Genomic DNA, 72,089 nt, shown 5'->3' on the forward strand with positions numbered 1-72,089 from the left:
TATTAATTATTGATTTATTCTTTAAAAAACAAACGGTAATGGATATGACTCAACTAATGCCGCTTCTTCAAGTTAGATACATGGAGCACAAGGAGAACATTTATTTATAAAAGATTCAAACACGGTACCACTATTGCCAAATGAGAACTGAAATATTCAGTTTTTAAAATACTTTAAAGAAGTTCCTAACAAGATGACCATTTTTACTTTTCAGTTGCAGTTATTCAAATGCTCATTTGCATGACGGCACCAATACAAAGCAGGTGAGAGAAGCGCACCGCCCCCGAGAAGGGGAGAGAAAAGGCGACGAACGAACAAACAGGTCATGAACTGGATTTAAAAATTCACTATGCTACAAGTACACGGTATATGTTTTAGCTTGGCGAGCTGTCAACACAGCCCCGGGGACTGTGTGTAACAAGTCATTTGCAGGGAAAGAAGTTTGAAAGGTGAAACAGAAGGTGAACTGATTGAGCGACTGGAAACTGTGCAGACACTACAGAGGGGGGGGGGGGGGGGGGGGGAGCGTAAAAACGGCAACAGAAGGAACTGATTGTAAAATAAGCCGAGACAGCGCAGAGGAGATGATTACTTTCAACTTCTGACATTTGTAATAATTTCCCAGCCAAATAACACAATCTTATTGGTGTGTGCAATGTTACCTGTCAAGCTGTAGGTTTCCGTACTGCAAATTAATTGTAGTACAGAGAAGTTATTTCATTGAAAAGAAGTACTTAACAAAAGCCAGAGTCTTGTCAGGAACACAACCACAATGGTTGTAAAGACCAGCGTCAGCAATCCTGAATATGGCAGTCTAACAAAAGGGGCAATTACATCAGTGAAAAAAAAAGCCTTGTTTGACTAAACCTCAAATGATATTGGCTTCATTGTAGGGCTAAGATATTCGTCCTCATCCCATCATTGTTCTAAGCTGTCTGAAATAGCGTGGCGAGGCTGGATGTGCTCCCCAGATCATGACAACGATTAATAAATAATAACGGTGAGATCAGGGGGACATCGCCGAAGGAGCTATTTATAGCCGCAGAGCAAATTTAACCTTGACCTCCTTTTTCACAGCGACTGCCCTCGCCTTCCTCGAGCCAGAAGTCAAACATCATATTTTCACACTTTGGCGTCACCTCATAACTCTGACTTACGTATGAAATATTCAAATGCTGCTCTGCCTGCTGTAATAGGCAGTGAAATTCCTCATCAGGAAGGCTCACAGACTGTGTGTGTGTGTGTGTGTGTGTGTGTGTGTGTGTGTGTGTGTGTGATTTGTTTCAGGGAGGATGTGCAGAAACACCTCGTTATGGATAATGATAGCCGTATCATTACCGGTCGATACGAATCGGATTCCAGTACTGGGCGACTTCCATTACTCCTGAAAATGCAGTGTCAGGTACGAAATGATACAGTAGGGTACTGTACAATAAGATACGATACGGTACGATGTGAAATCACTTATCGCACAACATCTTAAAATAAAAATAAAAAAACATAAAGATCAGAGAAACATTAGAAAAGATAAAAACATGATGACACAGTCGCATAAACCAAACTGGCTTTATGTGCGATTTTTTGATCCAGCAGATGTTGCCCTTGAGCACCAGCATGAAACCAAAACAACTCGCGCTGCATTGTTGTGTTAGCATGCTAATGCTAGTGATCTTTATTGTGCTCGTATCTCCACACTGCATGTAAATTTACCTGAAATGAGCGTGATCTAGAAACACAGTTAAGCAGTGAGTACAGTATGTTATTCTTCTTTTCTCTAGTCCCTCAATTAAACAACTTTTATACACGAGGGGAGGAGTCAGCCGGCTGTCCAGGCGATGTAAACAAACTGAAGATAGGACTCTGAAAACTCTGAAAGCATCACAGACAGTGGGACTCGCGTGTTACACCCATTGTAGACAGTCATGACTCAGAGTTATTTTCAGAGGATATACTTGATTTATATTACATTTAAGTGTGAAAAATCACATATAAAGACTTTAATAAAAAGTGTTCTAAGTTTTGATCAAGGTGGGCACAAACAAGTTTTTGAAATGGTTCTGTGTGTATTTGAGGACTCTGTATCGTCTACCAGACGGTAAGAGCTCATTCTCAGAGTGGAGGATGTGAGACAGGTCAGCAGCGAGCATGCTAGCTAATGCACCGCTCCAAATGTTTGTGATATAAGTCCCCAGAAAAGCTACAACTAGCAAAAGACCGTTTTTTCCAGCATGTATTTTATTGTATCAGACCCGTTCTGAGAACTAAACTCAAGTGTTGTTAGAATACGTATCAGGAAGGACAGAAATGATACAAGGACATCTCCTTATTGTATCATATTTGGCTCTGGGCAGAATCCAGCAGCTCTAAAAGGTGCATGAGAAGCAAGAAAGAGTCGATCTTTTAGGCCCTCTGTGGAAAAAGACTTGAATGTGAGTCACCGTACGATGTGCGTGCATCTGTATATACGTGTGCCTGCGCAGGTGTGCACAGGGAGCAGAGCAGGCAGGCGAACAGACAGGCGCACCGGGTGCCTGTGAGGTCAGGGGCTAGGTGGAGTGTTAGCAGGAACGACACCTGACAGCAACTGGGTGGATGCGCCCTGGCAGTTCTGTACATTCATGTCACTACCGATAAAAGTCAGCACCTGCTGAGCAGGAGAAACTACAGTGCCGGTGCCGCGGGGTCCTCCATACAGGACAAGGAGAGGAGGATGAGAACACTTCCTTCCTGCCTGTCCTTCTCTGTCCCTCCGATGCTCACTGAGCAGACAAGTCGGGACAGTTGTGATGGCCGTCGGTTGGGCAGGGGTGAAGGTGCCAACCTTGTCAATGCCGGAGGTGGGAGCAAAAGCTGCACGGCAGCGCCTGATTTGGGCTTGGAAAACCAAACCTGGATGCCTCTCTTTTGGTTGTGTAACCGCCAAGGGCAAACGGAAGTCTACAGAACTTTCTCTGTTACTGTAAATGTAGCTCGGCGGGTACATGTGTCTTCCTCGGGAAAGCAAAACAACTTACTGAGGTGGAATCTTTTGGATGGCTCGGTGTGGAAGAGGAAACAAACAGAAGGACCAACACATTTAAACAGTTTGGGGAGCTTCATCCAGTGCTGTGGATTCCTCTCACTGACCCAAAACATTAACACAGATTAAAAACTCAAACTGAGCCTCGTTCAGGGTGAGGAGGGGGGGGGGAGATAGACTCCTGCTGTCTGTTTTTACAATATGAATATAATGTATAACCCCATGAACATATGCAATCAAGCAACAGTTAAATCAAAAATAGCTTTGGGTCTATTTGACTGACTTTGTCATATAAGTCTCAGCTTATATCCTCTTTTCTGAAGGAGCGTCCAAACATGGTTCACCCTCAGTCTGACAGCGTGTCAGTGTTTTCAGCTACATGTCAAATAAATGTTTCAAAATCAACTCATTAAAATTTTTGCTCTCAAAGCTGCTTTCAATTTCCTGGACACCAAATTATCACGTATATTGGAGTGTGATGCTTTCCTAATGTCCACTATGTAGCTGATAATAAGCCAGATACTGCCACCTAGTGTTCGAATGCTGGTACACACAGGGAACCCCCCCCCCCCCCCCCTTTGTAAGCAGTTTACTCTATGTCCTGCATATTCCTAATGCAGTTAAAAAAACGAAATAAAGTTTAAGTCATTTGAGAAGTGGAACAGCAACAAAGAATGCATAGTTTCAGTTTACTCAACATGTTCGGATGTGTTGTGATTGCAAAACAGCCCAACACTCTCCCCCTTCAAGTTTCCTCTGAAAAAGAGCTGATCTGCAACTTTCCCGAAAACCCCCAGAATGAAACGGAAGCAATTGTCCAATAGGAGGGGGTTGTTTTGGCCAAATTTTGCGTTTCTAAATTACTGAAAAATTGAGGCCCCCATCGGCTCGCACGCTTGTAAGCAAAAACAAACTGAGCACGTCACTGTGGTAATGGGTTGTGGAAAAACGTCACCTTCAGGAGCGGGGGGTGTGGAGGAAGGGAAGTTATATATTGTGTGTGTGTGTGTGTGTGTGTGTGTGTGTGTGTGTGTGTGTGTGGGGGGGGGGGGGGGGGGTTTGGTGTGGCAGGAAAACTTGGACGCATGTGCTGCAAATTAGTCTGGGGTAGGAAGCCCTTGTGTTTGAAGGAGAAGGAAAGAGTACGGGTGTTTCTGCTCGACTGCAAACTCCTGCACCTTTTGGGGGGGGGGGGGGGGCTTACTGACCTGGGTGCGAACGGAGGGAGAAAGACAGCAGGGCTGCGATGAACACTTGCTCCTTCTCTCTCTCTCCCTCCCTCCCTCCCTCGCCCCTATCAGTAGCCCCCTGGGGAACCCTTGCACGCACCTCTAAGCAGCCTCTGTGTATTCACTCCCCATGTGTGGGTCTTCAATGGCTCTGCCCTCATATAGGGCCTCTTCCCCCCTCTACATGTGTTTGAGGCCCTCCGTCTCTCCCCGCGCAGCCACTGTTGGAAAGCTCTGCTGTGTTTCTCTCAGGACGGGAGTCCTCATCCAGACTGAAAACAAGCACACAGGGAGACATCTCTTCTTTGTCTCTTGGTTCATCAAATACATGCCTACTAGAGAGATAGATTCTACTCACCCTCCCGTCTGTAAAACAGTGACTTTGTTCTTCATTAATGAAGAAAAAGCGAGTCTAATCTTTTAATTCACACTTCTGCAAGCAGGAAACTGAACTTTACGGCATTAAAAGGACTTCACAGATTCTCTCTCCACACTCATAAACAGACACCCATCATTCCTCTGAACTGAAGTACTGTGCTGCTTTTTGACACAGATTGGGAGTTTATTCACACATCACATACTACAGTGGGTAATGTATTCAAGAAACATTGAACAGCGCTGCCACATATGACACAGGAATCAAACAAACCAAATAAAGAAGAAGAAGAAGAAGAAGACACTGAACCCTTTCTTCGCCGTTATATAAAAATAGTGTTGCTACAAAAGTATAAATTAGGCTTACTAATAAGACAACTGAGATCTGAAGCTACACAGGAATCTGCTGCCAAAGTGCGATAAAAAAGACCAAAAAAAAAAAATAAACAACAGAGAATAAAGATCCAACACATTTTTTTGCATTTTAGCAGAGTATAAAAAGGAAGTAATGCCTGTAAAGTAGGATGAAAGCAACACTAGTTTCTTAACCTGAATTGATAATACAGACTATAATCCAGAGTTCAAACAGAAAGCATCTCCATGTTAGCATTCTTATACCATATTGTTTTTACAATTATCATCTGAATAAGTTAAAATCCTGAAACAAAAGAAAACTTACAGCTGGATAATAACAGTATCTAAGTTGAGTTTTCTATTATATCAAAAAACCTTTTATTTTGAAATGCTACTGTAGAAAATAGAGGTATAATGTTATTGGTGTTCCCTACTGTATCTTTGAAATGAAGGCTCCCCCTTGTGGCATAAAAACAGCAGTTCTTCTGTATTTACATATCACATCCTCTGAAAATGGATGATGTCAACCCGGAGACAAGAAAAAAAATAAAAATAATAAAACACCAACCCATGATGAGCGTCGCTACTCCCACCTCGAGAGGTTCTGAATCCAGCCTGGGGTTGCTTCTCTGTCTCGGGGTGTTTTTTTTTTAAAGAAGTCATAAACCAGTGTTTCTCATCAGATGTTATTGAACCATGTTTACTTTATATATCAGTAATCTAATAAAAGCATGCATATCTTAAGATATAATTCTCATTAAATCAACCCAAAAAAGAGAAGCTATTTCTGAGTGGAATTAGGTTGACATCAATGCGTCAACAATGGCATTTAGTCCCAGAGTATATTCTATTTAAAATACTTATTTAAAAAGTGTAAGAAAAATCCCTTCATGAGTTCAACTGAGCATCACGGCTTGAACAAATGTACAGTATTTTGACTAGATCTTTTGACTAAAGCTTCAATTTGTATCGACAACTGATTTCCAATCTTTAAAGAACAACATTACCTTCAGAGTATACCGAGGTCAAACATCAGGACCGGTGCTTTGAAATCAAGCAAATTTAAAATACAATTTACAGCATTTTGTTTTGTCTTTTTTTTTTACCAAAATATAAACGTGACACAAGTCGGTTTGAAAACAGCAGAGTACAGATTGATTTCAGGTAAGATGATCACGTTGACATAAGAAGTCTTTCTCAAAGCATACAGAAGAAGAAGAAGAAGAACAGGTGAACTGTTTGAACCTGGATAAACAAAGCAACCCAAACATTAAACTTCCTTTCAGAAACTTTGAACGTTTTAAATCAACCCCTCACAGAGTAACTTAACACCCTCTGAAAATGTTGTGTTTACTGACCTCCTGTGGTTTAAAGCTGAAGTAGGCAACATTTTTTCATACAAATTTTGGCTCTACCGACACGTTTTGATCATTGCATGTCAATGAACAACTAATTAAAATGTTCTTTAGAATAAACGTGTCTGATCTGAAACCACCCTTTGTCTCTACTTCTTTAAAGAACCTACCCGGTCTGAATCAATCAACCAATCGGGGCTATGTTACACGCAGCTAACCAATCACAGCGACTCTGTAAAAACTCGTACGACGTGGCTTTCATGCAGCGTGTGTCGACAGCTTTTCTCTCTCTCAGAACCAACTGAAAGCGAACAGATCGGCTAGAACATTCATTATCTTCAGGTAAGCTAGGACCACGGAGATGCTAACCGCGCTGGCCGTGCCACTTCTTTTAAAGCTTTTCTCCCTCCTTACATCAAAATCATCCATACTAAGAATATACTGTTTCGTAATTAAACCTTGTGGGGGGGTAGTTTGTTTCAAATGCGGCCTTAATTCAGGAAAACAAGTTAGCACTGAAGGTAGGTGGCGCTATAGGCGTGTTGGTCGCTTTGGGTTTGGCAAAAAAACCTTCACTCGTGGCGGTGCGGAGGGCGTAACGGCTGTACGGCAAACACTCTTGGTTACTTTTTAACTTTTCTGGGATGCATACTGCAGTGTTTCTGCCCTCTGAGTCAGACATAAGTATCTTAGTGGAACGGACAGTTTGTAGTGACAACGGTTGGTGTGTCGTGAGGTCTGGTGCGTCATTTAGTGGGAGGGGCTTTTTACGTAGTGGTATGAGGTAGCAGAGGGTGAGAGGTCGAGAGGGAAGGTTTGTTTTTCTTTCCATTAGAATGTTCATGTTGCTTACTGCCACTTTAACGTCTCACCTGCCTGCGGTGATGTACAGGTATCCTTTGAGACACTGTGACATCACTGCGGGGTGAAACAGGGCATGTTTCTAAGAATAGAGCAGAAACTTTGTCGGGGGGGGGGGATCAGAGAGGTTCTTCTCATCCGGGTGTTAAGTTACTCATCAAGGAGAGAAAGGCATTTCTGAACATAAATACAAGAAGCTGTTCATGAAGGTACGGTAAGCATTTTTATAAGAGAAGACTGGACAAAGTGCGTTCAGCTGGACTAAAAATAATCTCATTTCTCTCCCCTCGTCTTTCCACTCGATGCCTTTCCCTCGGATGCCCTTTAATGTCCCGTGTGCAGTGTACTGACTTGCTACTTTCTGTGTCCTTAACACTTAACCGTCCCTGTAGATCATTCATGTTCCTACTGGCCGACCATGCAAATCTGTGAGGTTTACAAAGTTAACACAAGTTGATCTTTAACTTACTGAAGTCGTCACCACACAGGCTAAGACTGAAGTGTATATTTGAAATTGAGGCAGACGTGTTATATGATTGTATCTTAAGTTGAAATTGGGCCTGAAGCTTGGAAACAAAATAAGATTTGATATATTTCTGTTAATGACGAGAGTGTTCTCTGCATGTTTTTATATTTCAATATGCTCTAAAAACAAACATTGTGGTTTCTTGTCGTACACTTTATGTTTGTGCTTGAGTATAGTCATTGTTGAAATAATTCCTGATCCATTCAATGAACAGATAGATGACTCAAAAAAAAGAAAACATGTTCAGTAAGTTGCTTCTTTCCAAATGATGGGATTTCTAAGTATAAAACACCTTAAAAAATACCACAGATGTCCATTTTTACATATGACCACTAGAGGTCACTGTTTCCATTCATCAATCACAAGTCCCTTTGAGTCAAGAGGAGTGAAAAAAAAAGGAGGAAAATAAATAAATACAAGCATTAGAAAAGATGGTGAAAAGAAGGCCATTAAGAAGAATAAAAAGGCATGACGTCGGCTCCGACTGAAGGATTTAAGGTGATCGCATGAAAAAAGACTTAAGGCCCAAAAACAGAGATGACCAACTCGTACTTGACCGATTAGTACCAAAGGCAACAAACTAAAGTACAGTAAAACTTTCCATTCATCCAAGTCATTTGAGGAGGTATCGTCTCGTTTAAACGTATACTTACAATCCATTAAAAAAATAAATAACTCGACTTCGTTAGTATGCATGTGTTGACTTTCATGAATGTACTGGCAGAAATTGCTTCATCCTGAAAAAAAACAAAAATAAACAATAATCCCTCAGTGGTGCGGTTTTTTTTTGTTTGTTGCAAATGGCACTAAATGTGTTTGGGGTGGAACGCATCGCAAAAGTCACAGTTCAGCACATACCTCGGCGTTGAGGTCACAGTTTGGTGTGTTTTTTTTTTTTTGTTTTTTTTTTCAGTACAGTGAGGAAAAAGAGTTGTGGTGCCAACGTGGGTGCACTCATTCCTGAGAAAATCCCGTTCATTTCACAAACAGAAAAAATAAATGTATCCTTTATCATAATAATATGAATAATAATGATAATAATGATAATAATGACCTGTAGGAGTGTCATGAACAGTCGTTTGTATTCGGTTAAGTTGGAACGTATGCCCTAAGATAAAAGCTTATTGCCATAAAAATGGAGCTTACACGAGGAAGACGACTTATATATTAAGATTGATAAATGAGGAAAGAATAATAAATTAAATAATAATAGTGTTCCTATGTGTAAGTCTTTTCTAATTAAGCTTTAAAGAACAAAAAAAAAATCTCACACACACACATATGCACACAGTGGGAAGGATTTATGTCATTAGGAATTAAATCCTTGCCTACAAGCTTACCAAACTGACGGCTAATAATATTAGTGCGCTTTAAGGGAGGGCAACGCACAGGAAAAAAAACACCTCCCGGGTATAAAGAAGAGTATTAATGAAACCTATAGTGGACTGTATGTGACATTGTGATACTCCTGAATTATTATCAAGCCAGACAAGATGGCCTCTAGGTGTCATTAGTGTGTAGTCCGGACATAAACTTGAAGGATGATTTGTGATTGATTCATCCAATGAGTTGTTTTAATTTCCTGTTTGTTAAACCACCTGATTTACAGTGAAGCTAAATGAAATCATAAAAAAGAAAATAAAAAGCTCAACCCAATGTCGTCTTCTTTTTTCAACTTGACTTTATGATCCTGGCCTTTCTGTGCAAACCTGGGCTTTTGATTGGTATATCTTTTGGTAGAAAAATGTGTCAGTAGAAATCAAAAATGCATGTTTTATATTAGCCAGAATGCGAAACGTTCTGCCGCTTACAGCCTGCCATTTAAAGGCAGAATACTTTCGTCCCTGTTGTGCATCGTGTACCATGTTTAGCACACAGTCACAGAATCATGGGGGTGAAGTTGTCCCACCCATGATCTGCCATCGGAGGTGGTGAGAGAGGCGTAACAGGGGGACGAGCGATCAATGTGAAACCACCAGCGCTGTTTGTGTGTGTGCATGCCTGAGTGTGTGTTTGTGAAGCTCCCGCTGTGTGCTCACACGCTGTGCTCCTCGCGCTCCTCTCCGTGTCCTCTAACGCCTTCATGAATTATGAATTCACACACACTGGGACGCCTATGTTTTGTTGTAACGGGTGCAATGTGTAAGAACAGAGGCGTTATGAAGGCAGGACTTCGTCACAGCGCTGTTGGGGAAGTTGTCTGTAAGCGGCTTTAGATTCATCAGTCGATTTATGTTCCAACCCTCGTCTATGGTCATGAGCTTTGGAAAGTGACTGTAAGAATGAGACCACAGATAGAAGTGGCCTAAATGAGGAGCTCAGAGTCGAGCTGCTACTCCTTCACACAGAAGCCAGTTGGGGGCGGTCTGTGCATCTGATTAGGATGCATCCTTAGGGGGCTCACTTTGGAGGTTTTCCTCCGAAGCCTGCAGCCCCTGCGACCCGACCCCCAGATAAGCTGATGAGTAAATCTGGATTTTAATTGCTCAACTTGAATAATTAGGTTAAAAAATGTGTTTTAATCCAATAGTCTAAATTGATATTCTAAAAGTTGAATAATTCCATTGAAAAAATGTATTAGTGGAAACCGAGTTCACGTTTCTAATGACACATATTTCTGCCGATACACATCTAGCAGCAAAAGAGCCCTTTCAGTTTGTTTTTTTTTAAAATAAATTTTGTAACATAAACAAAAAGGAAAACATCATATGATCATGAATGTTTTATCAGCTGCTTTAATTGAAAAATGCATGCAGAGCAGCGCATGCAAATGATGCACAGCTACATATTTAGGCCACTGAAGGAAACATCTAATTGGATGTTATTTTCCTGTGGCTGAATGGGTTGCAATATGTTATGGTGGTGCATGACGATAAACCATAAACCTGGTTTAGTTCATTGTCAGAGGTGCATTGGCAGTGAGGATTCACCACTTGATTTGATGTCATACACCAACTGAAACAACTGTTCTCAGACTTACTGCTATATCTCTTGATAATATGAAGAACTGTTTCCAGAGTTGTATGACACGAGCTTCAAGCAGTGAAAGCTGACTTTACCTGAATATGTTGCCATCCAGAGAGAATAACAGCATTATAGCCTTTAGGCTGGAGGAATTCAAACTACTGGCCGTGATACGACTGAAACTGACTCTGCTTATTGGTGCGTCCCAAAACGAGGGAGGCATCACAAACAGGACTATCTTTTGAGATAAACCGTTCCACCCCGTCTTTTTTGTCCACTGTACTTAACAACAGTCCCTTCTCCGTAGAAAATATGGAATAAGCCGTGTTGTTTTTAAGGGTGATTGTTACCTGTACATTGTGGGTTTCCTGTAAGTATTTGTCTCGAGAAGTATATTCATTTCAAACACGTTTCAGTTTACAGTAAGTCTAAACCTACAGTATATAAATAATAGTCTTCAGTCATTGGTTGGAGGTGAAGGTTTGGTTGGTTAGGATTGGTTGGATTTTTTTCTTTTAGCCCATGTTGGAGCGAAGGAAAATTAGTTTGTTCATCTCCTCTGCGGTTACCTGCTGCCTCCTCTTCATCGCCAGACTCTGCTCACACACAGTCACACACTGGCTGCTGATGCCCACAGCAGGCACGGCGAGCAGCCACAGAGCCAGCCGAGACAGCTTGGGGAACTTGTCCCCCACTGCTGAGCTCCAGTACTGGAAGAGGTCAGGCGTGCCTTGGAGAAGAGGTTCGGCCAGGTATCGAAAAATCTCTTGTCTGACTTGGTTTGGACTCTCGCCGTTTCCGGACACCGTGCAAGTCGAGATCCCCGCTAAGGTGCCACCATTGTTTCCCCCTCCCTCTATGCGACTGATTTTAGGGGTTGGCGGGCCGTCGGTGTCGCGATCATCACCACCTGACCCTCCGCCGCCTGTCATACCTCCATCCCTGTTTTCAGCAGCCATTTCACACGCACGGGAGATTATGTCTTCATGCTGATAGGCCGGCACTGAACGCAGCTTGATTTGTGGGTCCAGGATCATGGCGACCTGGTGGGCCCGTTCAACCTAAAAACAGAGAAACATTTCAATGGATAATATGCAACCGTTAAATACCAAGGCTCCCTTTACAGGTTACTGAAGGGCAATATCATTTTTGGTACTAATCGAACAAACTGTCAAGTATGAAGGGATGGCATCAAATGTCATTTTTTTGTGCTCAAATTTTGTAAGTTTTAAACAAAGTTCTTGTGCATCTTCTTTGGGTGGTAAAAAAAATATTTGCAAACTATTTATTTAATAAAATTAGAGAAAGAAGGAAGAACTTTTTAAAAAAGAACCCTTTGAGATATTGAGGAATTACAAAAAAGAATCATTGATGAATTCATTTTAGAATCATTATCGGCATTTGTAAAATTCAACAAAAGCAGCCAGTACCAGAAAAGCCTTTGCACATCAATATTGTTATTTATCTGCCCTGAAATAAATTAGTTTGTTTAATCAGAAATTAAATTGCTCTTCAACGATGCAACGCCACATAACAGGTTGGACTTTGTTGCCACAATGGATGTATTAAGCCTGGCATCAGTTACTACAGTTTAACAGTGGAAAAGATGTCCTGCTTCCAGCTTATACTTTGTGGAGACAGGAAGCTGCAATGCAGAGATCTCATCACTTTGCTAATTTAAAGATTTAATTTGAGCAATACCTTGAAATTTTCCTTGAGTGCTTCCAGGAAGTAGTGGCAGAGTTTGCTAGCCGTGCCGGTTCCAGCTTCTCCCGCCTTTGATGTGAAAAACTTCTCCAGGCGGAGGTAGACAGGCAGCACCTGCTGTAAGGTCGGTCGCCTCTGGCTGCTCAGCTCCAGAGCTGCCAGGCGCAGAGGAGCCAGCAGACAAGCCAGCGTCCCTAACAGATGCTTGTTGAGACCTTGGAGGAGTGGAGCCGTGGCCTTGCTGCGTCCATAAGTTTCACATATGTGTTCAAAGTGGACATGGACCTGCAGGAGAGCCTCAGCCATACGATCCCAGCATGGCGGGGTGGGGCATTGTGCGAGGCTGTTCTGTGCGCCTTCCTCAGTTGTGCTTGTGGACGAGTTGTTGCTCTGTTCCTCGCGCAGGGACAGCGAGGAGTAGGAGGCGATTTCTCTGCATGTTGAGAGGAGCTCAGCCAGATCGTGAAGGCCGCGAGCCTGGAGGCTGCGCTTCCCGAGAACGGCCTGGACAACGGCACCGAGAGAACAACCGGCGCATCGCAAGCATATCCTGCCCCGACCACCGCCAAGAGGGGACCCGGCAATACCTGCCGCCCACACTCTGGACTCTGAGACATACACGGTGCGAATGTCTGACATCACAAACTCGGACAGCACGTTCTGCACCCAGTGGTGAATCTGCTCGGGCCCCTCCCTCGGCTCCGCCTCCCTCACGCCCAGCACGTAGCGCTTCAGTCTGGAGCCCTCCACCTGGTAGGCTGTGAGGACATAGCAAGCGTCTGGACCTGAGGTCTGGGAGTGGCAGGTGACGGCGATGCCCAGAGACGTGTTGGAGCCCAGAGCACACGTGACTTTGACTTTGACTTGGTTGTACATGCGGGGCAGCTGGCGCAGTGCCAAGGCACTCATGTTACCGAAAGCGTCACGGGTGGAGTAGGCTCCATGACGAGCACCCGTATCCACAAGAGTCTGCGCCAGCTTCAGGAAGTCCTTGCTGTTGAGAACGTTCAGCATTCTCAGATCTGTGCACATTACCCGTAAGAGACGCTCTGCTACCTGCTGTCGCTCCTTCTCAGGCAGTCCGTTATTCTCTGTCAGCACACACAGCATAGGGATGGATAAGTAGAATATAACATTAATATAATCAATCTGAAAAAGTTAAAATTACACATAAGAAAGACGGATTCTTAGGGAACGATAAGACACATGGAAACAAAGCTGACTTTCTTAAAACACATGCTGATTTCAAACTTTAAAGCTCCTGTGAGGTTGTTTTTGTCGATGTTTGATGCCCCCGGTGGACAAAGCAGTACCTCTTATCTCTTGGCTGATCTTCTCCTGTACATGTCTAAGGGTGTTTTCTAACATAGAGTCGCATCCTGCTGTCTTTAAACAGTCATACATATATCACTCATTGTGAATCTTTGCTTTGGAAAGGGTTAGGGTTAGTGGGCTGTAACGCACTTCATCCGACACCTACCCCCCGACAGCTGTTACAGACGTCAAAAATCACGACAGAGAAATTGGCAGTGTTGTCGCTCATGGTGCCGGTTGCTTTTGTAGGTTATTTAGAGGCATTAATATTAATTTCAGTCTCTTTCATAACTGGGTAAAAACTCCTCACAAGGGCTTTAAAAGAGAGATTTTTAAATATCAGTCATATTATCACTATGGATATATAAATGATATGCTTACGGCTGACGGTGTGATTTCTCTGGCTGATGCTTTGAGGCTGGATTTGTAGTTTAACTGAGGGATGGGCCGGGGTCTGAGAACCTCTCCACAGCGGCTCTTGAAGACTGGGAGCAGAGGAGGTTTTGGGAGAGTCGCCTTTGGTGTGGTTCTCGTTGTCCGCTGAGGAGGTACACAGATGGAACATCAGGCAAGGTTGAAAAAAACAGTTAACGGTTCAAATAGAGAGAGTTTTTTTTTGGTTTTATTAAGTAAACCAAATACAAAACAAATATACAACATACTGTGACTGCTCGATTCTGCTTACAGTAAAGAGTGCATCTAAAACCAGCCATGCCAGTTCACAACAACATAAAGCTGTTACAGAATTTGCTTCCTCATTCATTTCTCACAATGGATCATCCACTAATCTAGCCGGGCGGAATAAGTCTCTGAGCAAATATGCTACATTATCAACAAGTGCAAAGTTCTTTCTGAATTTCTGAAACGTGGATAGAAGTATTTTAAGACCCTTTTTAAGAAGTTGGTAACTGAGGGATTCTAACTGCATGCAAGGAAAGTCAACATCACTCATTCATTAGAGGAGAAACATTTGTACCAAATTCATTTATGACATAAAAATACATTTGGTGGTTACAGCTTCACAGATATGGCCATTTGTTTGCTTTCCTTTTTCTACGTTTTATTCTTCTTATTTGTGATATCCTGTCGTCATGACTTTCAACTGTGGTTTGCTTGGAATTGGTGTTATCAACATTTACATACCAACAGATTCATTATTAATCATATAATCTGATGACAACGCATTTCTGTAGTACAGACATGTTGCCAACAAATTTGTGTATTTTAGACAGTGTGCACTTTTTTATTATTTAAAACTAAGAATTAGTGAGCACCGATAGCCTAGTGGTTATGTTGCGCACCCCATGTACAGAGACTACAGTCCTTGTTGCAGTGGCTGTGGGTTTCGAATCCGACCTCAGCTCTTTGCTGCATGTCATCCCCCCGCCCTCTCCTCCCACCATATCCTGTCTCTCTTCAGCTTTCATATCCAATGTAAGGCAAAAAGGCCCAAAAATTGACTTTAAAAAGTAAGAAATTACCCAATATCAGGTGCCTAGGACTTAAGGAAAAAAGTTGGTGGTTTATAGTTTGATTTTTAATACAAACATATTGTAGCAGGTTTAAACATCTTGTATCCTGACAACCCTAGTTATATGCATGATGCACAGAGGTAAAGTTTGTATCCAGCAGCCTCAGAACCAGATCTGCAACAACCCTCATTAACACTACATATTCATTCAAACTCTATACAAGAATGCTGCGTCATGTGCAGTGATCATGTGCCTACATTTTAATTAAAAATTATGATTTTTCTGTGATCAAAAAGACTTTCACATGCATGGCAGCAGCAGACGCACGGTGTGTTCACATTCTGCATTTGTCTTTGTCGAGCTTTAACATGCAGTAGCAGTCAGTCGTGGACTCACCGGCGTGGGACTGCATGTGCTCCAGCAGGTTGTTGTAGAACTGGAACTTGATGCCACAGGCACCACAAGTGTATGGTTCTAAAAAAACAATCACACAAGGCCCAGAAGAGTGTTGACTCTTTTGTCAGAGCAGAAAATGAATACACTGCATTTTATGTCCCATCTATTATCCCGGATCTGTACTGTTTCAGCAGCTCCGAATGTCAGTTTCCTGTAATTCCACGAGGTAAATATTTGTTGCTTCTGATATTTGTGGAGCCCAAATTGACTCACATTTGCAGCAAGTTGTTCTGAGAAACTGTGATGCAGCTGTTGTGTTACTGTGCCAGTGATTGCAGTCGTGGCTTCCTGCTGGCCTAGCAGCTTAAGGCACTGACTGTGTCATAACAACCCTGGTGTGAATGTGGCCAAGAGACTTCGTTTCATGTCTTACCCTCTCCTTCTCCCAAGTATTGACAATTTTTTTCAGTATTTGTCCAATAAATACAGCATACAATAAACATGCACATGATTACAATTTTAAAGAAATGCACAGAAAACAGTTGCAGCTTCTCTGACAATAATTGTCTAGCAAAAAATAATCTTGTAACAGTTTTAGTCTGACTATGCTTTGATATTTATACCAAAGCTAAAAGGAGAAAAACAGTGCATAATAGGGAAACTGTTTGCACCAAACAATGACATGAGGCATGCCAGAAAAAAAAGGGAAAAATGTAAAGGGTAAACGCATGCCAATTTCCTGTTTTTACAGGTAGGTGGGGTTGGACTTACTCTGGGATGTAACGAAGGTACTGGCCACCAGAGGGCTCGGAGTTCCTGAGGACAAGCAGATAGGGAGGGAGTTAACACTGCAGGCACAGTGAGCCTTTTTTTTTTTTTTTTCTTTTCTTGTCTATTCAATCAGTGTCCTTTGTGTTATCTTGAATATACAAGCATACATAAAAATGTGTTTTTATATCCATGATTCAGTGCTAACATGAGATGCCTTAAAGCATCTGTCTGTACTTTTTGTATCTTCTCGTGTTCCTTGAATATTGGTGAAGAAGAAAAAAGCACACACACAAAAAAAACAAGGTTATGTCTGAAAGGAATTACATCCTTAGGTTTAAAGTTTGAGGAGTACTAAAGACCATTCTGCATCACTTTGACAGTTTAGGTTTGGTTTGATGGGTTTGAATGTCCAGGCCTGTAAAAATAAGAACATTAACTGCAAGAAATCATCACTTTGAGATTCAAATCCAGCCGATTCATACACTTCAAAACTCTAAACATACTTCAAACCGGTGAGAAAAGCAGGGACAAAACAGCACAGGCAGAAAACTTTCACAGCCGTGTCCATTTTGCAGATTCTTTCCCCCCTCATGCAGGACAACGTAACCAACAGTAAGAGGCTGATGAAGGAAATCTGTTTTCATGGCCTTTAATTGCAAGTCTATTTTTGGGTCATTGCTTTGATTTGTGGCAGCTGTTATCAGAGCCAAAGGTGATCCAACATGTTATTCAACAAGGTCTCCATTTTCAGGGTCTGAGTGTGGACTGGAATAATAGAGCTCTTAGACTAGAGTTTTATATAGTAACAGTTGATGCAAGGTAGGTCACACAAACCTCTTTACATCCTCTCCGCTCCTCCTCCATCTCAATTTCCAGCCCGGGCAACTGAAAATACTTTTCACCGTTCGAGCAGAAATGATACATTTCCACACAAGTACACAAACGTCCACATAAAGTAAGTGACTCAGTGCTCACCGCTTGAATTCTGCGAGCTGTTTGTGTCAACCAGACTAGACTGAATTGCACTTTCCAGCTTCCGCCTGAATGGACTGTCTGTAGGTTAAAAACAGGAGAAGCAATGAGTGCCAAGCCAATAATGAAAAAACACAGATACTTTATTTCTAATTCCAACTATGGATCCACAAAACAGTTCAAATGGAACAAAGTCAAAGATATGCAAGTTATTCATCTTAACTAGTTTGCAGTGTACAAATTAATCTCGCTAACAGCCTCGACGAAAAGGATCCCAAATGCTCATATTACGTTTAAATATGGGTTTTAATTTCTCCTCTTCATTCCATCTTTTTGACCCACTTCTACGATGTGAGTGTGCTACGCTTTAAATAGTTCTTTATGGCAGCGCTCGTCTTAGCACAAAGATGGGGGGGGCGTTGCCATGAACCAAAAGATACTAAACTAGTTGGAAGAAAAAGAAAATTATTCAGGACAGCTAGAGAAGTTTTTGGTGAAGCACAGTAGTGGAAAACAATGAAAACAAGTTGTCTGTATAAAAGTTTGAAAACAGTGTCTGAAAGATATATCTATTTGAATTTGATCTTACTTGTTCAGTTAACTTAGAGTGTCTCATTAAGTTGAGACTAGGGTGGTCTCAATACAACAATCTTAGCTTTGATACAATACTAGTAAAAACCAAACAACATCAGTATCAGTCTGATCCCACAGCAGCAAAAACTTAAGTCCCAGGCAACTTCAGATATTTTTACTACATCTATTGTATCTTGTGAGACGCCAAAAGGACATGAGAGAGGGCAGTTTTTGCCGACTGGAGTGATTGAGTGGACCACTCCTGCTTTCTCGTTTATTTACAGCAGCTGTAAGTTAAACATACAACTGAAGAACTGTTTTTCTTTATTTTTTATAGCTTCCATACTTTTCCATTCTACAATCATTAAAGATCTGAGAATGTATCACTTTAAAACGTGGTATTAAATTCTATATCAAGATATCGGGGGGCCTGTAGCCTAGTGGTTAGTGCACGAGCCCTACATGAGGAAGTTAGAGTCCTCGAAGCAGGAGGATTGGCTTCCAATCCGACCTGTGTCATTCCCCACTCTCTCTCTCTCTCTCTCATTTCACACTCTATCCACTGTCTCTAAAATAACACCCAAGGGCCAAAAAATAAGCAAAATATCAAAACTTTAGACAACTTTAAACTAGACTGAAATTTTAAAAATCTGTGTTTCAGTATTAAATCGTTCTTCAAAGCTCCTGTGAGGAAGTTTTGGTTTGTGTAGACTTTGGCGCCCTCTGTGGACAAAGTGACAATGATTTTGTCCTGTACTGTACATGTGTAGATAAAAGTTATCTGACAAAAAAAACTATTATCCTGCTTTCTGTGAATAGTCAAACGTGTCATTCTGTGTGTGTTTCTGCTGTGGAACATGTCAGATTCGTCGGCGTGCGGTCAATCATCTCTTTCTGACACCTACCCCGCGGCAGCAGTTTCAGACATCAAAAAGAACAATATAGAAACAGTCAATCTAGTCAATGATGGTCTTGTTTTCTTTTGCAGGTCATAAAGAGTCATCAGTGTAATTTGCAGTCTGTTTCATGACTAATAAAAAAAACTCTCACAGGGGCTTTAATGTTTGTGATTCAATTATGATGTTATAGATTCCCAAGGCAATTAAAGAAGATTCATAACAAGAATAAAAAAAGTGTACAAAGCATCGTCAATAAAGCTGTAAAGACTATCCACAATAGGTTCATTTTTCCCAGAAGCATTACCACAAATACATTGGCAAGGTGACCCAGAACCTTAAATTCAGCCTCCTCGTGTTCTCTGAAATCCTGTTTCCACTCACTCAGTGTGTCACACTTCAGTCATAGCGAGCTGAATATCTAACACACCCTTACAGCAGGTCTGGGATATTACTGTGAAGGTCCCTGCTCTCAAAGCTCCCTATGTCAGTATTATGAATGTAAACCGACAGGCTGCCTTTCTGTAGTCATGCAGGCACACAGAAATATGCCGCCATTTTAAAAAAAGACATTATTCACAAGTACAGTCAATAGGGCTTTTGGTTTTCTGATCACATTCACGGGGTTGCTTTTCAGTTTTATCATCATCAAGCTATGATCAATTTCTTCCTGACTTGTTTTAAACATCCATTACACTTTGTCATGTTGCCAACCTTGGCTGGTTACAAAGCAATCAAGGTCTACATCACCAATCAGAGATATGAAATATGATGTCTTAATATAAAACTTGGCTCTGGGCACAAGGTAAAAACACACCCTCTCAAACTGATGTTAAGCGCATAATACTGATGCATTTTAATAAGCCACCACCTGGAATAGGAAGGACTATGTGTCTTTGTCTGTTGACTGTATAAGTGTTTAAATTACAAGGCATGCACATCTTGCTTACCACAATACAAGGATTGAACAAAGAAAAAAAAAATTGGAGGATAAAAAAACATGGTGCTTACTTTTTATCTTACCAGCTTGGCTGTGGCCAAATTTACTCATATCAATGCTTCCACATTCAGGTAACAGTGATGCCTTCATATCAAAGGAGCCTACATCAAAGACACATTCAAAGAGTCAGTTTGATCTCCAAGCTTATGCTTAGACTAGCGACAGCAGATGCAAAAATACAGATTTTATCCACACAAAGACATTGGTAACATGAAAACAAAATCCGAGATGTTCAAGAATGTTCATGAGATGATATCTTTGTACAAAGTGGCAGCCTTAAAAAAGGAACTCTTTAAATCTAAAATCTTCATACCCTTGGTATTGCAGCTTTAAGTCCTCACTAAAAAGGCTTACCCATTGGTGTGTGCAGAGCAACATGCTCCTGGTACGGGTTGAAGTACTTGTACTGCTTCCCACAGAACTCGCAGATGTAGCTTCCCGTTTCTACAGACAAGAAAACACACAAGTCAGACCTTTGATTGAATCCAGTGATTTTCAAAACCTGTATCATATCAATAAAGATCCAGTTTTTGGGTTAGTTGTGTTGAATAAAATAGAGGAAAGGTCATTTGGTTAATAATGTCTAATTTCATGAGGGAAAAAGCTGAAGAGAGGAGGTGGAGAAGAGGAAGGAGCTTACGTTTAGCAAAGACTAAATATTAGAGAACAAAATAACAAAAGGGGTCTCCCAGCATAGTGTGTGGAGGATGTTATCCCCCTATCAGTAGGAGTCATTAGTGAGGTGACAAGTGCAGGCTTCCCACCTGCGAAAACTGCCAATTGTGTCTGAAGGGACACCCGCTGCCGCCGGTTGAACCCACTGTCTCTGCGGAGGTGGGCGAGTGCTTTTTCGCCTGCGAAGGAGGACTTTTGGACTCATGTTCTGAAACCTTTCCAGTGTGGAGTTAGCTCATATGCTTAGTGTGACTTTTGGTTAGCGGATCAAAACCATGACTTAAGGTTGTTCATTACAAACTGTGTCCAGTGGCCTGAAATGGACACATGTAGACTTCCAGCTGTGTAGCATGTTAGGAACAATCAAGAGGAAGATTGTTGCACCCAAAGTCTTTTTTAAATGTGGTAATGCCATGTAAGCATACTAGGGCTGTCACTTTTTTCAAAAAAACAACTTCTGACCAATTTAGAACACGACGCGGTAATGTTTGAAGACAGTCGATTCGCTGCCGCGGTCACAAAAACAAAACAATTTAACCACTTCAATTTATTATTATATGGAGCTCGAGATAACAGGAGAGAATCTCAAAAGCTTTGGACTTAAACTGTGGCAATATAGGCGTCAAACCATAAGGACTGACATATTGCCAGACACACAAGTCTATCAACTTGACCCGGATCGAGTGCAGCTCTCTTTTTTATTGACAACATTACCTGCCGACGAGAACAGCCGTTCAGAGCGCACAGCACACAAGTATTTGCGAGCCAGCTTGGAGAGTTGCGGGTATAGTTCACCCTGGCTCTCTCCCCTAAAGCAGTGGGACGAAGAGTCTCCCTCATGTAGGTTTGCATCTCCTGAATCTAATTTGAACGTCTCATTACAGTAAGAATTTTAACTTCCCGCCCCAGGTTCGAATGAATGTTCGGATTTTAGATAAAAAGTGACAGCCCTAAAGCATACTTAGCTGTAGTTCTGATTTCCCCCTCTTTATATCCAGTAAATATATAAAATGTATATAATGATATGACAGAGTGTTAAAATGTCAAATGGTATCAGTTTAGTCAATTTCGTTCATAATTTGCTGCTAAAGCTACTTTATCTCAAGTACATCTTGTAATCTTGCTGCATTAAATGTGTGTTGAACTTAAAAAAAGAAAAAGAGTGCATCAAACAGTCTTACTCGGTCCAATTTTCTGGTAGGGTTCAACAGGCTCCTCCTCTTTAATGCCATCCACAGGTAACACTACCTGTTCATATGGATCTGAGAGAGACAGGGAGGAAACAAGCTAATAGATTTTGATTCAAAAGTTATTCAACTGGTCTGTAAGATAGATATTATTGATATCATTAGGATCTACACACGCTGTACAGTTTCTAAATCGTATTTGCATAATTTCAACATTTACATACCATCTTTGTATTCTTGTTTTGTTTTTCACACAAAATTACACAATGTGTTGGAGTTAAAAGGGAAAAGAAAATATATCTCAAAATACAGTTGCATACTACTACTAATGAGTTTCATATATAGATCATGTGACAAAAAGCCAACAGCTTAATTTTACAGTAAAACAATAAGAAATAAAGAAAATGTACCAGGAAGTAAAGTATTAAAAGTATATTTGCATCATTTCCAGTTACAGTGAAGAGAAGCTGAAAAACCTCCCGTTTTTATTCTCATGGCTATACCTTTGAAATGTATTTTTCACAAATTAGCATGAAGAGAAATTCTGTAGGTACGGGCTAAGAAAGAATCCTTTTCCGAAGTGAGAACAAACCTCTTCTAAAAATGTACCCGATAGTAGCGATATAAGCCATGCTTCTTGATTTTTTTCCCCCTGCAGAAAGGCAGCCTATTTTTCTGATCCCTTCCCCTTTAGCATGCTGCTGTGCTTTTGTTGCTGGTGCAAGAAATAGAGATTCTCCAGCGAGGGGAAAGTATGAAATGGGAAGTTCACTTATACATGACGTTCCAGTTCAGGACTCAGAGTTTCAAAGAAATAAAATATATATATATATTGTCATGCAAAAATTCAAAATTCATTCAGGGTTACCATCAACTGCATGCAGGTCACGATGCTCCTGGAAGCAGCTGTAGTATTTATACTTCTTGCCACAGATGTCACAGGAGTACCGGAAGTTATCTGCAGATGAGCACATTGAAGAGATATGGTTATAGTTGATCTGTGACTGATACACAGGCAGGCTCACAATGAATGTTAGCAGTATGGACAAGCAGTCATGTGTGCATGAATTCAAAACTTCACTCTGGGTTGATTTAGAGAGGAAACAAAATGACGTATTTTTGTAGGCCAACCCCGAAGTTAGCATCGCCATGGGGCCTTCCGAAAAAAGCCTATGGGATTTCTGCATCGGAAAAAAACTTCAGTTAGAGGCAAACCACCTCATGGCGCTAAAATGCTAAGATGACATGTTTGAACTGAACCTTGGACACTGCAGCTACAGAAAATAAACAAGGTTTGTTTATTTGGTTTTTAATAATGTTACTCGAGGCTGTACCAGTTGTGTAAAAGCTTTATCGTAGAGACTGACCGATTAATCGGCCAGCCAATAATATTGGCCGATAGGTATCGGATAATTTAATCACAGATATGAGCCGATATTACTCAATTTATTCACCAGTGAAACAGAGTTTCATTTGAGTTTCATTGTTTTCGGTAGCAGTTCCCTGTCAACAGTAGAGTGTGTTATATAGATTAAAAACAGCACTATCACTCTCCAGAGTGTAAAGCGGTGACAGACGTACGTGAGCAGATACTTTCCAATTGAGTGACCATTCTGTCTTCGTTATATATCTTATGAATGTGTAAATCTATATTCATCTCTACAGCTCAACGATAGATCTAAGAAAGATATCTTCCAATTTATCAGTATCAGATTTTTTCTCTCCCTAATATCCATATTATTATCAAACCCAAGAATCCCATATCGGTCGGGTCCTACTTTATAGTGTTCTCTTTTCACTGATTATCGTCATGCATTTACAAATGTTGTGCAATATGCTGTATGTTTGTGTTTTTCATTGGTATGTGCTTCTCTGTTTACATGTTGATTGTTTGTTATTTTAATTTGTAAGTTTGTAATTCTACTGTGGAGGCAGCTACATGTATGTAGCACTTGGAGTCCAAGACAAATTCCCCTACGCACAGTGATTTAATACGTTCAAAAAGGCAGCTGAACACCTTGTACCTTTTTCTTGTCATACTCAATTTGCTGAAAAAGTGCCACAGAAACATTCAGAACAAGCAGAATACTGTTTTTTAAATGATTCTACTTAAGAAAAATGAACACTCACAATAAGATTAAAATGCAAAGGAACAGATTGGACTGCACTGGGACAGACAGAGGGAGACTATATGAGATTAGATAAACAAGACAAATAGGCTGATGAATCCCTGAGGGACGAGTCAGAGAAGAGGTAATAATGATTTCATTATTTCTTTAATTAAGTGCTTTCAGATCTCCAAATCAGAAAAGCTACAGAAAATGTATGCACAAGTTCAGGTTTTTTTTTTCTTCACATTTGAATCTCATGAGCAGTATTTATAGAGTATTTATTTAAAGTTTATTTACATGGGGGACAAATATGAAGCAAGTAAACTGATGCCACGCACACTACAGCATTTATAGCTGAAGCTGATTTGCATTACCTTAAAATGAAAAGTTAATTCAGAAATGATGTTTGCACTTTTTCTGGTCAGACTGTACTCTCAGCAAACTGAATCTTATAAACTGGAATGTTACATTAAAATGTTGTTTTGACTCAAATTATGCAAAGATACATTTTATATATGTGCATCATAATGCCTCTTCTTTACATATGTTAAAGTGCATTAACTTGCTGGAGACATTTGTTGCCCTTTCTGAGGATATTTCTGTAAAGGGAGTGAAAGGATGATGTTTATTTGTTCTGCTCTGTCTAGTTAAGTTGCAGTGGGAAGAATTATGCAGCCAGGTGGCTTTTGACAAGAACTCCTGAAGTGCCTCTTGGCTCGGCATAGTAAAATACTGCCTGAAGACAATCTGTTATATTGACGGCTTGGCGTAGATCAACTGTAAGACCAAAGTTAATTTCTAAATTCCTTTCTCCATGTTTAGTTTTCTGTCCATGTCTGACACACGTTACACAGCAGAAGACCGCTGAATAACACACCAATGTGGCACATTCTTGGCTGAATTCCTAAAGTATATTAAATAATATTTAAATACTGTATAAAAACAATGAACACACATATAAAGGCACTTCTGTTTAGTTCCTCTTTTTTCACAACCACAACGTTTTATTCTAATCTTTAGCAGTGAGATCCTCTTCCTGCAGAAACAATCCATGGTCCTGTCAGACGTAGCAGATGAAGATGCTGGTTAAACAGCATGATTGTTCCACAGGGGAACAACATAAGACCTCACTAATGGTGCAGTTTGAGCTCACTACAAAATTCCACAGATACTTTGTTGCAGGTTTTGATGGGAGTGGCAGTTGGCATGCTGACCGCTGAGATGTCGCCAGCGCTGTGTGTTAATCATTTCACCATCATAAACAGAATCCAAAGCAGTTTCAGAACAACTGTAATAAGGGCCACAAATCTACAGACCACTGTTTGTGTAACCCATCCAGTCCCAGACCTCCAGGTCCTGTCTGAGACCAGCCTCTCTAAAAACCCTTCAGCACCTTTGAGATTTTGCAAAACATGAGGATTCTGTTTTGACTGATTTTAAGGTCTGCAAAAAATATCCTCAACTCTGTCAATGTTCACAAAGTTAAATTACAATTTTAGAAATAGATTTCACAGGGAGCGCTGATAGCCTAGCGATTATATTGTGCGCCCCATGTACAGAGGCTGTAGTCCTCCATGCAGCGGCTGTGTCGAATCCAGCATCGGCCCTTTGCTTTGTCCGCTTGAGGCTGGCTCCAGGAGCCCCAGAAGTCAAATACACACCGCAGCAAAAAAAAAAAAGCCTGTTTTTACAGCCAAATAATCATGTTTAGAGCCTGGTACAGAAATCAAGATAGGTCTGATTAGTTATAGTCATCATGGGCACACTCCTAAAATGTGATACTAGGGGGCGCAGAATAGGACAACACAGTTGATTTAAAAAAATTAATAATAATTTCCCTTCTTCACAGCAAAGATGCTTCATTGGCAACAAGGAAGTAAAGCTACCAAAGCGATTATTAGGGTGTCTAACTTTAATTGCATTTAGAACACCTCTAGGCTCCAATACGATGTTAACCTATCATTTCCCCACCAATTAACGTGATTAAAACTAATTTCCCCAAATTATTGTGTTCCTAGTATTTGTCAGTGTAATTAAAGCTTGTGTAGCATAATGGCTCCGAGCAGAGGTGAGAAGACGTCCTCGCAGTAATGGTGTATATAACTGCTTATGGATGATGCATGATCCTCTCAGGATGGACTTGTCTCTTTACTGTGATGTTTGAGTGCACTGCCTATTACACAACCACACACAAACACTCGGAAAAGAAAGCAAGGACGGTTAAAAGATAAAGACTAATCTGCAACCAGACTTTTTTTATTTAGGGGGAAAAAACACAAGACAAAAAGCTCAAGATGTAACAACCTTGAATATCCTCTTATATTGCTCTTTGAACAAAAGTTCAAGCATATGGATGTTAGATTCTTCCCACTGGGTTTGAAGGACGAATGAGAAATATTTCAGAAAGCAAGGCTGTGAAAAATCATGTTGCTATTCAGCCCAAAATTCTAACTGGCATTTACATTTCATTTTCCCTTGATGAGCACTTAAAACATGACATATTTCCTGCTGAAATGCCAGAACAGTTGGCATTTTTTAAATTCCACAGTACCTGCCAATTTAACTCAACTTTGATTCTCAATCAGTAAGACAAGTTTGTATTTTGGAATACACAGATAATTAATTGTAAGAGCTGTTTTCATTTTCATTTTCACAGTGGTGTAAAAACAACTCTCTCAGGTATTTATCAAAGAAACGTGTTTGTCTTAGTTTGACTATCAGCATGCTTACAGAGATATTCAGAGAGGTTTGATATAGACAGAGACCAGAGACATTTTAACAGGAATCTTACTGTGATTGTAACATTTGAATGGGAGCACTCTGTGGACTCAGGGGGCTTCAGAAAACAAAATACAAACTAAGAATTGCCCATGGCTTCACTTCGGCCACAAATCAATGCAAAGACACCTGACTAGGTAAATGGTAAATGGACTTGAGCTTGTATAGCACTTTTATAGTCTTCTGACTACTCAAAGTGCTTTTTCACTGCAGGTCACACCTACACAGTCACACACTGATGGAAAAGGTTGCCATGTAGTGAGACCATCAGAAGTAACTAATCTCATTCATACGCCGCCGACGAAGCAGTGGGAGCAATTCAGGTTAAGTGTCTTACCCAAGGACATATCGGACATGTTGCTGCAGGAGCTGGGGATCAAACCCCCAACCGGACAACGACTCTACCAACTGAGCCACGCATGTGATGCAGATGTTGTAAAATCAATGAGTCATCGTGTGTAATAATAGTGATCTCATTTTATGATACTACAGTTTGGTAACACAATCTGCAGTGTTTTCTTTGGATTCAATTTCAACATCTCACAGGTACCTGTAGCAACACACCAACACCAAACCCTGTTTTTTTTTTGTTTGTTTTTTTTACAACATAGGGTTGTCTTTTTTGTGTCAACGCCCACTAAGTCAAAACTTCAGTAAGTTTGATCTAGCAGGTCTCCCAAAATACTCCCATCCAGCAGAGAGAACTCCTCCACAACACTCCCGTCTGAGTTGTCTGCTGCGGCTTTTTAAAAAAAAAAAAAACCTCCCCTATGCCCACACTCCTTCAACTGAGGGGTATTTCACAAATCATACTAACTAGAAAATCCAGGATTATTTTTGTCCTGGCTTATTTTTTTTCTCAGTTGGTTCAAATGCAGTCTTGAAATGAACCAGTGTAAGTTGCTATAGTAACCAATCATTAAGAACAAATCTGGTGTTAAGCCGGCTTAAAGTCGAGGTTACAATAATGCCGTATCGTTACTTTGTGGCTTTAAACTTCAGCTTTGATCTTCTTTGATCACTGGCATGTAGAACATTTTTTCCCTTTTTTAAAAAGGCATGTATTTATCTTTAGCAAATTATTGCGAGCAACACTGGTTATAACTTCCCCCCAGTATACTTAATCTTTCATCATTGCCTCATTTTATTGGGGCTACTTGGAATTCACATAGAAGTCAATTAAATATAAAACTTTTAGATTAGCCTGCCAGTCATTATCAAGAAGGAAGTCAGCAACCCAAAAATGTTTTACAGCATGTTCCATCTTCTTAAGAATTTAATCTATGGGCTTTTAGCCAAGCAGCCCTCGTGGCCTCTTTTTTAACACTGTCACAGGCCTGTTACAATGTGCTTGTACACGACATACAGCTAAAAAAACATTCCTGTTATTAGGGAGGATTGCTATTTTTTTTTTCCTCCCTGCCATGTTGATAGTGCTGCTTTTAAGCAATGTGCACATTCATGTAATGATTCCTGAGTGTGTGTGTAGGAAGCTTTATAAATAACTCCAGTAATACTCTGATTAGGACTAAAAATACTCCTATCTTAAACTTTAACTGTGATTCCTGGGAGAGATTTTCTGAGATGTCTGATACATACAGAATTGTTAGAGTAACATACCCATATCTGCAAACAGCCACTTATTTTTAATCATAGTTTGGCTTTAACCACAGTTAAACTGGTGTTGCTGACAATGAGGGTCCAGTGTGTGACATATTTTGGCTGTGAGGACATCGTCTAAAATTAGCTCTGCTCAGATAATTCAGTTAAACTTTAACCAAGCTAATTTTTTCAGCAGAATATCTTTGGGATAATGAGAACATTGTGTCCACACTGGATATGATGGTGCCAGAAGTGTTGAGGTCAAGTTGGATGTTGCCGTATAGACACTTAATGATAGGATGTCACCTATGGAAGGCAGTTATAATGAGGAAACAAGACTGAAGGGAGAGGCGAAGGACGGTAAGGGTAAATAATGTGGTTTTTAGCTTGTTAAGCCTCATCGAGACATAGTGTACTTTATGTAGAACTATAGTAATACAAATGTTAGGGGGGTGGAATCTCTGATTGCCAATTCGACGGTCATTGTTGTAAACTTGGAGCTTGAATCAAAATAAACCTCATTTTGAAAAAAACCTCATTGATATGATCCTTCAATGTTCCTGAAACAAGTGTTTTCTTTACATTTTAAAGCATACATCCAGTGCAGACCACATTATGCTTAGATGTGATAGATATAAATATATATATATATGTCAGATGGGCAAGTATCAGCTGAGAATACCAGCCAAACTATATATTGGTTGGGCTCAAGAATCCGCAATTAAAAGTTGAGTGGATTGTTTGAGTCAACTTCATAAAGAGCTTTACAATAAAATAAACAAACATAATGTGTGTTAAATGAGCCATGTATGAAATTAACAGCTTGTGCTGGCATGCTTACAAATTAAATGTGTGTGGATAAGTGTACTCACTGTTGGGTGGCGGGGGTAGACCATCTGAACCCATGCTCTCTGATTCTATAAGGGAAAAAAAATCAATTTGAACACACATTTGAAGCTTGTAATCATTTACAGCTGACTGTCTCTCACATAAAACAACTCAGAGGACAATCAAAGTTAATGCATTTTAATAAATACAATTATAGGGAAGATCCAGATATGCAAAAGTCAACTGAGGAAGTAAATCATTTAAGATCAGGATGTCAAAAGTGAAAAAAAACAACAGTGAATTGAATATTTGATAGTGTTTCATAAAGACAGAGTAGATGTAAGAGTGTCTTACCTCTGTGTGCTCTGACGTGTGTCTGAAAGCAGTTATAATACTTGTACTTTTTCCCACATACTCCGCATACATATGAACCTGCATGAGAGTTTAAGAAGAGTAAAAAACAAAAACAAAGGGTAAGTATCTTCAGAAGTGCATGCATGGAGCATAGTTGATCATTACCACTGTGAATATTTAACTAACAAATTATTTCCAAACCAAAATCTTTCCAAAAAAGCCATTCATGCTTTAAAATCCAATTAAATATCACTTTCCATACAATTCCACATCTGATGAATCTGAGTTTTTTTTTTTTTTTTTTTTCTGAGCTTCCATTGCCTAAAAGATTAGAATTACTACAAATCGGATTAATTGATCGAAATATGAATAATGAAAGTCAGGAGCCAAGATTGGTATTCGGAGCTGATCAAGGGATTTTTAATTGGTCAGTATGAGCGATAATAATCCAGCTTCCATTTTCAAGCCTTTATTTATTGTGCTCCAATTATTTGAGTGATCAGAAATGACAAATTTGTATCCAATGAAAACTTAGAAAGAATGTTGTCAATAACATTTTAGTTTTTTTTGTCAAATACTTCCTTATTAGATATAGCTATCTTAAACCAATGCTAAACTATAAGTAGCATTGATTTATAACTATTGTTAACTATTGTTTTAATTTTTTTTAACTTTGTTTGTAAACTGTTTCAGAGGGGTTGGTGAGGCTGAAATTGATGGTGCTTTTATATTATTTGTCCGAAATTTAGATCGCAATCTATTATTTTATCCTCTTAATGTACATACTGTAAGTGAGAATATGTGAAATATATATATATATATATATATATCTATATAATAAATCTTTCTTGAAAGTAGAACTACTTCAGCGCTGTTGTATTAGACAGCTTTAGTTTTGGGTAGTTTTTCATAGTATGCGGCACATAAAATGTAGAAATAGAAGATGTAATTGTAATTGTGCAAATGATTTCATAGGATAAATGGTCTAATGGGAACAATTATGAGAATTATCATAACCACCATGACCCAGGTTTTAGCAACACTAAAGCTGAATACAACAGAAGTTGAAGGTGAATTTCATTTGTGCCCACAGGATTGGAAAATGACATTTAAAGAAATTCAAGAGCAACAAAACTCGACAACAACGAGTACATTTTATAAGAGGCCAGTTTGTCTGTAGAAAGTAGTTCCAATTAAAACGGCTTACAGCAGGGTCTGTGGATTATCTCAGTAACAAGGACATTGTTTCTGGGGGGAAAAAAATACGCTGCTGCTGAATGTTTTTAAAATGTCATTTTTAAAAGCAGTGCAGTTTGTCTTTTCTTTGTGCCACTCAGGAAGAAATCTGGGTGAAATAGGCACAATACATGATTGCGGTGAGAAAGCATGTGTGTATCATGAATGTGATTAACAAAGGACAAAAAAGCAGAACATTTTACAGAGCGCAGACTAGGGCCTGGCACGTATTTAAATTTTAACTGCACAAATATATAACCTACAGTTTATGCTTAAGAGTTTCAACACTTAAAGTTGTTTCATCAAGGTAGTTGATTTGCATCCACCAAGCAGAAGTAACTGTCAGGGTCTGGGGTTCCATCCCCCCAGAGATTTAAAACAAAGAACTTTATTTCTTGCATGTTTTGTGAATGTCTGGCTTCATTTTCCGATGCTTAGTTACTCGTTTGTCTTCTATGTGTCTTGTTTTCACCACATTCCCGTTATATAAATATATATCAGTATGTATAATCACACACCTATGCATGAGTCTGTGCTCTTCGTTGGAGGAGGAGTACCAAGGGCAAACATACCCTCGATCTGAGCTCTACGGGATCCAGCTCCACTCGCTCCTCCATCAGTTCCTCCCAAAACAACACAGATCTCAGCAGGGTTGGCGTCACACACTTTCCCATTGCTCGTCTGCAAGGTTCCAGGTTCTGTCTTTACTGTGACAGGCTTTGGACAGGGGGGTAGACCAGGGGGTAGACCGGAGGGTAGACCAGGCGGTGGACCAGGAAGTGGACCAGGGGGTAGACCAGGGGGTGGACCAGGAGGTAGACCAGGGGGTGGACCAGGAGGTGGACCAGGCGGTGGACTGGGGCTCTGGGGCTTTGGGGCTACAGTTGGTGAGGGTTCATCTGGGGCAGCACTACCAGTATCAGCCTGCTCATTCCCAGGATTGGGCGCCTCTGGTGCACTCATGACTCCACCTCCTCTGAGCCCGGGCTGCTGTAGCTGGGAAATAAACAAACAGAAGACAGAAAATGTGTTTACTTTGTTGCTCTGTTGTCTGAAGGTAAGATGATGAATTATTTAGCAGTGTAAGGTCAAACAGATATATGTTTTTAAACGACCAAAGCAGCACAATCAATATCTAACGATTAAAAACAATGTCTCTAGGTATATCTTGATCTGTACATCCCTTGGTACCCAAGAGCAGTCTGCACTTAACAATCAACTGACCACGTTTGTTCATTTTCCATTTTCCGCTGACATCACATTCAGTGTTTGATGGTCAAACGCAGCTAAAATGTTGCACCATTGTGTTTCAAGTTGTAAATTGTATTGTACTACAATGTAGACATTACGGTGTATTTGAAGTTAGAAAACATTTCTATAACACATTCCCTACCGTCAGACAACAGCTAAGGTTAGCATTCTGTCACGTCCCTGTTAACAATACTGTTAGTCATGACGTGGCTGAACGCTGACAGCTTTTGAAAAGTGGAATATATGATAGTAAAACTCTGAACAATAGTATCAATGATGTCAACTATTGGTTTCTGTTGAGTTGTATTGAAGCTGACCGATAGCGGCTTTGATTGCAAAGGCTGACTACCAAACTTTCCAAGCGGAGCTTAGGCCGGCCTTAAGCCTCCTTGCTAACAGCTACAGCAAACCCATGTGAGGGTCAAATCAGCCATGCCCATAATATCCATATTCATTTTGTGATTTTGTCCATTAACGTTTTGTTTTATTCTGCTGCCCACACCAAAGCTCCCACTTCAAAATCACACGCTACTTCAACATCGCCCCCCATACAGTGTGTATAAATAGACATTAGATTTTCAGACCAAAACTGTTTTTCGTACCGGGCTGTAAACATGTTTAATTGTGCTGTAAAACGGGCCATATTAACAGAACACACTCAATGAACTGCACTTCTTTGCAATTCCCCACTGGCTTAATTTTATTTCCAATGAGGGAGGATGCCACTTTATAATAACGCATAGCCTACCTTCAGACAGTTGCGTATATGTCAAGATTCAACCTCTTCCTATCTACCATTACACTAAGAAAGGAATTTACACCTTTCCTTTCTAACTGCAAAAAGTTAATGTTAGCCACAATGACAGCCAAATGAAGAGGCTCAGTGCCAACATCAGCTGTCTGATGGTACCTAATAAAATATCAAATATGTTGTTTTAACCTGAAATGTGGACCTTTGCTGCTCCAGATTGTCTCTGTCTTTTCATTATCAATCAGTTGATTGTTAGATAATAATGAATGTTAGATATCCATACTACAAAACAAGTACAAAAAAAATACAAAAAGCAAGTTGCAAAGAGCACTCTGACATTATAACAGCTTAAGAGCTGCATACCATGACCTTGATTTTAGAGGAAAATGGCAGCCGTATCAAAATGGTGATTAGCCTGCATCTGACAACTACTGAAAGTATAAAGGAAAAAATCCAAATTGTGAGACAACCACCATTTTTTTTTGATAAAACAGGGATGTGCTAAAAATGCACGGGAGTCACATTGGCCATTTATCTGAGCAAGTGTCATTTTGAGGACAGAAATAGCAGACACAATTTTCTAGTTATCCATGAAGAAAAAGGAGAGTGGCTTTACTTTTCATGAGTGACCTTTGATGGCATAAATTCCACAGCTTTGTGACATCCAAATGCTCTAATTTCGGAAATATCCAAATTACACAACTTGCCACTTCAGCACAAGGCTATAAAAGGCCCTGTCAAGAGAATGTGCTCGAAATGCAACCAAGCAAAACAGAGTTATGCCAGGATGACTGATATTATGGAAAAAGGGAAAATTGGTCTTCTAATAATAGCGCACCAATACAGCAACAACAAGCCTTTTCACTGCCCAAATACACCTTTCTTTGGATATGACACACAGCCGGGAGGCCTAATCAAATATGTCAGTGAATAAGATAATGGCGTATTGCTTGCCTTTGTGTGTAGATCTATACAAAGTCCTGTAAATGACCCAATAACACAGGGAGTCTGAAGGCTTACAGTTGTGTCTCCAACAGCCATTGTCTGGAACAAGCTTGAACATGGCTTTACAAATGTTGAGGCAAGTTAAGATGAAAATTGTGAATTCTGTATGACATTACATTTTCATGAGAACTCTGCACATTTCCGTAGTTCGTGATGACCGAAAAGATTACAAAAAGGGAAATCTGACCTGCTGGTGGGAAGGCTTTTTATTGAAGTATTTTCACTCAAGCTTTTATTCTTTCATTTTTCTGTTTCAGTTCTGTCAAAAAGCTTAACTGTTGAATTTCCATTGGCTGTTCTGTTCATCAGTCTTGGCAGAGTCTGTGCTGAACAGTATAAAAAAGGTGTAAAGCAACTATGTACAACTGGACCAAAGTTGAGTAGAGATAATCTTTGTTTACAGTCACAGGTTATCTATCGTGCCTTGCTTTGCATTCAAACTTTGATGATAGAAATAAATACCGTAGCTTTGAAGAGAAAAAGTCACCACACTTCTACACTTTACTAGGGGTATTTATCCCGAACCATTACGGTGCAGACGTAAGGAGAAAAAGGGCAATCACACATGACAATATCCACACCCCAATCCAGGAAACCGTAATGCTCGTCATTGATTGCTAACCGCTATTAAAACAACAAATCAAGAAAAAGAAGCAGACACAACACCCAAAGAAGAAGAGTAATATACAGTAGCAAAATGACAGGGCTGAGCTAGAAGACCAGTCTGCATCTTTGAATTAGTCATGAGGGGAAACTTTGGGGTTCACAATGCGGTATGTCATTAGAAACATGTCAAACATGCTAACGGATATTAGACTGCATCACCCAGATATGTCAATCCTCGCCGTTTTAAAAAAAGCCTCTAAATGTGAAAGCAGAGAGGGTCAAAGACATTAATGAACCACATGTATTTTTGAGGCTATGTGAACATACGCAGTGGTAGAGGACCCCGGCTTCAAGTTCCCATTAAACTGGCGTTAACTAGTGGTGATTGAGCATGAATACCTGCTGCACCCACTGTTCACTAACAACATATGAATGAACCTCCAGTGACACTTCAAGCGCACACTTTATAAATCAGAAATATATTACATCAGTCTGCACAAGTTTCCCATTTAAAGTGAAAAGCCAAGCGTCTTCAAATCAAAGACTTTGTTATCAATAATGTTTGAGAGGGACTCAATAGAGACGTCACACTTTCTTTGTTAGTAGATCTATTTTTGATTTTGTAAATCTATTTTTTTGTACGTTCTTAATTTTTTATTTAAATTGTACTGTGTTCACTTTTTGTCTGCAATCTTTGCTCTTTGCTGCTCTAACACTGTACATTTCCCCATTGTGGGATAAATAAAGGATTATCTTATCTTATCTCTTATCTTATTTTAAGATTGAGCAACAGATCTGGTCGGAGAAAAGATGCCAAGGCTTATAAAACTTGGTCAAGTTAAACTTTTTTCTTTTTCTCACCACTGGTAGTATTTTAAGAGGATTGGACGGATTGGTTGGAAGATAAGGATGTCAAATATTGGATCGATCCAGGTTCTCATTACTCATTAGAGCAGACTGTTTTTCCTGGTCTTACCAGTTGATTTATTACATGACATTTACTATCATTTGGGTCTCCATGCCACAGCAGCAGCTTTACAGCACCAGTTTTACTCAGACAGAACAGGTAATGCAAAAATCAATGGACTGATCATTCTTTGAATCTAAAGTTAGAAATCAGAGGGAACCCTTGAAGTTGTCACACTTTTGACAACACAGTAGTCGAAACAAAAAAAGTGAATTTCTGCATTTCCATACTATGTGAATTAGGAAAAACTTTTAACCCTCACTTAAAGCCTGGGACTGAAATGGCTTTAAGGCTGCATTGGTGCAAAAAATATTTGGACTCAGCAGAGTAAGTGGGCCATTTACTGTTTACGCAGCAGTGCCAAATTTTACATCCCAGTGACATCATAAACTAAATGGTCAGCTTTCCATTTTCTAGCTGAACTGTTTTGCGCACAAGTGAATTCTTGAAATGGTTGGCATTTTTTAAGTGCTCTGCCGTTGAGGGGGGAACGTTCTGTGTTTATAAGCAAGAAAATGCTCATAAATGTTGCAGACTGTAGGTCATGTTCCCATCTCTCTTTTGAGAAATATCTTTTGTGTATTAACAGAACATACACTCAACAAAAATATTAACGCAATACTTTATTTTTGCTCCAATTTTTCCAAGATCCCAGACTTTATAAAAGTACACAAAAGGACAATTTCTCTCATTCACAAATGTGTTTGAATCTGTGTTAGTGAGCACTTCTCCTTAGTGGCGATAATCCATCCACCTGACACGTGTGGCATATCCAGATGCTGATTAAGACAGCATTATAATTGCACAGGTGTGCCTTAGGCTTTTTGTTGTTGTTGTTTGCAATAATAAATATCTCTAGCATGACAGTAGTTTCTCTCCGCTGGCTGATTTGCTCAAGAAATTATGGGAAATCTAAATTTTGTTATTCGGCCTGTTTTCCTTTTTTTTAATCTGACCACCTCAGTCTAAACTGTGGCGCTCAACCATGTTGACCCATCCTATTTATTAAACCAATTCAACAAAGTCACACACGACTTATTCAATATAATATTCATCTTGATGAAAAAGCTGTCAAAGTTTTACATTAAGTCAGAAATAAAAAAAGACAGTCAGGCCAGTCTCCTCTGTCTCAGTCCTTTTTTTAGACGTAGCCTAAAGGAAGCTACTGCAAAGCAGACATCACCGTTTGGTACTCTTCTGGCAGAACACACACTGGCATTAGAAATGTCCTACCATGACAAGTCTAATCCCCCATGCACACAAAAAGCAACGAGTCATTATTGTTGTTTTTTTATGAATGATAGAGTAAAGGCCTTCTGTCAGCTCAGATCGCTGCCTAAACAAACAAAGACATCATGGAGACACTAGCTCTTAACTTCCATGATTTATCATTTTACTTTATGAATTATTAGCACATTAATTCATTAAACACATCCAGCATTAGCAGGACAGTATAATCCTGTCATTTACCACCTGATATAAACCAATCCAAATACAGTATTTTAGAGATCTTGAGGAGCAGTCCTATTTAAAGGAAGGCTATTAAACAAGCTACCAAACAGCATTTGGTTCCTATTTTTAACACAAATCTCCTTAATAAGACTAATTTTAAATGTGGCCACTAAGCCTCACATACCCACGTACTCAAACACACTGATATATTCCTCTATAGAGTTTATCTTTTTTTAATGATTGGTTTCAGTTCATTTTAAGCAGTCGGACATAACGGGACACGTTTACTCAAAAACTGTACTCATGTTAAATTCTGAGAATATCAACTACATCAGTTACTTTATACTTACTCTAAACTAAATGTAACTTCATTTTTCTAAAAGGAAGCCGACTCACCCACACCGTTAAATGAATCTACCCAAGAGCACAAATAAAATTAAAAGTCACCTTATGGTTAAAGATAAACAACAACATATGATATTCCTCCAATTAGAGGTGGGGAAAAATAGAGTCATGTAAAAATCAAGATTCTTATATTCTGAGATTTCAGATAGATTCATAACGTCCAAAAATCCATTTCTGTTTGGCTAATCAGTCACTCCCTGCTAAGCGCTAAGGCTAGCTCTTTCACTCAGTAGAATGCCAAATGGAGCAGCAAGAAAGTCAGCCAGTCTCACAGATGACTGGAGTAGATCCTGAAGTATAATTAAAACAGACTTTGAATCATGATTCCAGAATTCAGAATCATTTTCAAATCAAAAATAGATTCTCAATCGAATCGTGTCCCCAAGAATAGAAATTAAAACAAATCATGAGACACCCAAAGATTCCCAGCCCTACATACAACACAATGAACTAAACTAAACAGTAGTAACAAAGTCCTTCTCCATACATAAAACAGCGTTCGGTTTGGGGGCCCGGAGCCATTTTTGAGGGACATTTCTCTTCTAGATCTCCCACATGGTTCCATTTAAATAACTGTTTGAAGCCCACAGAGGTAAACTCATACAATCTTTCATCCTTAAAGCAAAGATTAGAGAAACATTTCCAAAACAAATTGAAAACAGGTTTTGTTTAGATGGACTTTTTTTTTTTCCCTTCTCCCATTCATCATTTTAAAAAACATTCAGATTTATCTGGTGACCCTTTGGAGCGGCTTCACCATTAAAGCTCCAAAGTTCTACTGGTGGCTCTAACCTACAAACGCAAACAAAACCATCAGCTACAAGATTCTTAATTTATTTACACGATTATTTCTGCTTGCAATCACTACTTCAGGGGAGCTATCCGATTTAGGGGGGGAAAGGTAAGCTGCAGTTGTTTACATTTTCCAAAGTAAACATTCACAGTAAGCAATACGTTTGAGTACTTGGATTATCTCTAATATTTTTAAGAGTTATTAAAGCCAGAGAAATCTTTCATTTTTTGTGGCTCCCCTTGTTTTTCGTTGGGGCCGCCATGACAGAGATACAATGACAGACACAACATGTTTATCGTTGCCATGGAAAAACCGGATGTAATGTCAAAAACTGTTGCAAAAGGAAGCGAGAAATGCTTCTGAAAGCTCCGTACTGTTGCTGTATGCGCTGCTGTGATAAAAACGTCATTATACTTGGATGCATCGTAAACATATTCTCTTCCTCAGGTCTGTTTCGCCCGTTTGTCGTCTTGACTACGATCATCTGAGAGTTCGTTTTTTATCAGGGGTGGGGGTTGACTAGCAGAGAGAATCACTCCCATGATTCCCCGCCAGCCTCGACGTCATCTTTTGTTATTGTTTTGATTTAGAGCCCCTCCTGGCGTCGGAGTTTAAATACTGTGCGTTTAAGTCAGAAACCACAAGGGTAAACTTTCTCATTGGTCCCCAACCTGGGGTCCTGGCCCCTCTAGGGGGGACGCCAAGGATCTCATGGAGGCACAAGGCTTTGTCTGCTTTGAGGTTGTCAAAATTAGATTTACACACACTGACTTAAATCATGATTAAACACTTACTGGATAGTTTCTACAAGATAATACTTTCTTTTTTATCAGTTACCAGAGACATGTTATTGCAGAACTGAAGCTTACTGATTATTAAGTTAAATAGTAACATTTCAGGTAAACTTAAGGAGGAAATCTGAGAAATCCCCCCAATAATTCTGTAATTACATTCAGCAACTGTGACTTCCTCATCTTCCAAAATTCTGCTTTCATTTTGAAACACATTGGGACATTTTCTGTTTGCACTGTTTACAACCTACATGTTACAAAGTCTGTTATTCTGTAGTTGACAGGAGTCACTTACTGGACTGGACTCACACATGGATACACTCTGTGTAGAGCAAATTCAAGTCTGTTTGTGGTTATAAAAAAAAAAAAAAAGCTCAAAAGCTGCAAGAAGATCAATGGGCAAAGATGGATTGAGCAGATATGTCACCTCTTTTTATTCTGTTTTTTATCACATGAATGGACTGAAATAATACCACATTAAGTGGCTTTTATCATCTCTAATCAAATGAAAAAATGGCAGGAAAAGATCAAAATCAGATCAGTCCCTTAGTCATCGTGCAATATTTCCTGTGCAACATTTTTAATGCATGCCCTGAATATATGAAATGCCTGTTGTGGCCTGTTTTCCTCTAATTAAAGTCAAAATGCTAAATTAGCCATCTGGCCTTCTGTTCTTTTAAAGCCTTGCGTCTCCTGATATACTGTAACCTACAGACCCCGTGCAGGACAAGAATCCAAAACAGATGTACTTTAGTTTGATGTTTCTTAAAAAACAAAAAACACAACCTTAAACAAACAGAAAAAAGAGAGATTATACAACAGGAAGAGGAAAATTAAATCAAATGTATTTCCATATTAAAGATGGAGCAGTGTAATAAAATGTGAGTTGGTTTAAGTCGCCCTGTGGTTTATGTCTCTTTAAGAACTCATTTTCTTTTTGTGATTTGGCCCAGCTGTGTTTGACAATGGCGATGCATGCATATGAATAACAATGTATTAAAGTCCTATACTATGTAAGGGGTTACAAAATAAGGAGGTCAGGGGTGCAGGGATAACATCTCCAGTACGTACCTCAGCTCACAATTCAGCGCTTAAGTCGAGGTTCTTAAAATAATTGGCCTATATTTGGGCAGTACTGTATCTGCCTCTGCACAATAATGATGTAAATCAATCCCTGTGCTTGCTTAAAGCACAAAAACTAAAATCCAGTTCTTTTTAAGTTGGAGAGATTTTGTGACTTTGAATTGTTTCCTTGCATTGCCAAAAGTCGCTGTGCCCTGCATGCTAAGTAGGCTGGAATAGAGATTCCAAATATAAAATACAAATTTGTTTAAGGCTCATGGAAATGTTTCCACTCTGGAGGGATTAAAAATAGGATTGAGCTAAAAATGGGGGATGGAGGGGGGGGGTCACTTCAATCACTGCTTTCACTGCATGTTTGTATAACTCCGAGCAAAGTCAGTGACTGAGAGCAGGGGTCCTGCAAAAACCTGTTTCACACTAAATGCTTTGCCTTCCCTGTTTCTTTAATCAAATGCACATTTTCTCGTCTTCTGTAATAAATGTCTTCCAAGATGGTGTACGACCAATGATTTCAAAAAGCAATAATGCAGAGAAATGGATAAATCTCCCCCCCCCTCCCCTCCCTTACTTCACCCCACCTCACACACACACACACCCGAGATGCTCTGGAAAAAGAAACTGTGTCGTCTAGTAAAATTCCATCAGCATACACTCAAAACCCCCATAAAAACCTTTTCAATCTATATGTTAATGCCACGAATTAAAATTTAATAACAAGAGATATTGAAAAGCAGACTTGAATTATACAAAAATAAATCCTGAAAGATCAGACCCCTAAAATTAGAAATTCAGGGCGGCATCCGGTCTGCTGCTAAACCCTTGTAGGCTGGCAGATTAAATTTTTGATGAAAATCAAAATTGCACTGCACACTGACGCAGGCGCAGCAAACCTGGCACTATTGTGATTTATGGATTCATTAAACCCAGGGGAGTTTCACCCCCTCCCCTTTTCACTCAGAGAAATGAGATTTGCTTTGCTGAAAAATTTGTATTTTCAGAAAAGCTACTCAGTGCTCTGCTCTACCTTTTCAGAAAACGGTCAAGGAAAAAAGAAGCTCCTGTGTACATAACCACTGCACGTAAACAGCCCTAATTTTCATTGCTGCACCAATTGAACGTCCTCATGCATTATTCATGGGACCAATAAGGTTCATTTTTAAAAAGGAAGAGGCAGAAAAAAAATATGTGCAGAATGCACAGATTTTTTTTTCCTTTAATGCAGCAGCCCCAACCTCTGAAAAGCCATTCCCCAGAGACTCATTTAAGTGAAGCCATTTTCAGACAGTTTCAACACGCCACTAAAGAAAGTAGCAGGAGATAAGATGTGCGCCATGTCTAAAAGGGATGTATGTTTTTTTCCCAGACACATCTAAGACCAAATCATGAATCTGTTACTGTGCATTAACAATAAAAAAATAAAAAAAGGAAGTGGCTCGACATCAAAGCCAGAAACTGTTTGTGTAACATCACTTAGCCTTTCAAATGGAAAACAAACGTCTGTGCTAAGTTAATGACAAACGCAGCAGCAACCAAACAATGTTTTAATACTGGAACCTACAGGCGGTGATATGATCCCTCAACATCTTGTGCTTATCAGAGCCTGAAGGGACAAGTTTCACCTCTCCATCCAAACTATTTGCTCCAAAAATCCTCCATGAAACAAAGCTTTTGTTCATTAAAGCACAGGCACAGCAGCATTCCTGTACCCTTACTTAAAACGAGAGCAACATTCGACAAAGTCCCCCATTAACTGATCAGGGTTTAAGGTGTTTTTCATTTCAACACTGCTGCATTACTCCTGAGAGATTTATAACATATTACTCATTCCTTCAGGTATTCTGCATATAAACATTCCCATCACTGGCAAGAGGGATCCAGCCCTATTAAACCCATGACACCGGTTGCCTCTCTTCAGCCCCGTATACTTTAACTCAAACTCCTGCATTTTGATGAGACTTTCCCAGCAAAGGTCAGAATTTACACCCAGATTTTGCATACCAACCATACATTTTCCACCAGCTCTATGAATTTAAACAGATTTGAAGGTCAGCATTAAAATTACCCACAGCAAAAAAAAAAAAAAAAAATGGCCTCCGCAGTTTTCCCTTACATTTAAATAAAAGCAAGCCGAGCAAGATGGGAAACTGTTTGGCGTCTGCAGGATTAATACAAACAGTACAGGCACTGGTTGTGATTGTTTTTCCTGCCCTCAAATTATGCTGACATGGTCCTTTCTTCTTCCAGAGCTGTTCACTTCACTTTGGATAGTTATTTTCCGCTTACACATTTTCCAATCTCTAGAAGTAAAAAAAAAAAATCCAATTTGTTCCATGTTTACTAAGGGGCCATTTATATCCCTATTAATCCATCTGTCCACAAATATACACACATGCATACAGAGCAAATGACAAACAGGAAAGTTATAGATAATGTGTTTGTTAGAGAAGGGGTTCCCAAACTTTTCGGCCCGTGACCCCCAAAATAACGGTGCTACAGACTGGGGACCCTCACTGTCCCTGGAGGCGGAAAAAGCGTTGTGCAGTTGGGCACATGCACAGATAGGCCTATCTAAACCAACATTATAACAACATTAAAGAATACAACAGGCTAAAAAACAGAATATTGTTTAAGTAATGTATTATAAGAAAGGCTTAAAACAAGTAATCTCCAATCACAGACTTTAGCCATGTGTATGTGTCAGTATGCATTTAATTTGTAAAGCGCAACAGACATCTACATTGTTGCAGTCATGTGCAAATTGCACATTTTAAGGATTTATTACATAATACTTTCATTTCAGTATCAATCTCGCTGAATGACTATGGTTTCAATTTAAATTGCACAACGTTTTGTGTATATCTTTACAATAAATGGGTAAAATATACAATTTAAAATTTGTATTAGGTTTTCAGAAGGCACCTGGTGACCCCCCTTTTGGGGTCTCGACCCCCAATTTGGGAACCATTGTGTCAGAAAAGATTCAACATGGATTTAAAAACCTTTTTTTTTTTTCCATCTTTATCTCCTATGCACATAAAAAAGTCCAAATGACAAACTTTAAATCTTTATATACACATTAAAACATTATAATAAATCATGAAGAAAACCAAAAAGGAGAAGACAGTGTTAGGTCACTTTGCATTAATTACCATAAAAAAAGCAAATTTTATCTCATTTGAAGTTATAAGCAAATCATGTCTGTTTGTTTAAAAAGCTCCACAATATGCACCCATCTGTATAAATTGGCATTAACTTTTTTAAGAATAAGTCTCAAAAACAAGTGCCATTACAATTTCTTTTTAATTTCCAAAAAATGACTACCTACAGGTGGCGCCAACGACTTCCAGATTTAAAATCCTCTATCTTCCTAAAATATAAAAATTTGAATTGTATTTTGATACGACGACACGTTGATGTTTTCTCACGGCTGTCTTCACTGAAAACCAAGCCGTCAAATACAACCAAAAGTAACGTTTGGTGTTGTGTGACTTTCACGGGGAAGAAAGTCCGAAGCTCTGCTCAAAATTTGATGGGAAAAAATTCACAAAACATGGCTGCAGGAGGTTTTTGTGTTTCAGATTGTTCCTCCCCTCATCGTCCTTCATGTTGCCACTACCGCCTGGTCCTCTTTGCCCTGTCTGCATATACTGCTGCTTATCTTAGGAGGCGTATATGTGAACAAGCTCGGTGCACAGACAAGTCAGCACTTACATGGAAACTTCATTACGAAAATTCAGTCAAAAAAAACATCAACAGATTAGGTCTATTTTCGGGTGGCTTCAAAGACTGCACCTGGTTCACTGGCAGGGACTTGTGCTAAAACACTGCCAGGTCTCGCCTTTACAGTGGATGTGGTTCGAAACTTAAAACCGGCAACTGAAATTTCTCAAATTTAGGATTTCTAAGTCAGAAAAAAAAAAGGAAAACAGCGGTGTGACATACCTCCAAAAACGATGCAGTTCATGCGAAACAGCCTCTCGCTCCAGAAATCTTCCCTCCCCGACCAGAGGTGACTGCACAACTGCTTCCTCAAAAAAAAATCGTGAATTAGTTATGAGAATTTCCAAATGTTGAAAAAAAAATTTCCACCACAGCGGGTTTTTTTTTGTCCCCCCCCCTCTCTCGGCAACACGCTACGTTACATTTTTTAAGAAAGAGTAATAAGCGTAATGATTCACAAATTTGCTGAGGTTTACTCTGCCCGTGCCAGCTCTCCGTTTTATGCCGTGAATGCGGGGTTGCGTTGCGGTTCCTCCTGTGAAAATTTTCGTCCGCCATATACAAGGGCAGATTCCGAAATTGCAGCGCCGGCCTGTATATTAGCCTACATGAAAAAAAAAAAAAAAAAAAAAAAAAAAAAAGAAAAAGGAAAAAAGTCTGAGAGACAGGGGGAAAAAAAATGGTTGGCCGACAATGACGTTACACGGGGGGAAAAAAAGGAGGCTGGAAAATACGCAGAGGAAAACATTCTCATGTGAGCTGAGAGCATTATGATAGTCTGATTTTACAGCAGGTGCTTTTTAATGACACGTTGAGGATATTTAATGAAGATAAAAACTTCTAATCAGGCCTATGTTTTTTCCTCATTTGGCTGTTGACAATTTCTGCCCTGCATCAGTTTCCACATACAGTTTCTCTCAACATTACTTGTTATGGGTAAGGTTTTGGTTGGCCAACAAATTTTGAATTCAAAAGCACTCTGAATTAACAGTCTTTTTTTTTCTCTTTTGAAATTGTTTAGTTTCTTTTCTAAGTTGTTGTTCTTTTTGTCAGAGTTTCTGCTTTATCAGCATTAATTTAACTCATCATACTTTTCAATTCATAATAAATTGTATTTTACATTTATACTGTATGTTCATGTGAAATTGGACTCAAACAAAGGTAGATAAATATAAATATACATTTGATAAAAAAAAAAATGATGCTCATTATAAACGTTACAAAAATTTGTAAAGTAGGCCTTCTTGTGAACTATCTCAGAAAGTATATAGAATAAATATCCTTGATCAGGGGGTATGTAACTGCAATATAATTGATTCTTAAGACATTAAGGGCATGATGCTTTTCTTAACTATTCTCCACTAAAAACGAATTCACTCAGTCGTGTCTGTGGATAGTAAACCCTCTTCAATTCTCTCACGATGGCTGTTCAGTCATGTGAATAATTAAACTGTTAAATAATTTATTAATTGGTGAATTAGTAAATTAATCAATTAAAAATTGTAATGAACTTTTTTAGGCTTTGCAATTATGCAGCGTACTAATGAAAAGATAAGTGATAAAACAATAGATGGAAGACACAATCATTGACTATGACATCAAAAAACTGCAAAAGGACAAATAAATCTGCCAAAAGGAACTGCATTAAATCAGAGTCATTTCATTTATTTATTTCAACTCAGGACGAACTTTCTTCCGATAGGACATATTCATAAAGGTTTTATGTTGTCACAGATTTTACCGCAAGACACAAAGAGCTTTTACATTGTGATAACAAACAGTTTCTTAGGGGAAGCACTTGGATCAGTGACATTTCTCAAACGTGCATGACGGGAAAATGTTGTGTTTAATATCATATGGAAAAGCAATACTATTAAGCATTCAATAATTGGTGGCATGAGTTGCAAGCATTGCAGGAACGCAATAGAAAAAGTACGAGTGACTTGTCACTAAAACAGTCAATGTAAAAACCAACAACCATCAAGTGAGTACCTGGAAACTCTCCACACAAATCAGTGAGAGAGTTACCCGGACAGCTAAAAAGTAAGAATACAATACCATTTTCAAGGCACCAATTATACCTCATAGTTTAGTAAGGTCAATCAATACTATGAATTAAAAGCATACATTACCCCTTTAAAAAATGATGGATCTGGGCACTTAAAGGCCTACAGACGAAGTCCTATGAGGTCTCTGATGGAGCACTTGTCTGGCTGCTTCACAGAATGGCAAATATTCTCTAAGGAAAAAGAAACTTCAAGATGTCAATGCAAACTGAGCTTAAGTTTTCCAGAGGGCAGGTGAGTGACTTTAAAAAAAAAAAATGAAAACTGGAATAGTCTCATAAGATTTGAAATGAGCAGTGTTTATTTAACGATCTGAACAGTCTGCACATCAGTAGTCATAACATCGGTGCCATGAATCCTGGTGGAGGCAGCATCATGCTGACACGCTCTGCGGCAGGCCTTTGAGGGTCTTTGAGGGTGTGGGGAACAAAATACTGCAGCAAAATACAAATAAAAAAATCCTTCAAGAAAGTTTTCTGCACTCTGGAACTTTGGCAAAGAAGAACTTTGTACATGCTACATATGAAAAAGGGTTCATTACCAATCTGCACATACTTCAGGCTACAACTGCTGTCAAAGAAAAGTTGCTTCATATAAACAGAGTTTATATGGAGTGTTTTTTTTGGACTGTAGTTAATTTATCATTTAAACTTAAACATTTTCTATTCCTATACAATAATATCTATTGTTTTTTTCCTCTCACAGGATCCGTTCACAAATTCAAATTCCATCCCTTGATAATTGTTATTAAAAGACAAAGTAGAAAAGTCTGGACGAGTCTTATACATAGATTTTCCATTCATCACAGCAGTAACCTGATTTATTTGACCTTTTATATCAAATTCTGCTCAGCCATATTTTTCATTTTTCATCAAAATCAATATGATTGCACAGAAGTTAGAAGCTATTATTAATATTTGACATATACATAATACAGGCACAGCATAAGAAGCTCCGTCTTCCTGTTTTAAATCAAACCAGAATAATAATAGGAAATGCAAAAAAGACAGAGCAACTATGCTTTCATTTAGTGCTCTGTAATTAGATGTACTTTCCTTTTGTTAGAGTTTACATCAGTTTCAGAGAGCTGCTTCATATGCTAATTCTGTCCCATGTGTATCTAGAAACGTATAATTGGTGCTTGTATGATTTATTGCATATCAAAAACAATGAATTGTTTATGAACTGCACTCAAAGCCTTTTTCCACTTCCCCCTATCTCTCCAACACCTTTTGTAGTTTTCGTTCCTGTCCAGCAGATGACACCAACACACCAATAAACAGTAACTGCTGAGCATACACTGCATCTGTTGAGTAGAATTTTATTTTGCTCTCTTACTCCCTCTGCTGCTTGAACTTCGGTAATGTCTGATCAAATATATCCTAATACAGAGATACTGCCTTTTAATTATCTTTGTATAAAATTCAAAGTTTATATAGCACATTTAAAACAACCACAGTCGACCACAGTGCTGAAGGCTTAAACACAAAACAATAATTAAGAGTAAAAAAAAGTTGAAGAATAAAAATGTCAGGATGTCATTCTCAACTATAAGCCAACACAAAGAGATGGCCCTTAAGCAAAGATTTAAAACTTTGGGCAATTCTGATGTTCACAGACTTCATCTATGATGTTTTTGATAAATCTTATAGCTAGGGCTGGTGCTGGTGTAGACCAGCTCTTAGTTATGCTGCTATAGGCTTAGACTACCGGGGGAACTGGCACCTTGAGCTCCTCTCTCTCTCTCTCTCTGTGCATATACAGTACATCATATTACTGCATGTATCTATCTGTAAATCTCAGTCACTAACCACCTACTTTCCTGGGAGCTCTTGAGCTCTCTTAGGCTCCTCAAGATCGTTGGTTGACGGCCTGCCAGAACAACCCCCCCCCCCCTCCACACACACACACACACACACACACACACACACACACCCTCCCCACCAGATTGTTGATGGACGGTTTGCCTCCCCACACCCCCACGCTCCCTATCCCTCTTCCTGCATCTTATCACATCTCTCCCCCTATCCCTTTCCAAGCCCGGCGCAGTCTAGGCCTGTGAAGGCTGTTTCGTCATGAGCCGGGGATCCGGCCGAAGATTTCTGCCTTTTAATAAGGCAGTTTTTTCTTACCACTGTAACTTTTGCTGCTTTGCTAAAGTGCTCATGATGGATAGGCCGGATCTTTGTAACATAGCAATAAGTAAGTTATTTTACCTGCTTTTTGTAACATAATGAGTAAGGTCTTTTTACCTGCTCTTTTGTAATGTTAACAGACAATGAGTAAGGTATTTTACCTGCTTTTTGTAAAGTATCTCGAGATAACACTTGTTATGAGTTGGCGCTATACAAATAAAAATTGATTGATTGATTGATTGATTGATCTATCCATTATCTATACTGCTTTTCCCGTTCAGCGTCGCGGGGGCTGGAGCTGATGCCAGCTGTCATTGGTTGAGAGGCGGGATACACCCTGGACTGTTCACCAGCCAATTTCAGGGCTCACAGGTAAACTGTTCCACAGTTTGGTGCAGCCATTGCAAAAGGCTCTGTCACCTCAGGTTTTCAGCCTGGATCAAGGAACATCTGAAAGCATGTGCTCTGTTGGACCCAGTGCTCTGTCTGGAGCATGTTGGTGCAACAGCTCAGAGCATAGTGGTGGCAGCAAATGTAAAGTTTTAAAACAAGTAATACAATATTAAACTGGATCCTGAAGCTGCAGCCAGTGCAGGTGTAACATTATTAGACCGGATATAAACATGGATGTAGTCTAAGTGACGTCACCCATTGGCTTCTGTGAAGCAGACTTTTCATCCAAACATGAAGTAATAAACTTGTGAATGACTTGCTCAAATTAATTTGGAGAAAGATAGGTCTTTACTTCCCCAAACAGTGTTAACTGGAAGAAGCTTTTCTTGACAACTGAGCTGATCCGTTGGTCAAATTTGAAAGAGCTGAGTTCCGGTTTTCTAAAGAATATAATTTTAGTTAGTTTAACTCAATCCAGGATTTAACATCTTTTAGGCAGTTCAGCAAGGCCTGCACAGAGTTATTATTTGTTTTTATTGGAAGATAGATTTGGTAAACAATGGAAAGAAATTACATGTTTTTAGAAATTGTACCCCAGGGGAAGCATATACAAAGAAAAGAGAAAAGGGCCTTAAATTGAGCCTTGAGGAACCCCAGAATCTAGTTGGGCTTCTGCTGAGAGGTATTGGAATAGTTGAACAGAAAAAGTGGACAGTTAAGTACTTTTAATGCCAACAAACAGTTCCTGGCTTTTTAAAATAATCTAGATCTAATGAGGCAGTAAACTCTAAAAGCAAAGCAGAGTTCCTAGAGTTAACCGTTAAAAGAAGATCATCAAAAACCAAAACTCTTAGTGCGGTTTTGGTGCTGTGATGTTATTTAAAACTGTTGTTGTTTTTTGGAAATACCATTACGTTGGAACACAGCCTGAGATAAGGGAGGTATTTCCCAAACTTAAAATACATGACCCAACAGTGTTATAAATGTCTTCAGATTTTTCCACAGGATAACATGATGTCCCAAAATAAACGGCGCATTAAGAGATGTTCAGTGTCTTTAGGCATTGACACATTCAAGGGCAGTTCATCCATGGCATCAGCCATTTTCATCTACGAAAGTTAATCAATCATTTAAATATTATGGGGATTTTTTTGGTTGGAGCTGATTGGTTTAATCAAATTAGCATAACTGTGTTGTTGACAGAAAGAAGCAACCTGATAGTACAGATAAACTAGTCAAGTATTTAATCAAAAACAAAACCCTTATTGACATCAATACATTTATTACTTAACTTATGCTGCACTAAGACACTGTCTGAGACCCCGAGGTAGGTAGGATAACATTAATCTTTGAGCGGTTTCCAATGCCTCAGACCTGAAAGAATTCTGAAGAAGTCTCTGAGGGAAATTCAAAAATGCTGGATAACACTGGGTTTGTTTCAACTTTCCAGAGTATTTGGAGAGCACAGTGTCATACAAAAGCCATTCAAAGTGCTTTCAGCGCGATAACAAAAAGGAGCTGAGAATAAGTGACAAAATGTAAACAGAAAAGTAACAAACACAACAAATTAAAAGCAATTAAATTCTAATTAAAGTATAAGCGTGGGCGAATACCTTGTAACAGCCATACCTAAAGCCAAACTCAGATTGCTGTCAGATTTCCAGTTAAACATAAGGGGGTATACCATGAAATGGAAGGAACTAATAAAAGTCAAGTAAAGCCAGATTCTTTGGCCTTCACAGGAAAGGCAAAATTGTGGTATTGTGGTAAGGTGGTGTATGGTTTGTTTGCAGAAAAAGTGGATCAAGATACTGGTGATCTTTTAAATTTGTCTTTGGGGGAATAAATGAATGAGGCTGTTCTGCATCACAAGACAAAGTGAATCCTCTGAGTCATACTAAGGAAAGATTGTCTTACTTCTGCTGAAACACTTGGCAGCTTTTATGAGAACTAGCAACCATAGTGTCCTCAATTTTACAAAACACTCTCTCTTTCCTTTTTCACAGCTCAAGGTTAGCGTGACCTCCTCTCAGCCTACTTTTTTTTTGTGGGGGGAAGATATCTTACCTTCAAGTGGTAAAAGAAGCAACAGGTGAGTGGGGCTGACAACAAGGATGCTATTTTTTCCTCCAGTGACCTACTTGGGATTGAGAGTCGCCAGACCTATGCTGCATGCTGAAGAGCGTGGCATGATTTGGAGACAGTTTTCCACCACTGGTTGTGGCAAATATCTAGGTCTTCCAAAATGGGACCTGCATAAAGAGAACAACAACTTTGAGAAATTTTGCTTTGGGCCACGGAAAGAATTGCAGAACTGTTCAGATCCAAAGACTGGAATGCTGCATGACTTGTGTGGTAGCCGTTAAAACTCTTGTAGTGCTTTTACACTTGCAGAAAACTCCTTTAAAAACTCCTGATATTTTCAGAAGGAGTCGCATGTGTGAACACAATCAGCCGAATTTTTCGGTCAGACTTTATCCGAAGTTTCTTAGTGTTAGTGTTTGGAGACGATTATTTCCTGTGACGATGCATAAACTGTATGCATGTGACCGCTACGTGCACATACTTAAAGAGCTTCATTTTGTTTCTGTTCATCAGTACGTTTTGTTGATATTCCGTCGAACTACACGTAGCAGTGAGGTAAAGGCAAATATCTCATTATAGCGTCATATAACAGACTATGTTCCTACACCAATTCTGCGTCATTTTATGTCATGTCCTGCCTCTGGTTCACTAAAATCATTGTTTCATAAGGTAGATTGCCCCACCCCAACTACACACACAAATATTAGCCACAGCAGGAATTTCTGACATGATTTCAACATATAACAAACCAGGTAAATAGCTTCAGCTCCAGTTTTTCAAGAGCAAAAACGGTACCAAAGACAAACGTTTCCACTTGAAATATAATAAATAAATACAATCTCCACGCACCAGGCAAGTCCCTACGCAAGGCAGTCAGTACATAAATGCGCAATTTAAAACATGCAACCCAGTCAAGCCTCTTCCCTGTAAGTCAGTGTGCGAAAAGCATGCATATCAACATGGGCCCTTCAAAAAGTGAAAAATGATTTATTGTGATAATTTATATCTGAGCTTTGGTCTTCTTTTGTGTGTCGAAACAAATTCCATTCAAATTGAGAGGAGGTCTTTCAAATAGATAAATGGCAAACTGTAACAAGCAGTATGAAGAACAACATGAAGAACAACGTGGCTCTTAAATCACAGCCTTGGAGTGCAAATACTATTTACTTTTGGAGCACTGATGCATATACATTGAAAACACAAACCACAAAAGAAGGGCCCAAAGGGACAGGAAAAACAGTGCTGATCATATTAAGTGCAGACGAGATCTTTCCTCATCTTAGGTCAAAGACTTGATGATGAGAGTGTTTTGAAGACAACGTTTACCTTGAGGTACAATGATCAGTAAACAGAATGATACAATCCCTGACTTTTCTTTGTTTTCCTTTTAAACACTGAGTGCCAAGTTTATCCTTTACTTCATGTAAACTGGCCAAGAAAACAGCAGTTGCTTGCTGACCACAGACAAGCAAAAGCAGGAAGGAGTCTCGCCTGTTGTTCTGCTGCCACATGTAATTGCAGGGTTTTTGTCCAATTTTGACCAATCAGTGGCCTCTTGAATCTCTGTGTACTCTGTTATTTAGGATCAGGGGAACTGTTCATTGCTAATGCTGACCTCGAACAGAAAATAGGATATTTTTGTTTTTCTGACTGATTTAAACACAAGCTAGACTAAACTCCAGGCTTAGTTAAGTGTTTTGAAAAATAAGCTTGTTTTGCACCTCACAAAGAGGAGGATAATCATGTATATGCCTTAGCGATGTCCAGTATACAGACAAGTTGTAGTTTTGATGTGTGGTTTTTCAAATAAACAAGTATATAGAATGACATATTGACATATTTTTGAAATCAGTACTTTTAAATGTGCTGAGAGTGGATCAAAAGTCTTAGGAGTAATGTGTCCTTCGGATCATGCAGTAAAATACATACTCAAATTGAATCCAAATGAACCTCACAAGAGTTTATAGTTCATCTCGCATATGGAACTTTTTTACCTGATTATTCGAGTGTCAACATTAATTCATACTCTCCATGTTAAAGTAACAAAAGCCCTTTTTCGACCACATGTCTCTGGAACTAAATGGTTCCTGTGGTACACAGTTGTCAACATTTTCACCACTGCCTGAAGTCCCAGGAAGATTAAAGTCACATAAATATTTGTATAAAAGTAGGGTTTTCACAATACCAGATTTTAATCTTCGATATGATTCTAGTAAAAATCAACCACATTCATTCCTGTTTTCACTGCAACTAAAATACAAGTCCATGGCACCCCCAAATTTGGGTGATTTCATGTTTTTTAATTACCAAAAATAGAAGGCAAACCCCTGCACACTGTCTAAATAGCAGAAATACAATGGCAACATTTCTGTACTTAAAGGTTGACAATGTATTTGTGCAATTTAGACAATGCTCTCTCCATCTCTGTCTCTCTCTCTTGCAGCAGTTTTAGGGTAGAAATATAGATAAATATCTGTCTTTTTTTTTTTGGAACCCTACGATATCAATCACCAAAAGAATGGAGTTTGTATCTTTTTAAAACATGTTGTATGGAAGAGTATTGAAGTATCAAACATTTTGACAACCTTATATCCAAGTACATCTACATTTGAAAAATGATCTGTTCCCATGCATAAATTCACAAGTGTAACTTTTAGTCATATTTTACTCTGACAAAAACACTCACACATGAGTAGCTCTATTTTGAGAAAAGTGATCATTTTAACTTTTCAATCAAAACCTGCAGGTAATCAAAGGCTCCTGGCTGTTTTGTTCCTCACATCATTGCAAACAATGACGGAAGCACATAGCGAAAGAAACAAGACCATAATTGCTTCTCTACACTTAACATTGCGAGCACCTGATTAGGCCAAGACAAGTGAGTAATGTAATTATAGCTATGTGACAGGGGAGTATGAACTGACTGAACCTCCTACGCTTTCATATGAATGAGAAGTGAAAGAAACAGCTAAGAATAAAACGTGCAATGACTGTGCTGTAAACCTTTTGCTGCCCACAATGACAAAATGTATCTGATTACAGCAGTGCCCTTTCCAAAGCTAATTATAGTAATCGTCTTCCTGCACTTAGATGTTGTTTTTATGTTTGGTCACTGTCCAGCCAAGGCCAAAACCTAAAATCATCCAGAAGTGAAAATATGAGCGTCTGCACGTGATGGAGCCTATTTATATTCTGCTCCAAACATTGGCTCGGCTACAAGTGAAAGTCAAAAATGCAGACATCCCATGACTTTAGTTAGAGATAAAAAGTATGTAACTAGATGAAAATAAAACTTATTTTAAGTACAATAACCCTCTCTTTGAATGAGTTTGGTTATTATAAACAAGTGTTTCTGTGGTCTGTCACCCTTGCCAATAAAAGTCACACATACACTAATGCTTTACATCGACTTTGCCTGATGCAAAACATTACTCAAGAGAGCTCAGATCAACAGTATTTGGTACAGCCACAGTCAGATTGGCCATCTAGCAATTCTGGCATACGACGCATGGGCAGATCCATTTATAGGACAAAACTAATGTTAGCATTTAACCAATTCCTAGCTAACGTAACCATTAGCTATGAATTCTGGCTTTTCCTATTATTCTTTGTCACAAAATCAAACGGTAATAAACGAAGCACATCCTAGCTACATTCCGTGAAATCATGCTAAATGTATTGTTAGCTAACTGAGTCATTGTAGTGTTGGTCCTTGTAAGAAAATATAGCGGTCTTTTGTTTCCTGTCTGACTCTCAAGTTGGAGTAATGAGTATGAATAAAAGCACATGTATAATGTACATTGGAAAACAGCAGTTTTGTGAGGTTTCTGCAGCAGTGCAGTGCTTTGGGCTCAATGCTAATGTCAGATGTCTAGCCTCCTCCTGTGAGGCGCATATGTGAACAGCTGGGTCAGGAGATTTCCAGGAGCAGTCCTTCTGAAATTATCTGGATATTTTCAGGATTCCATATGTGCAAACAGCTATTCACTACCATGGCTAACTTGGTCTAATTTCTTTATTTCCCTCGATCTTCTCAATTGTACCATGTCTTGAGTGTGGTTCAAGTACTTTACAACTAACTGTAATTTAAATACATGGAGGTAGGTTTATCTGTCTTGTTGTTCAAATGTTCTCATCTGAGTTGTTCTCTGGGCATGAGGCTCTCGTTCAGAACTAACGATCTTAACAGAATAACCCCATTTGTTTACCGTAAGATAACAAATACTGTACAAACAAACAAAATGAAGACAGAAGGACAAACACATTCGCTCAGCATTACAAATTTCGCTTTTTGGGAGGCTTTCAGAGGGCGACAGAAAAAAAACAGACTCTCCACTGCACATTCTCAAGGGTTGCTGAGTTCATTACTTGCTAAATTAAGAATGTTCTCTGATAGATAAATTGAGTTTAGAATATTGAAAACAGTGACAATGACCTAAAAGCACCATCTGTCATAACTTTCTCGAGAACAAAACCAGGAAACCGGCCAAGTCAGAGCAACATCTGATTACGAGGCACCAAAAGTATGAAGGAAAACAAAATGAGTTTTCCATCTGCAGAAAGGAGGAATACACTTGCCAGAAAATACAGATGGTGACAAATTTCAACAAGAAGCACAGATGGCTTCTTTTCAAGTGAGGACGAATATAACTGCAATAAATGACCCTTTGTTTGAGTGTTTATAATTGAAGGGTACATGCTTCAAGCTGCATTTTGTTTGGTGTGTTTTCAGCTCCCAAGGCGGACATATGTTTCCAGGCGAAAATAAGTAGCTTTTTTTTCAATGCAATGCTATATGAAATTTCTTCTCTGTGATCATCTTATGCTGCTGAGAGGCTCTGGTTTGGATGGGACCTTCCCTTTCAAAGTTTGACATCAAATTCCAAGTGAAAACAATCAGTGGTTCTTACTGGAATAATGGAGTTGTATAAGTACGGCACCATGTGGTACGCCTGTCGTCTCACCTTTGCCCTGACCCTAGCAGGGGTTGTGGAGGATGATATGAGACAAGCTGTCTGACTTCCAACCAGGCAGAGAGAAAATTAGGGGACTGCATCTGTCTGGAAAACAACTGGTAGATTGTAGGGTATATTTATAAGTTCAATCATAACAAGTTAATTTGAGTGAATTAGAAATGATGCACTCCAGCCGCTTCATTCCACTTTCTATCTGAAAATTTAATTATCCAGAGGTCAGAGATTAACCAGAGATAATGGGGGTTTTGTGGGGGTTTGTGTTTTAATTTGCAAGAGGTTTTAAACAGTTTACCAAAAACCTTGAAATCTTCCAAGTTCGTCTCTGTGGGAAAGATTTGATTGAGAGTGGACAAACGACCCACCACCTGTTATAGGATTATGATTATAAAATTCCTATGATGCAAGGACATATCTCATATGACCTTTTGCTAAATTCCCCCCACCCACTACCCACCACTGATACAAGTTTGAATAAAAACAGAAGTAGTAAGTGGCTGATAGAGGTATTAAGGCTGTCTGATGTAGTGTTGGCAAGAACTCAAGCATGTTCAAGGTTGAAAGGAAATCTAATTAAAAAGAGGCTAAGACACATCATGAGGTTGACTAGTGCTTAGATACTTAGGCTACACTAATGCAGGCATTGTAAATTGGATTGAGATAATTAAGAGAGCTAAGCCATGAATAGAAGTGGGAATCGAAGGGCAACTCACAATAAGATAAGATAAGAAGCCATATACGATACGATACCAAGTGATACCATATCAAATGTTACGATGCATGATATGCAGTATGAGGCCAATGACAACACTTATATAATGATATGATTGTGATTCTGCAATAATGATCAATTGCAAGACAGTTCTCCAATGACTCATTATGATATCTGATAATTCGAATAATACAAAATACTCTCAACAAGTTTAAATGCAGTATTATTTATTCATTACAAGTTGGTGAGAGTTTCACTTCTTATCATGTTTTTGTGTTTTATATTTCTTAACTCCCTATTATATATATTTGTAAGTACTTGTTGTATTTTATTTTATTTAAGTTCTTGCTGTTTTTGCACCAATACACCAAGACAAATTCCTTGTATGTGTAAATGCACTTGGCAATAAAACCGATTCTGATTCTGATGCTCCAGCTCTCAACTTGTTTTCACTGCTGTCAGACAATATTTCACTGTCATCTCGTTCTCTGACCAATAAGCTTCTGTTCACGTCAACATCAACAGTATCAATATTATCGCAAGGGACAGAATAAATGTATGACACCAGTCAGGGTGTAAATTAATTGCTGTATCCATATTATGTCAATGAAGCCAAAAAATAAACCCAGCCAGTTTGCACTCTCATCAATCACCAAAGATGATTAAGATCTTAAGATCAACCTTCAATCATTCAGGGACTTTTATTGTCATGTCAAACTTCAAGTTTCCCTTCTATTCAAACAAAACACTTACATTACTTTAACAGTATGTAAATAGGTCAAGAGGAACCCCGAACATAAATTACCTGACGAGTGAATTAGGCAAGCAAGGCTTCTCAAGGTATTCATAAATTACATTTATCCATTAGGAATATTCTCCTTTGAGACTCAAATACGGAGATGCATGCGTGTATGTGTGTGTGTTGGCTTGACCTGAGCACTGACATCATATAAATGAACAGTCTATAAATGGAACCTCATTAGCGGGCTGTTATAATAGAGACAGGTCATCTCAAGGACCCTGGGGGCTCTGAATTCTGCCAGTAATGCAACGCTTAGACACCGTCCTATTGGTTCCTCCACAAAACAGTTCAAGTATGCACCGCAGCCGAAACACACAGACTTATTGAGATACAAGGTAGAAGGATTGTTTAACAGTCAGTCTATTTAACCTTTGTTGGAGATCGGGTTCTGGGGCAAGGGTAATGCACTAGTCATGTATGAGAGGAGAGTCTTAGGAGGTCGCTGTTTATGTGAAAATTGCATAACGGGGCATGAAAGCAAAATACTTTGACTTCCAGGTAGTAAATTAAAGGAGCAACATGTAAGATATCTACTTAATTAAATCATAAAATGATCTTACTATATCATCAGACATTAAGGGAAACATGCTATTTTGATGTGATGGCTTCTCTGACAATAATGCAGCAGCCAGTATGTCCTTCTTTTAAGTTTTGAGTCCTGTCTGGAATGGTCTGTTTTTGTTTTGACGAGATAAGGTAGGCAGTTTTAAGGCGCCCCCACATGGCCGTTTTGGAAGCCCCTCAGTTTGCCAGATATGAAACCAGTTATCAGTTATAACTGACTCTACCTGACCTAAAGAGCCTTGGATTTTTTGGAATTAGCTCCACGTCCAGAAACATGGTAAAGCTAGTATTAATGTTGGAGATGCATATAACACATGAAAAAGGTTAGAACGCAGAGAGACAGATCTGGCTAAACACTGAAGCTTCCATGTCATGGCAACCCGGCGTGTGCACCAAATCTAGGGAGGAGAGGGCGGGGAGATGGATCTCTCCAATAGCCAACGAAATATTTCATTAATGCTAGTGGCATACCAAAATCTAGCAAAAATATGCTGCTCTCAACATTTTATGTAATCGTGGTACCAGGTCGGCTGGAAGATAACAAAAGTTACTTAAATTATACGTTTTGAAAACTTAAATGCCCCTCCTTAAAAATAGTTTTTTTCCCCCCATTTTGATCTTCTTAACTTACTGTAACACTGAATGACACTGGTGGAAATATGTTTGAGCTTGCTTGTTGTCACTTTTCAAGGATGCCTTTGCTGTGGGTTTGATGTTTACATTACATGTATATCTAGACTTGTGTGGCACACTGCTGTGATGTTTTTTCAGATTATTTCATCTGTCTCTATCACGTGTTCTATATCATAGAGCCGCCTCTATTATATCACTCTCTCCTTGCTTTACATGTCATAATGACGGTTTGTCCTGATGTGATAATCCTCCAGTCACTGCAGGCTTTTTCTCGCTACAGTTGTGTATAGTTGTATTTTTTTGTGTATTTGTAGTTTCTATGCATAGGTCTGGTAAACCTTTACTATGAATTCCTTACATAGCTAATACTGAATAGTTTTCATTGCTTTGTACCACATGAGCTATCAGGTGACCTCAGGGGTTGTGTGAATGTGGAGGTGTGTCTACTCACTTGTTCATGTCTGATGAAGGGCGAGGGCCCGAAACGTGACATGTGGTGATATTTCCATTAAATTGAATTTCATTGTAGCAGATTCTGAAGTATGTTTGTGTATGAGAGGGGTGTAGGTGAGAGATGTCCTCTTTGTCGTCTTTAAGGCTAGTCTGGGAGGTTGATCGGAGATCGGACAAAACAGGGAGACTCGGAGTGGGGGATCCGTCTCGGGCATTAATCTGCCCGAACTGATTACGGCCCAGACTGTACCTGAATTACGAGAGACATGGGAGAGGCATGCGCCGAGTTGAATAGGAAGGGATGAGGAAGGGTGGGTGAATTGAAGAGAAGGGAGGGAGGGTTGAAGGGACTGAGACAAACAGTGTGTGGTGAGGTGACCAGGTGTAAGTAGGCTTGTCAGGTAATTGGAGGTGTTGTTTTAGGCGTGGTCCTGCTCCCAAACCTAAGTTAACCCATTAGCTTCATAGAGCAAATCGAACATTTTATTACGTTTTGGAGACATTTCCCATAACGAGTACTTTAACTTGATGCTTTCCAACTTCTTACTAATATTTCATACGTTGACTAAGTAGAGATACAAATGCAGAACACTCACATGAATGTTGTTTGTTTTTTACAGAGTGATATTTCTCCTTCACCTATGAATCAAAACACATTTTCCACAGCTGTACCAGATGAAGCACTTGAATGCAGTAACAATGATTAAGATGCTTCTAAGTGCAGTGACCACATAAATCAGTTCTTCTCTAGCCTTGGTTCCAGGTTGTGTGTGTACTCGTGTTTATCCATCCTTCCTTTCTCTGATACCACGTTTGTGCTTCTTCAACCCTCTTAAAGGTTATGCAATACTTGTCCTGTTCAGCCGACGTGCCTGATCGTCCATATTTACAGAGAGCTTTGTATTCAGCGCTTTGAAGCCACTGTTCCTATGTGAAGAGCCTGTTTGATTTTCCATATTCATCAGCCTCTGTGTAATCCCCACTCACGATCCTCTTGTGCAGCTTTGTCTCCCTTGTCCTGAATGCAGCACGCCAACTACAGATAATATGTAGCCACAGGGAGACTTTAAAGAATTGCTTTTAATTAATCTTGTGAAGGACATTTTTACAGCTCCGGCTGTGGCCTGTGTTTTGTCTTTGTTTCTTTTTTCTCTCATTCCACTTTCTAATAAGTCTTATGACTTGTTTCATAGTCCAGATCATCTGACCGGACTGCTGTTATTTTAAGCCTGCTCTCCTTTCTCAGTTTTCCCCTCTCTGTTTTCCTCTGTAATGTCTCTTTGTTTCCAATATTTTCCAGTTTCATTTCATCCTTAAAGTATCACTGTCCTCCCTCAAATTCTCTACTTGCTTCTGTCTATCAGTGTCTCCTATGAATGAAGACTGAGTGACAGAACAGGACTCCGCAGGCTACACGGGGATGTTACAAAACACTGCAGTGCTTGATATTCTTAGTGCTGGCCTACTTTCATCACGACCTGCGTGAGCATGCATGCACCCCTACACTGTGTGCATTGATTCACAAACACTTTTTTTAAAAGAACAGTCCAAAAGAAGTTATCCTCATGTGTAGGATTACACATTCAGACATCAGGGCTTCTGCAGATTTGAGGAGATGACATCAAACAGAGAGTTTGTGAAGTTGATAACTGAGTTTCCAACAGCAAAGCAAACTTAATTTCTTTGTGTTTATTGTCCTCTATCCAGCTCTTTTAAATCCAAGCTTCCATTATTTAAAAGCTGCAGAGCTGCACTTAATTTGCCAGATTATTTATTATCATAGTCCCTCTCAGTTCCATAAGTACTGTATACTGTTCTGCAGTAAGGGCAAAGAATGAAGCTGCACCCTGTCCCTTGATGATGGTTAATCTTAGCAGAGAAAGCTACAAAGCAGATAATGTCTGACATTCCAACAACACGTGACAGGCCACATGGGGCTATAAAGACAGCAGATCCAGAAAGACAATATTTAGGAGACTTGGGGCGTACTTACACTAAGCATCCATAACGTGTTCGAGCACGTTTGACCCCCACTTTGGTTGCCTAGTGTGAGGGCTCGGTATCATGTTTAAGCATGGTATGTTGTTGGAAGACATGCGCTTCAGCACAGTACGGGGTTGCTTCGCTTGGAAGCACAGGTATGCAACGTGTACGGGTTGTATAGCCTTATGGATGCAACCGTCCTCTCTGCAATCATTTTAAACCATGACAGCAAATATTCAGCGTCAACTGGATAAAACCCATGAGATCTCTAGAGGTCTTTGGGAAAATCCTCAACTCTCTAGCATGAAGACATGTGAAGTATGTACAAGAGGTAAACGTGCTCTGGCCCGGTTGAGCCCGGAGCAATGTGAGCACAGGCCAGCAGGGGTCTGGGGAGGGGGGACAATTTTGCTTCGGCGCGGAACGGGGCAACTGGGCCTAGTATGAGTGCGTCTTTAATGTCCCAGAAATCAGCAATGGACACCTACCTGATTAACTGTAGATGCCTAAAGAAACCAGTTTTGAAAAAGGCTAAGAATTTTTGAGGCGGTAAACATGGCACCATGCGCAGGGTTTCAGCTTTTACCATGTTAGGTTGAAACTCCAATGTAACAGAATCCAGTTGAAATGTCAGAAAAACATTGTTGTTAAGGATTTATACAAGAAAAAAAAAGTGGTATTCGGACAAATTCACTCTGCAAATCATAACAGAAAAAGCATGAATGATAAGGAGAGGGAAGTATTACATCATACATATCAACAAACAAGGCTGCAGATTATGTTTGTTTGTGTGGGCGCACTTTTCCAAATGTAATCCTTTGAAAACGAACTCTAGGGCACGTGTGCACATTTTGCACGCACACACACTCACACACACACACTCACACACCCACAGCTGTGCAGATAGGCCAATGAAATCATTAGTCTGTAGACTGTAGTGCCATCTACGTAATCCTGTTTTGCTCTGGCCGTCCTTCCTTTTGGGGACTGTGTCAGAACTTTTTCTGCCTTTACACGCATCCGAAATGGAGCCTCTCAAGCTCTTGTTCTAATTTTGTGAAATTACATAACTGACCTACAGGTATAATGGACTCGGAAAGCAGGGGAATAGGCTGCTGCTGGTTTCATTTCTTTCATCATTTGTTCTGCCAGTGGTTTTCACGCAGAGCAAAAGAGCGGGTGTAATTTCTGTCCTTAAAAGCCTCGTTCGCCCCCGCTAGAGAAGAACAAAATACAAAGTGCAGAAATACAGAAAAATCATATATTTCTGCTGCAGCAAAAGGAAAGTCAGAAGTTCACACTGAGTATTACTGTGATGTCACCGTTTTTAATTTGAAATATGTCGCTAAAAATAGAAATCAAATAACCTTAATGGACGAGCCATCCCCTGATGACGTGTGGATGTGTGAATCCAGCTGTGTATACGGTCACACACACACACACTGTGAATGTGCACTTTTATTTGAGCATCATTTCCCATCATAACTCTCCGCTGATGATGCCAGCATGGAGGATTATTCTAAAACCAAACGTGAGCTCTAATCCGGTCGACTTTCCGACAGCTTCTTTCTCTTTTTTTTTTTCTTCTCGAGGCTTGAGCGGGAATGCAGCGTTAAGCTGACCTAGATGCTTCACCCAGCTGCCAGTTATGGTTTAACTTGTGAATGAAAGCGGCCCAGTAAAGATTATTTTTAGATTTGACTTCACACTCTCATTTCAACCCACGTTTGGTGTAATGTTTAAACATTTAGCAGCACTCACCTTTCACCCACTTTTCACTAAAAAAAGTCAGGGAGTTAAAGGGGGCGGTCATTTCTCACTCACAAAATTGTTTTCTTCCTAAACACAGCTTTAGTTACTTCCTAAAACTTTACCAAGATTTTCATAAACCAGACACAAAGTCGAACTCTGCTCCCAGAGTAGACAGAAAGTGTGACTGGGGGCCGCAGGAACTCTTCACTGCTTATTTCAGGCCTGCAGGCAACCTCATGTGATGAGACGCTCAGTTCTGTTTGCATCCCAAAAAAAAAAAAAAAAAGGCACCAGAATTAGACTTTTTACAGGAAAACGTGACCCGTTTGCCTCGTGACCCTCCTTCTACTTGCTGAGTTATCCACCATAACACAAAAAACGACTGCATGTTTCCCTCTCACTGCCGTATGCCACATCCTCTCCTTACAGACCAAAGCAGTGGCGTCATCCTGGTTGCCCTGCAGCATTTACAGTATGGGCAGTTGTATACAGTAAAGCATTTACATTCCCTCAGTGGTATTTACATCTTAACATTCACTAAAACCCATTTTAAACAGCTGCTTAATCCTGTTGGTCACAGTTGTGACGTAAAAGCAGGCATCATGTCTTCACATCTGATTAAGTTAGTCATTGTTCACATTGTAATTCTTCAAACACGGCGTCTCAAACTCAAACAAACAATCGTACAAAACAAAAGCGATTGCCGTCACTCTCTTCCGGGGCGCGCTTTAACTTTACGACTGTTATTTTTATGCCCTCCTAAATTGTCTGCTTACATTAAACCCATCTAGTCATCTACACCACCCGAGCTAGTCATCGGATGTGTCGAAGTGGGAGTTGAATTGAAGAGGCACACTCAGACATCAGCTCAACCGTGAAAAAAGAAAAATCTGCACAATTCCACCAACGTCAAATGCATTTACATGAGTAGAGCAGCCAGGAAACCGCTGCTTATAAACATCAGATGTGACTGCTGAGTGCCCGGTATTTATGAGCCGTTTCCTGTTTGGTAAAAGGTAGCCCTGATTAGGTCTTTAGATGTCAGGTTTTCTTTATTTTAACTACTTTCATGAGGAAAGCTGATTGCATCATGTTTTTTTTAATACTTACAGGATCATTTGACACAAGTCCTTCTATTAAATTGAATATCTGAATAATAGTATTCTATAGGGCCCTCTAATGGCTTTTACATTGAGGATGAACTGCAGCAATAACATGCTTTAGGGGGTAAAGGAGAGGAATTCATGTTTTATTATTTCAGCAATTACTGAGGGATGAATGTTCCGTAAAAGGTTATTGAGAAATGCTCGCTCTGTGCCAGGAGTAAAGGATGAGGTGGCCTTCCTGTTAGAACCCCTGCTTTAATTTCATCAGATATTTTTAGTCTCAGACAGTTCACCAGAGTGTGCTTTATCATTCTTCCCAGGCTGAGGAGGAGGAGGAGGAGGAGGAGGAGGATGATTGCCAGTTACAATATTGTTGTAGACTATTGGCATTTTTTTTAAAGGAGGGAAGAAAATAAATACCTAGCTGGAGAGCCACATGCAGAGGAACAGGTTGTGTAATTGAAATTAAATTGAAAACATTCAAATCATCCCCGTTCAGCGTCACAGGAAGCCAACTGCAAAGAGTATTAAAAAAAAAAAAAAGATAATTCAATATGCACCACAGACATGTGATTTCCTGCGTAGTTTCGTACCACCAATATTAAATTAATGTTCCCATAAACTCCTTATTATCTCCTCGTGATGTAGTGCACACACATGCCAGAGCATGCAAAAATATATTAACCCAATATACAACATAATAAAGCATTTGCCTACAATGCATTCATTTGAAGTTATAGTAAGAAAATAGATGGAATCATGATACGATAACAAATAACACTATGTTATTTAATTAGAGCTGTGATCGTTTGCAGCTTCATTCTGACCTTATGCTGCAATCTTGTGACTTATGTAACACCTTGTCCACTTGGGAGTAATAAAGGATTATGTTAGCCGTCCCTGGTTCCTGTTTTCTAATTTTACGGCATGAAAAAAAAAAAGGCAGATGAGTTTCCTGACAGCGTCCAGAGGGATCAAACCCTGGTTGCCAGGAGACTAATGGTAAGTCGGGGGCTGAAGGAATGGCAGGAGTGAGTCACTGACCTGGGAAAGCTCAGCATACGGGTGACAATAACAGAAAAAAAGTAATTGTCGCAAAATGACACAAAATCCCCTCTGTGGAAAATTACTGGGGCTTGTTCTCCTCTTGGCTTGTTTTGATCATCTGTTGAGCATGTGCTGCATTCTACTCCATTAATCCATGTCCCACATCCTACAATGCCATCTGTTTTTGATCGACACATTTTTATTGATCACCGCTCCGGAGCGAGAAAAAAAATAACCGAAGGAATTTAAATTCAAAGCACGCCTCAGAATATTTGAAGTCTGTCCTGTTTATAATTGCACACCCTGAAACATGACAACCTACCTCTGCGGGAGATCAGCAACAGTTTCTCTGTGAACACGTGAGAGGGGTTCATACTGCAGATGAGTTAGGAACTTTACGGAGGTTCTTCTGCCATCCTTTAACAAAGCTTCTGTGAGTGCACAGTCACATGTGTGCAGCCTGGCTTCCATAATGATCCATAGAGCAAAGATATAAGCAGGAGGAGTAGGTTAGCATTTATCACGCACCACTTGAGCCTCCCGGTGCTATTAATGCCCGATTGACGCACTGAGTGGAGACTGGATTCAGGCACGGATTAACTGCTTCTTAAACACAAACTAAAGTGTAGGATGACAGCAGTGACTTCAACAGTTAGGGGACCAACATGTCCATAAAAACACATTTTCTCAGATCCCTACTCCATCTCCAGATCACATTAATAAGAAGTTGAATTCTAATCTTGAATCAATTAAAATTTGATATTTATCCATTATTTTGTTTTTAATATACTGTATGTATTATAATGTTATGGTTATTGGTTGATGTGGAACATTAAATTAAAGGGTAAAAAGTTGATTAAATAAGTCAACAACATTTTTAGGCATGTTGTGTAGGTGTAGAATTAAAGGAGCAATCAACATATTTGGGGTACACACACTCTAAATTGTTTGTCAAAAGATAGATGAGAAGTTTAAAACCACTTTTGTCGTATGGTTTGTTGCAATTATATGAAACAACAGCCAACAATAAATAAGCATAACTTAGTTTAGCTTAGCCTAAAAATTGGAAGTAATGAGTTTATGAAGCCTAACTCAAGAAAACACTTGTTGCCGATATATGAAACAACAGCCAAATCTAACCTTAGTCCAGATGTATCCACACTGCTATCATGCTGGATCAGACGCTCCTCATTAGAGCTTTGAAAGTGGTTGATATTCGTCTGTCCAACCTTTTGTTCACTCAGTTTTTGTGACGCGTTAGCCGATGAAGAGTAAACATACAGGATGGTTAAACCGGCTACACGTATACGCTTAATGGGTAAATATGGATCTTCTTACACAGCCATGATTCTCAATAATCAATCAACGACAACCCCCCTGTAGTATAATGTAGACATTATAGACTGTTTAGTGGATAAGTGTTGTTCCCCGTGCTGTTTGTCCCTCCTCCCCTTCGGTTGTCTCCAGCCCAGGTGAAGCTGCTGACTGCACAACAAGGCGCACCTGGCCTCCATAACTCAAAAGTCCATGTTGAGTTCAGGAGGAGAGCGGAGTTTGGAGTTAGGACTGATGTGTCTCTCAGTCAGGGATCGTGTTGTTGTGCTTACTTAACTTAGTTTTGAGTCGACCTTAGTTGTCTGTCTATTGACAATAAATCCCTTAATTTTGAAAAGTGTATGATGTGTTTATTGGGTCAGTTTTGTAGGTTGTTGTTAGTCCATATGGCCGCCTTATGGTGGGGAGTAACAAAAGGTTAAATACTTCAATACAGTCCATGTTGAAATATATATAGATATTTCACTGTACTTAATTTTGTCCTGCTTTATTCCTGCATTTTCTTGAAATATTTAAAGTTTGTTTTTGTCCTTATCTGATCTTGTTGCCATCCTTCTATCTACTGTGTTATGTGGTGGTTTGTTGTGCACCCCTTGTACGGCTGTAGTCGTCAAGTGGGTGGCCCGGGTTCAACCAAATATCCCCCCCGGGATTAATAAAGTATTTCTGATTCTGAAGTCCGACCTGTAGCTCCTTTTCCCACATGTTTTCCCCCCCTCACTCTCACTTTCTGACTCTGGATCTAAATAAAAAAAAGGCATAAAAGCCCCAAAACATAATCTTTAAAAAAATAACGTTTGTGGTCATAAAAAAAAATCTATTTTGAAGCTCTTTACTGATGGTCTCATATTTGATTAATACAGAAAGTGATATTTAAAACGGTCAAGTTTTTAAAGTTAGTTACATGTTTGATAGTCGGTATTGGAACTATTTCTTGTCAGGATGATTCATTAGCTGTGTCACAGACATTACTAATCACAACCTGATTCGTCAGAACACCTCGACCATGGTCACCCTTTGTTCAATTGTTCATTTCCACAGCTCCCGTTGGTCTCACTTCCAGAGCCTGGCATTAAGTGTGTGAGGTATTAGGTAACAGGTCTGTGGGCGAGCGGAGGACATGTGTTCCTGTTCAGGTTTAGTATGATGAAGTGAATGCGCAGTGAGGTGTTTCCTTGACATTTGAAATGAATAAGAAAGAGAGAGAGGAGGTGGGTGATACGGTGATGGTTTTGTGTTATAGCCATTCATGTATCTCCCTCTGTGAGGAACCTTCACTTATTGATTTTGGCACCGCTGTGGACAAAGTGGTTCTTCTCGTTTCTTTGCTGATCTTCTCCTGTATGGGTGGGTAGTGTCTTTAAAGATAATGTATCATCCTGCTTTGTTGTTCTAGTCAAACGTGTTGCTCATTGAGAATATTTGCTTTGGAAAAAGTAATGAAAGCCTATTTTGCAGCGTGCTGTAACAGGCTTCGTCTGGCATCTACCCCACGGCAGCGAAAACAGACATTTAAAAACGTCCATACATCCATTATCCAGCGGGGGGGCTGGAGCCGATCCTAGCTCATAGTGGGCGAGAGACGGGTAACAATCTGGACTGGTCACAGGGCTGGTATAGGGACAGATATCCAGTCACACTCACATTCATATCTAGGGGACATTTAGAGTCACCAAATAACCTAACGAGCATGTGTTTGGACTGGAGGAAGCCAGAGTACCCGGAGAGAACCCATGCAAGAACGGGGACAGCATGCAAATTCAACACTGAAAACTCCTGTCTGACGGGGATTCGAACCAGGAACCATCTCGCGGTGAGGCAACAGCACTAACCACTACACTACCTTGCAGCCATTTAAAATGTACTATAAAGAAATATTGAATCTTATCGTTGATGGGTCTGGGTTTTGTAGGTAGTTTGAAGGATTCAGTATTTATGACGGTCTGTTTCATAACCAGGTAAGAACTCCTCAACGGGGCTTTAACATTATTATTATTCCAACACACATATGTTTGAAACAAATAAAAGTTTTGAATGCTGATGAAGAGAATGTTTTGAAACCAACAGCTTTTCTACAAAGTGAAGGAGTAGTGACAGTTTGATTCATGTGTGTACATACAAAGCACATAATGAGGCATTTCAGCAAACAGGCGAGCACTGTGCCGTTTGCAAAATAACTCGACCGTTTGGTTACAACCAAAGTCAGTGAAAGAAGGTTCTGTTCAAGGGGCCACAGACATGTTGAATATGGGGGTACCTCACACACAGACGTTGGTCTCTTTAACGTCCCGTCAGCCTTCTGAAAAACAAAAAGAAAGAAAAAGTGTTAGATTGTTTTGATGATGTCCAGTGATGCCACTATCACAGAAGAGTTGTACACGCCACATTAGTGTAAGCCAATCAGCTCAACAGGATTTAGTTTTTTAATCCAAAGATAAAGTTTTGCACCTTCATTATCCAGACTCCCCTGGGAGGTGCCAACAGATTGTGTGAGCTCTCTAATATTTTCTCAAAAGATTGTTTCCCCGATCACAGGTGGAGCCGGACTTTTTGGACTTGGCTGACCAAACTAGGCCACTGAACTCTGCAGGGGCGGCATTAAAATGCCACTAGTGGTTAGTGCGCACGCCCCACATACGGAGGCTGTAGTCTTCAAAGTAGGCGGCCCAGGTTCAAATCTGATCAGTGGCTCCTTTCCTGCATGTCATGCCCCACTCTCTCTCCACTATCCTCCAATAAAAGGCATACAAAGCCCAAAAATAAACCTTTAAAATATGCCTGTTTAACATGTTTAAAACATTTACCTGATGAGATCTAAGTTTGATTGAAACATTTAGATCATTAAATAATACGAGACATGGAAACAGTGTGCAGGGTTGACTGACATTTGATGGTGTTCACATGTAACACCCAGAGGCAGAGGGGATCATGTTATGGATTTACAAAATAATCCATTAGCAACATTGTACCAAGAGAAGGCAGGAAAGAAGCTAATGTGCATCAGCTGTCACTTTCCGTAACTTAACACTGAAGCTGCTGTTAACCGCTTGTCAGATATAAACGGTTTCCCTCACTTGATCCTTGAATTTTGGCCGGCACATTGCAAAAGCTTTTTACCTCAAGAAATCAATAATTCCCCCCCCCCCCCCCCCCCCGCTGTTTTAAGAGGCTCACATTGCAGACAGTGGGAAACCTGAAAATGCTGTGCATCTTTGTCTACCTGCAGTTATTCAAACCACCAGTTAAGCCTGTGGGACGCAGTGTCTGAGACAAGAATAGATCCAAAGGATGTGAAAGCAGAGTGGAAAAACCTCATTTGTCATCATTGAGCTTTTTACGAGGCTTCTGTGGCTTCTATAGTAGATTCAAACACAGTCATTCTGCCTTTGCCAACCACCAACCAAATAAAGTGTCTTTTAACAGAGAAGGGATGTTTTCTTTAACAACCTACGAGACATTTTGGAGACCAAACTACTGCTCTGCGTTTTTCAGAATCCTCCTCGATCACAGCCATCTCCACGTGTCTGCTGCTGGTGATGTAACCAAAGTGAGAGCAGAGTATAGATTTTAGCCTGAGGGAGACGAAATCAACAAAAGGATACACAAAGGGATTGAAAAAATAAACACATCTGAAAAGCTGTTCCCCATCATCTGCTGGACATTCTGTCTTTCTTGTTAACAATTTCCATGAATGACGTAGAACAGAATAGACAACAATCCATCCACAAATGTATGGTAATGACACAATTGTATGTTAAGAGGCCACAAATGGCTAGAGGTCTCTGTTCTTGATTTTGTTCTTGGATGACTGTTTGCACAAACATAGGCAACATTGTAGTCCTGGCACCAAAGATCAGAAAAACACATCAACAGCAGTCTGTTGTCAGTGTCAGTGGATACAATATGAGACAAAACAATATGATAAACAATCGACAGATATGACAATATGCTATGCCATACAATACAATACGATGAGTTTCTGTACATCGCGTACATCACATGATGGGATACTTTTAAATACCAAATGTCATGTTAAATCAGATACATTAAAATACAAGATTGTCATGACCGTCAAAAATAAAAAGGCAGAACTACAAAACTAAAACATTTATTTAAACGAAATGCAAAACTCTTACCCTTTAGTTTAGACAAAGTCCGTCAAAATCCAAATACAGATCCAAAAGGAAAAAGCCAAAGGCCAAGAGGAAACTTCAAAACAGGAACATTAAGTCTGACAATGAACCAACAAAGAAAGGAGGAATGAAAAACAGAGACTAAATAGAGGGGGCGATCAAAGACAGGTGAGACAGACGAGACACAGGTGAGACTGAAGAAGGCAATCAAAAAGGGAGGGAAACACACAAAGGGGGGGAAGTAAGACTAGACAAGATCCTCAGGGGCAAGAACTACAAAATAAAACAGGAAAACATAAATAACCAAAGTAGGAAATTATACAAGAAAAGCAAAACAGGATAGAAAATGATTGAATAAGACTAAAAACAAAACGAGGAATAAACTAAGTAACCAAGAGTAAACCATGACATACATTATGATAATGCACGTTAGGATTCATGATGATAACATACGATGTGATACATGAGGAAACATCATGGTATAATACAACACAATAGTATAAATCATGAAATGATACAATACAATAAGACAGGGAAAGATACATAATGATAAGATCATAAAACATGATAGTGCACATTATGATATGATTCTTGTAAGAAGTCTATGACTGTTTTCATGTAGTTAAATGTGTTGACTGATGACTATTCATAGCACCTTCAGAATCGACGACGTTGAGATAAACCCATCACATTACTTAACCGACTGACACGGCTTCATTTTTCTTTCACTTTGGAATTTCTCCTGCTGCTCTGAGGTTTTGAGTTATGCAATGATATGAAGCAGATGTTTTGTTTTTTTTCACCTCAGTCTGCATTCACACTGCTCTGAAAACATTCAAGCGAGATTGGTCATCATTTTAAATGACAATATTTTTCTTTTTTTTTATAGTCTACTTTGGCTCATTTGTAGATATCTGTAGTCTCCAACAGTTAAACCTAATTTTTATTGAAAGTGATGTTTAGAAATAAAACCTGCCAAATACAGAGAAATAAAGAAATGCAAAAGTTGTTTTTTTTTTCATTTGATATAAAATGGGAAAACAAACTGTCTGTCATATGTGTTTCTGTTAAGAAAATTTGGTCCATTGGCCAAATTATTCAATATAAAGTTCTTATATGTGCTCTCCTGAGTCACTCAATCATGCCCTTGGATTCGTATGTTCTTCGTTATAACTTAGACAGTCCTACCTCTTTTTTTCACCCCACCCCTCATTTATTTCTCTATTTTTACACCACATGTATAATCCACACATATCTGGCAGCCTATAAATAGGGTAGGTTTTAAGAATTAGTAAGAATTAGCATTCTGTAATCACAGGAAGTGACCAAAAGCCAACAGAAAACAGCTCCAATCATGACTCAAACCCCGTCCTCCCTAATAAATGATAAATGGACTCGAGCTTGTAAAGCGCTTTTCTAGTCTTCTGACTACAAAAAGCGCTTTTACAACGCATGTCACACCTACATTTTCACACCCTGATGGTAGAGATTGCTATGTAGTGAGACCATCAAAAGTAATTCCAACGAAGCAGCGGGAGCAATTCCGGGTTGAGTGTCTTGCCTAAGGACACATCGGGAAATGTTGCCGCTGCGCTGGGGATCGAACCTCCGACCTTCCGGTTGAGAGACGACAACTCTTCCAACTACTAAGGCCTCCGCCTGATCTGCCCAGCCTGACTAATGTGACAAATAGGATGCTGGAAAGAAGTCATTAATATGTCAGGAATACATAACTGCAGCCACTGGGTGTTGCAATCCAGAGGGTTGAACCCAATCTTCTCTGTGTGGCTCATACAGACATGAAGGTGCCTCATGGAAAAAAAATCTTACTAAGAAGTCCATCGTAAAAAAAATATAATAAAACGGTGCTGAAGTATTTCAAGGATCGCTGCAGTGAGTTTGTTTTGGAGTCATCTCTTAAACAGCCGGTCTTACTCGATGCTGCTGTAAGCTGCAGTGAAGCTCCTGCTGTATATTTTCCACCATAAAGCTGCGCTTACAAGGTATGCAGCAATATTTGCTTTCAAAGTATCCTTCGAGGAAAAGTTCTTCTAGGAAAAGTTTAGACGCTTCAAATGCTGAAAGAAGAGAACTTTATTAGATCTACAGTAAATGTAGATCCAGTGATTGCATGGCGGAGATGGAAAATGTATAAGCAAAGGGTAAAACAAATCTTATAAAACCGTTTTCCAAATAAATGTAATAACATGTTATTGATAGAGAAGAAAAGTTGAAGCAGGAGCGGTTGGGTTATTTCAGGTCACCAACCTCATAAACATATTTCTTCCAATTCCCTTGGCCATTCTTTACTGCTTGAGGTCTGGGGTATGCCTTTAAACTTCCACAGTGTACTGGAAGGTTGATCAACCCTAACAATCAGGCCATGGTAGGAGACACTGAAGTGTTTAGGACTTCTGCCTCAAAGCCTTTTGGTACAGGGTTCGAATCAGGAACCTGGGGGACCAGTGTGGTTTTCTGTTGTTCTACCTTCTCACACTGGAGTGTGGACCATGATTTTGAACTAGCTTAATATACCGG

General features: G+C 39.6%; 1 protein-coding gene across 7 annotated transcripts; it reads right to left on the reverse strand.

Moving 5' to 3' along the window:
- Nucleotides 1-4,773: 4,773 nt before the first annotated feature.
- Nucleotides 4,774-43,981, reverse strand: znf618 (zinc finger protein 618). 7 transcript variants are annotated; one of them, XM_061061977.1, is made up of 15 exons: nt 43,602-43,981; nt 31,128-31,551; nt 29,320-29,397; nt 29,010-29,054; nt 22,515-22,604; nt 21,641-21,721; nt 20,549-20,638; nt 20,139-20,228; nt 19,796-19,885; nt 17,319-17,396; nt 16,344-16,388; nt 15,573-15,650; nt 14,086-14,244; nt 12,385-13,481; nt 4,774-11,744 (listed from the first exon to the last, which is right to left on the reverse strand). In XM_061061977.1, exons 2-15 carry the CDS (start codon nt 31,516-31,518, stop codon nt 11,199-11,201), a joined length of 2,958 nt encoding a protein of 985 aa, XP_060917960.1. In that variant the 5' UTR covers nt 31,519-31,551; nt 43,602-43,981; the 3' UTR covers nt 4,774-11,198. The 7 variants fall into 7 exon arrangements, with proteins under 7 accessions (XP_060917960.1, XP_060917963.1, XP_060917964.1 ...); XM_061061980.1 differs by lacking the exon at nt 20,549-20,638 and having other exon boundaries at nt 31,074-31,551; XM_061061981.1 differs by lacking the exon at nt 17,319-17,396 and having other exon boundaries at nt 19,808-19,885; nt 31,074-31,551.
- Between the last annotated feature and the right edge of the window lie 28,108 nt (nt 43,982-72,089).

The sequence above is a fragment of the Labrus mixtus genome, chromosome 17 (assembly GCF_963584025.1).
Source record: "Labrus mixtus chromosome 17, fLabMix1.1, whole genome shotgun sequence".
Taxonomy (NCBI): Eukaryota; Metazoa; Chordata; class Actinopteri; order Labriformes; family Labridae; genus Labrus; species Labrus mixtus.

Bases quoted from the DNA above. Each gene is read 5' to 3' on its own strand.
- znf618 (XM_061061977.1), bottom strand. From the start codon at position 31,518: ATGAGTGCACCAGAGGCGCCCAATCCTGGGAATGAGCAGGCTGATACT. The intron at 16,389-17,318 runs GTGAGCACTGAG...GCTTGTCCTCAG, and splicing joins CAGCTCGCAGAATTCAAGCG to GAACTCCGAGCCCTCTGGTG. The intron at 11,745-12,384 runs GTATTGCTCAAA...CTCTGTTTTTAG, and splicing joins CACTCAAGGAAAATTTCAAG to GTTGAACGGGCCCACCAGGT.